Below are 72,089 nucleotides of genomic sequence, written 5' to 3'. Positions count from 1 at the left end.
GGAATCATTTGCACTGAAGTGTTGATTAAAAGCTGCGTCTGGTCTATTGGTGTACGGCTATTGAAAAGACTAGGGAACAGGGCAAGCACATAATTTTCTGTGGGAATTGAACTAGAAACCTTGGTCATGAATTTGCACCAATTTTGCAGGGCTATTTTGTGAATGAAGTGCAAGGTAGAAGGCATCCTCCTTCTTGAGACATTTCAAAGTGCACCTGGTTCTATCTTAAATTTTTACCCCAGCAATCACAGCTTTGCACCAACTTTCTGTAATGCATAGATTACTAGGTGTGATTGTTTCTGTCAAGTGTGTCTGCATTTCCCTGGCTATGTTTAAGGAATTTGTGGACAAGAGCTGTCACTATTGAGCCTCGTCATGCTCCAGCAAACAGTCAAACAAAAGAATAATGCGGACTAAGGATGCTCTGAAGTGGATTTTTGGAGCTGATTGGCCAAGAAGAATCACCAAATTTCTATTGTTTTTGCTTTTTCACCCTATAGTTAATATCAGAAGTCAATCATGCTGAATTAGTAACATGGAAACATTTCATGACTTACTACAAATATCTCAAAATGCTAAAGTTCCATGATTTCATTGGTGTGGCCAATCTCTCGGCTAACAGGTATCATAACCTGTATATAACTTTTAGTTTTATAGAGTAGTCTAACATTCAGAGAGGTTGAGTGACTTTTCCATAGTCACTCAGCAAGTGTTAGGGGCAGGATTTGAACCAAGGTCCCCCTCACCCTAAGATTGACATGTATCTCTTACTCCATGCTACCTCTACAATCTGGAATTACTGAAGGAGTACAAATATAATGGCTCATAGTTTTATATAATATATATGTATACATACATACACATATATATTATACATATACATGCAGGATTCTTCCACATATCTATATGTGTACATATACATACATACTTATATATACACACATACATCTGGAAAGAGAGAACACTATATAAGTACAATATATCAATATATACTTTCAGCTATGTCTCTAACACATTGTAGCATATTCAGCCACACCCTAATAAAACAATCTTTGCAGGCAGACTAAATCTGGTTGAGGATAACTGATAGGTCTCAAACCAGTTGCGAGTTAGAGAGATGTCAAACCCAAGTGAAGTCAACCCAAGTCAAACCCATTCCTCAGCGGAATGGGCAGATAAGAACAATTTGTTCCAACAGCCATGAAAAGAATGAAGTAGGCACTGTGCAAGGCTTAGAGTTTGGTTAGCCAAAGTTAGAAGATAGTTGAAAGATGCCAAGGTCATCCACTGCATCTTAGGCCATAACCAGTCATCTTGACTTTTGGTGGGCCACTAGGCTCTGAAGACTCTGGAAGAGAGAGTGAAGCTGATGATTTTGTGCAAGTCTGCCTCACTTAAATCCAACTCACATGTGGGTCAATACAGGTCCCTATGATGTCACTGGTCCTCTTCAAAAATTAGGGATGAACAAGAACTCTCTGTATCTGTGTAGAGAGATGCATACATAAGTATATTTATGTGTGTATAGCTGTACATATATATCTATATGCACATATATGTATATATGCCTGTATCTGTATACACATAGACATAGACATATATACACATTTAAGTTTAAGCTACTTGGATACTATTGTTAGCACCCACTTATCCCTGAGCCCAAGTCCCCTAGAATAGTACTCCGCCTCCACAACCAGCTTTATTTCTAACCCGTCCATATTCCAAGGGTTCAATCTCTGTGGAAACATGACTGGACACTGGACCCCTTCTTCTCAGTAGCCATAGCTACTTAAAATTCAGGTCAAAGCAAAAACAAAAACAAAACCTGTTGCCAAAGTCTTAGGCCCAGTCAAATGGTTCAACTTCTTAAATGAATATGACTTTCATTAATGGAAATGATTAAAAATTTAGGTGACACAAAGGACAATGTTGGATGTAACTGCACCCCAGTACATTGCTCTCAATGACTTCTACACTATATGGAGGAAACAATCATTTATTCAGGTTCTGTTATTGGTTAGGCACTGTATTAAACACTTTACAAATATCTCATTTGATCTTCATAAGAACCCTGAGGGGAAATGTGTTGTTATCATACACACTTTACAATTGAGGAAGCTGAAGCCAACAGAGGCTACATGGCTTGCTCAGGATCCCGTAGCTAGTAAGTGTCTGAGGATAGATTCAAACTCTTGTGTTCCTGACTCCAAGGCTAGTGCTCCAAGGCTCCCACTGCACCACTTAGCTGCACAAGAAAGAATATAAAAGAAATTCAGTAAATGTATGAATAGAAAAGGAGCTGGGTCAATTATATAGCCAGAGTAAGAGATAACAGATGGAAAGGCTGTGATCTTCAAAGTATATTAAAAACCTGGAAGGAAGCTGTCCATGTATTGGACAGATTCTCTATGATGGAATTATGAAATGCCATGGACAAGAGTCACATAAGGTGAGAGAGAGCTGATGCCTTGCAAAATATATTTGTAGAGGGAATACTCATATTAATAAGGTCAGGGATTGAAGTAATGAAGCTTTTGTGACTCTTAAGTGGCAGCATGGGATTGATGAAGGAAGTGTTCTAGTGAAGTTAAGCAGAGACTAGGGAGAGATGGAAATTTTTGGAAAAGTGCATATCTCCTCAGAAGCCAATAGATATTCGTTCAATTTTCTACTAGATTAATCCAGCCCTCATTCTGTGAATCCACTTCAACACATTCTTACTAGTCTGCATTATTCCTTTTGTTTGATTGTTTGCTGGAGCATGATGGGACTTTATAGCGGCAGTGCAGATAAGGATCCTGTTCACAAATTCCTTCAATGAAATTGGGGAATTTTTATTTTGTTAAACAGAGAGGGTCCTGGTTTTTATCTTTTAATTTAACGTTTCTCTTCATTTTCTCTTTTTCACCTTAGGGATGATATCTATACAGAAAACTGAGCTGTAATATATGCTCATTGATAGCACTGATCCTCACAGCTGGTGAAATTAAAATGAGATGTTTCATTCCGACTCCTGTGATATATCTCTTAGCAGTAGATCTTGTAACTCCTGTTTCCCAAGTACCACTTCTTTTCATCACATTCTCAATATTCCAAATTAAACATTCATTGAGAACAAAATAATGAATTATGCTTGGCTAAGGATAAGAGGTAGAACAGAAATAGTCTAAGGGTATTTGGGAAGAAGCAGAAGAAAAAGAGAATATGGACTCTTAATTGGTTAGAAAATAGTTATACGTGATGTTTTGTTAGTTTCATTTTTCTTAAGAGATAATATGGATGGGTTCTTCCCCTTTACTCCCAATAAAATTACCAGTGCAGAATTCTTTTGTTCTCTAGTAAACATCTTTAGCCAACTGACTGTGTTATTAGGGACAATTACAAAGCTGCTGCATTTTACCTCCCAGTAGGGCTCCCTTTTGGTAGTGAGAGATGTGAGTCATAGATCTTGAGTGCTGAGTTGTATTTTGGGGCCCAGGGGAATAGAAAGCAAGATTGCTGCTGAACATCAGGAGTAGGCACACCCTAGTTTTTGCTGTTTTATGAGGAAACTGAGGTCTTAGAAAGGTAAAGTAGTTTTCCCTCGTTCAGATCAGTAATTAGTGGTAGAACTGGGATTGATACCTGGATCACTTGTATTTCAGTGTCAGGTATTGTCCATTTCACTGTGCTGCTTTGACTAACATGTTCTGCCATTACAGCCCAAACCTACCCTTCACCATGCTTGCCATAGATTCCACACTTCTGCTATTATGGCTGGGTGACTTTGGCGTCTACCTTATGTTTCTATGGTGCACTGATCTGTCAGTAGGAAGATCTGAGTCGCTGTTGGACTTTTTGCTACTGCTTTAGAATAATACCAAAGAAGGTAGTGTGAATAGTTGGTTAGAAGAACAAGCCAAATGAAGACTTCATACTCCATTAAATACTGGATAATCAAGAGAAATAACAACTATTCTAATTACATTTCCCCGGTCTGTCTTCTCCACTAAATGGAATATGACTTGGCTACATTTGCTTCACAAGGTCTTTAACACTTTGGTAGTTGGCATAGTTACAATGCATTGAGTGACATGGCGAGGAATAAAGAAAATCAGAATTTGTTCAGAGCGAATTTTGAATTCAGTTGAACTTTAATAGTCATTGTCCAATCATTACCAATGAAAGACATGTGTTATATATTACTTAGTACTAACATATTTTACTTGCTTTATTGGTTAAGACCTATGAAAAAATTGAATTTTTCTTTCTAATTTTTGAGGAAAATAATTACTTATAGAAAGATCTTGAGTAATATTTCATCTGATGACAAGCTTAGATGAAGTGGAAGAGACTAAAATGGAGAAACAGAAGCAGGATCTAGAAGGGAAAGAAGGTAAAATGGGAGAGATTTTAGAGATTTCCCCTGCTCATCCTTTATTTTACAAGTGAGAAAAGTGAGGTTAAGAAAATTTTGGTGACTAACCCAAAGTCACACTACAAGTGGATGGTCATTAATACTCTATAAACCGATGATTTTATGACTAGAGAATGGGTAATGGAGATCCTGGTTTTCTGAGCTACAACATGCTCCCTGTAACTTATGTGGGAGGCATCCTCAAATGTCAGAGCAGTACTGTGTCACTCATTCACAAGAATGTGCCTTGTCTATGGGAGTGGTGGACATAGAATAAATTTAATACATCTTTTTTTAAAGCAAAAGTTCTTTCTAAAGCTGAAATTAGTTTTGGTACATCCAATCAGAAGAATGTTTTTGAAATACTAACCTGGGGACTAAAAGTAGGAGCTGCCAACACGATTCTAGGTATAGACCACATAATTCTACCAACCATCCATGTTAACTGTCAGATATTGCTCCAACAACCCTTAGAGAAAAGCATGTAATATCTTTAGTAAGGCCTGGATGGTTCTAGATCTATACTTCTCAGAAGAGATGAAGGCTTCTTCATGCCAACCTGTGAGTTATCAAAACAACCCTCATTCATGATTTATATTCCTTATCTAACCATCAGTGACATTGCTTCTTTTGAACCAAATTTGTCAAGACTAATTCAATTGGTGAGGATTAGCTGGATATAGGCAAAGCATTGCTGACACATATTCACAGTTCCTGAAACTCAGTAATACTCATTACATTAAAGACAGTGTGGCATGGAACAGACTGACCTAGCGTCAAGAGACCTGGGTTCACATTCTATTTCTTATACTTAGTGCCTGAACAAGCATCATCAAGTCATCTAAGCTTTTTGAACTTCAGTATCCTTATCTCTAAAATGGGGATAATAATCCTTATAGGATGTACCTCATAGAATTTGTGGGGGAAACACTTTGTAAACCTTAATAGATAATGGACATGTTATACAGGGCATCTTAAAAGTTCCAGTGCAGTTTTAAAAAGCTTAAAACTGCACTGAGATTTACAGGACACATTCTGGTTCAGAAACAAAGTTTGTTTAAATGATTTGTACACAGTATTGAAGCCTTCAAATAAAATCTGTGTGATTGCTTGTTGGTTATTTTCTAGGGGGAATTCTTGGTCAGATTTGGATTCCAGAAGAATTTTTGTAGCTCTTCCAACTCTGAGATTCTGTAAATCTGTGACTCCTGCTTTGGTTATCTCTATAGAGAGATGCACAATTATATGCTATAAAACTAACATTCTTGTAACTTATTACATGTGGCTATTTTCAGATTGAGGTACAAATTGTACTTGTTTTGTTAGTAATGATCATAGTACCCACAAACTCATATTGAACATGATTTTAGAAGTTCTGTATCAAGCCTCTATAGTCTTTATTCCTCCTTGCTCCCAACATTTCTTTTTTAGAAGCTACATATCATTCAACATCCAGCTCAAAGATGGTGCATTTCCTCCATGAGGCCCTTGTTAATTCTTGATCCTCCGCCCTCTCCTCTTTCTGAAACTTATCATTCTTTCATTTGAGTTAATTTTCTTAAGAATTATTAGAGTTAGTTTTATAGTCATTTGGATACACTTACTAGATATTAGCCTTCTTGAGTATAGGTACCTTTCACATAAGAGCTATCTAATAAATGTTTGTTGAATGAATGAATGAATACAATAAGATATAGTACCTTGTCTACTGTGCTCCAAACGTTTATTGCAGTTTCATTTCTGTAGGAAAAAGTGAAGAGGGACAATTAATTATTTTGAATTGTTTCTCAGAATTTTACTGAAAACTCTGATGCCTTATGTCTAATGGGATGCAATTATATTTTTACCCTTGAAATAAGGGTACTTCTGGGCTAATTCATTGTTGACCATTTAATAGTTTGCACCTTTCCAGTAATCTTTTATGTAGACTTATTTTTAAAAGTATTCATTTTTTAACATTTATATGAAAAAAATGGTTATCAAATTCCTTCTCTCTAGCCACTCTTCCATCCATTGTGAAGGAAGCAATAAGATTTCAATTATATATATATGCGAAGTCATGCAAAACATTTGCATATTAACTATGTTGCCAAAAAAGCAAGAAAAATAAAGTGAAAAAATTGTGCTCCAGTTTGCTCTTTGAGTTGTTCTGTTTTCTCTCTGGAGGTGGATAGCACTTTTCATCATGAGTCTTTCATAGTTATTTTGGATCATTTTACCGATCAGAATAACTGAAGTCTTTCACACTTTATCATTGTTAAAATGTTGCTCATTTTACTCTGCATCAGTTAATATAGGTCTTCTTAGGTTTTTCTGAAATCATACTGCTTGTCATTTCTTTTTTTTATTTTTTATGAATAAAATTTTATTTTCTCAAAATACATGTAAAATAATTTTTATCACTTAAAAAAATGTTGAGTTCCAAATTCTCTCCCTCCCTCTCCTACTCCATTATTGAGACATTTGATAAATGAACAAATTGATATAGGTTGTACATGTGTAATTATGCAAAACATTTAAATATTATTCATGTTATGGAAGAAAACACAGATCCACCAAAACAACCTATGAAAAAAAATTAAGTGAGAAACAGTATTTTGCTATGCATACATACTCCATCAGTTCTTTTTCTGGAAGTGGATAGCATTTTTTATGAGTCCTTTGAAATTCTCTAAGAGCATTGTGTTGCTGAGAATAGCTAAGTCCTTCACAGTTCATCATTGTACAATATCGCAATTGCTCTGTACATTGTTCTATTGGCTCTGCTCAGTTCACTTTGCATCAATTCATGTTAGTCTTTCCACATTTTTTTCTGAGAGCATCCTGTTCATAATTTTTTTTATAGCACAATACTATTCTATCACAATTAGATACTGCAACTTGTTCAGTCATTCCACAAATGATGTGCATCACCTCAATTTCCAATTTCTCACCATCACAAAAAGAACTTCTGTAAATGTTTATGTACATGTAGGTGCCTTCGTTTTAAAATCCCTTTGGGATACAAATGTAGTAGCAACATTACTAGGTCAAAAACTATGCACAGTGTTAGAGCACTTTGGGCACAGTTCCAAATTTTTCTCAAGTATGGTCAGATCAGTTCAACTCCACCAATGGGGCATTAGTATAACTGTTTTTCCATATCCCCTTCAAGCATTTATCATTTTCATTTTCTGTCTTATTAGCAATGTGATAGGAGTGAGATGCTACCTCAGTTTTAATTTGTATTTTTCTAATCAGTAGTGATTTAGAGAATTTTTCTTGTGATTATTGATAAATTTGTTTTCTTTTCTGAAAATTGCCTTTTTATCCTTTGACCATTTATCAATTGGGAAATAACTCTTATTTTGTACAGAGTTTGTTTTCTATATATTTGAGAAATAAGGCAGTTATCAGAGTAACTTTCCTTAAAGTATTTCTTTTTTTTAATTTAATATATTTAGTTTTCAGCATTGATTTTCACAAGAGTTTGAATTACAAATTTTCTCCCCATTTCTACCCTCCCCCCACTCCAGATGGCATATATTCTGGTTACTCTGTTCCCCAGTCAGCCCTCCCTTCTGTCACCCCACTCCCCTACCATCCCCTTTTCCCTTCCTTTCTTGTAGGGCAAGACAAATTTCTATGCCCCATTGTCTGTGTATCTTATTTTCTAGCTGCATACAAAAACTTTTTTTTTTGTTTTTGAACATCTGTTTTTAAAACTTTGAGTTCCAAATTCTCTCCCCTCTTCCCTTCCCACCCACCCTCCCTAAGAAGTCAAATGATTCAACATAGGCCACATGAGTATCATTATGTATGACCCTTCCACAATACTCATGTTGTGAAAGACTCACTATATTTTGGTCCTTCCTAACCTATACCCCTTTATTGAATTTTCTCCCTTGATCCTGTCTCCTTTTGAAAGTGTTTGTTTTTGATTAAGTCCACCCCCATCTGCCCTCCCTTCTATCATACCCCCTTTTTATCTTCTTCTTCCTTTTTTTCCTGTGGGGTAAGATACCCAATTGAGTATGTATGGTATTCCCTCCTCAGGTCAAATCTGATGAGAGCAAAATTCACTCATTCCCCCTCACCTGACTTCTCTTCTCTTCCTACAGAACTGCTTTTTCTTGCCACTTTAATGTGAGATAATTTACCCCATTCTATCTCTCCCTATCTCCCTCTCTCAATATATTCCTCTCTCATCCCTTAATTTGATTTTGTTTCTTTTAGGTATCTTCCCTTCATCTTCAACTCACCCTGTGCCCACTCTCTCTCTCTCTCTCTGTGTATGTATATATATATATATATATACATATATATATACATACATATATACACGCATACGCACTCACATATATCTATATATACATAAACATATATATATATATACATACATATATATATATATATATATGCATATTCCCTTCAGCTACCCTAATACTGAGGTCTCATGATTCATACACATCATCTTTCCATGTAGGAATGTGAACAAAACAGTTGAACTTTAGTAAGTCCCTTGCAATTTCTTTTTCTTGTTCTTTTTCTTGATTACCTTTTCATGCTTCTCTCGATTCTTGTGTTTGAAAGTCAAATTTTCTATTCAGCTCTGGTCTTCTTACTGAGAAAGCTTGAAAGTACTCTATTTTATAGAAAATCCATAGTTTGCCTTGGAGCATGATACTCAGTTTTGCTGGGTAGGTGATTCTTGGTTTTAATTCTAGTTCCATTGACCTCCAGAATTTCGTATTCTAAGCCCTTCGATCTCTTAATGTAGAAGCTGCTAGATCTTGCGTTATTCTGATTGCATTTCCACAATACTCAAAATGTTTCTTTCTGGCTGCTTGCAATATTTTCTCCTTGATCTAAGAGCTCTGGAATTTGGTGACAATATTCCTAGGAGATTTCTTTTTGGGATCTATTTGAGGAGGTGATGGAAGGATTCTTTCAATTTCTATTTTGCCCTGTGGCTCTAGAATATCAGGGCAGTTCTCCTTGATAATTTCTTGAAAGATGATATATAAGCTCTTTCATTGATCATGGCTTTCAGGTAGTCCAATAATTTTTAAATGATCTCTCCTGGATCTATTTTCCAGGTCAGTGGTTTTTCCAATGAGATATTTCACATTGTCTTCCATTTTTTCATTCCTTTGGTTCTGTTTTATAATATCTTGATTTCTCATAAAGTCACGTGCTTCCACTTGCTCCAATCTAATTTTTAAGGTAGTATTTTCTTTAGTGGTCTTTTGGATCTCCTTTTCCATTTGGCTAATTCTGCCTTTCAAGGCATTCTTCTCCTCATTGGCTTTTTGGAGCTCTTTTGCCATTTGAGTTAGTCTATTTTTTAAGGTGTTGTTTTCTTCAGTGTATTTTTCAGTATTTTTTGGAGTCTCCTTTAGCAAGTCATTGACTTGTTTTTCATGGTTTTCTCACATCCTTCTCATTTCTTTTCCCAATTTTTCCTCTACTTCTCTAACTTGCTTTTCCAAATCCTTTTGGAGCTCTTCCACGGCCTGAGACCAGTTCATGTTTTTCTTGGAGGCTTTTGTTGTAGGCTCTTTGACTTTGTTGACTTCTTCTGGCTGTACGTTTTGGTCTTCTTTGTCACCAAATAAAGCTTCCAAAGTCTGAGACTGAATCTGGGTGCGTGTTCCCTGCCTGGCCATGTTCCCGGCCAACTAACTTGACCCTTGAGTTTTTCAGCGGGGTATGACTCCTTGTAGAGTTCAGAGAACTATGTTCCAAGTTTGGAGGGATTTGCCAGCTCTGCCACACCAGCACTCCTCCTTCCCCAAGAACCCCCAACCTGGACTGGACTCAGATCTTAAGCAGGCTCTTCACTCCTGCTCTGATCCACCACTTAATTCCTCCCACCAGGTGGGCCTGCAGCCGGAAGTAACTGCTCTGTAGCTGCCCCACCTCTGCTGCCCCCAGTGTGGTAGCCAAACTGCGAACTCCTTCCACTCTCGCAGCTTTTCCCACTAACCTTCTCTGTTGTCTTTGGTGTTTGTGGGTTGAGAAGTCTGGTACCTGCTGCAGCTCACTGATTCAGGGTGCTAGGGCCCCCTCTGCCTGGCTCCTGGTCTGGTTGGTCCACACCACTCACACTGGGCTCTGCTCCAATCTGTTCCCAGCTCCGTGTGGGACAGACCTCACCCAGAGACCATCCAGGCTGTCCTGTGCTGGATCCCTGCTTCCCTCTGCTATTTTGTGGGTTCTGCAGTTCTAGAATTGGTTCAGAGCCATTTTTATAGGTTTTTGGAGGGACTTGGTGGGGAGCTCACGCTAGTCCCTGCTTTACAGCCGCCATCTTGGCTCCCGTCTTTAAAATATTTCACCCAATTTCCTGCTTTCCTTCAAATTTTGGCTACTTTGGTTTTGTTTGTGCCTTTAAGATTTTGGATACACTGCCATTTGGTGCATATATATTTAGTATTGATATCACTTAATTGTCTATGGTGTCCTTTAGCAAAATATAATATTGCTAAACATAATTTATTTCATTTAGGTCTGGTTTTGCTTTTGTTTTATCTTAGAGCACGATTGCTATGCCTAACTTTTTTTTAAAGCACAACAGAAGCATAATAGATTATGTTCCATTATTCTCTCTTAATTTAAATGTGTGTAGATTTCTGTTTCAGCTGTGTTTCTTCTAAATACCATAATATTGGATTCAGGCTTCTAATTCATTCTGCTATCTACTTCCATTTTTTGAGTGAGTGCATCCCATTAACCTTTAATATTATGATTATTATTAACTGCATTTTCCTCCATCTTATTTTCTTATGTTTGTTCTCTCCCTAACTTTTATAATGTCTTTTTTTTCTGACAACCAACTCCCATAATCTGCCCATCAGGAAGGTGATGTCATGACTTGCAAGTGAATTGGATTTAAATGAGGGAGGGCTGTGCAAAGTCACCACGCTTAGTCTCTCCAGAACCATCTGGGTCCAGGGGCAAGATATAGATCAAGAATATTGGAGATGGTCCCAGATGCAGTGGGAGAACTTGGTCTTTTTTAAGCTAAGGTCTTTTTTGAGTACTCACTTTGACTGAGGCAATGCCCATTCAGTGATTAAGGGGAGGTAAGAAATGAGGCAAAGAATGGCCTCTTTTACCTAGTCAAAACCAAATCAGTCTGGGAGGGGAAGTCTCTGAGGATGTCTGGCCAAAACAGAAAAAAATTGCTATTTACATTCATTGTAAGTAAGATAGATTTCTATATACAACTGAGTATATGTTCTTTTCTCTTTGAATCAGTTCCAGTGAGAGTGAGGTTCAAAACATTGCTGCCAATCCCAATCTTCTCATCTACTATTAAAGTTCTTCCTTGTGCATGTCTTTTATGCCAGATAATTTTCCCCATTCTCTCCCTCTCCTCTCCCTTCTTCCAGTGCCTTACTCTTTCTCACCCCTTCATATTTTTTTGAAATCATCCCAACATAATTGACTCATACTCCTAACCATAAAATAAATAAGAAAAAAGTTAAGGAGATGAGTAGAATTTTAGAGAGGTGTATTTTTTTCTCTGTTATACATGGCACCTTCAAAAAAATTGACCACATATTGCAGTATAAAACCATCACAAGCAAATGAACAAAAACCAGAAATACTAAATTCACCCTTTTCACACCGTAATGAAATAAAATATAGATTCAATGAAGGGCCATGGAATTAAAAATTAAGTAGAAACTAAATAAATGTATCCTAAAGAATGAGTGAGTTAATTAAAATACTAAGGTCCTCTTGGTGAAGTTGTATACTTATTCGACCTTTCTGGAGAGCATTTTGGAACTATTCCCAAAGGGTTAGAAAACCACACCTACTCTTTGATCAAGCTACACCACAACTGTGTCTATATCCCAAAGCAATAAAGAAACAGAAAGGAAAAGGACCAATGTGTACAAAAAATATTCATAGCAGCTAATAGTGGTAGCAAATAATTGGAAATTGAGGAGATATTCATTAGTTGAGGAATGCCTAAATAAGTTGTTGTATATGATTGTGATGGAATATTATTTTGCTTTATGACATGATGAGCAGGATGCTCTCAGAAAAATATGGAAAGACTTTTATGAAATGATGCAAAGTGAAACGAGCTCAAACAGAAGAACATCGTATACAGCAATAGCAATTTTGTATAATGATCTATTATGAATGAATTAGCTATTCTCAGCAATACAATGATCTAAGACATTTCTGTAGGACTTATGATGAAAGGTGCTGTCCATCTCCAGAGAAAGAACTGGTAGAACCTGAATGCAGACCTAAGACACTCTTTCTTTACTTTCTTTTTCTTTTTTGTGTGTGTTTTATTTCACAGAATGACATATGGAAATGTGTTTTGCATGGCTACACTTGTATAACTTATGTCAAATTGCTTGCTTTCTCAATTAGGGGGTAAGAAAGGGAGGAGGAGAATTTGTAACTCAAAATTTGAAAGAAAGAATGTTAAAATTGTTTTTACATGAAATTGGGGAAAATAAAATATTAAATAAGAAGAAATAAAGGAATCTTTTTTAAACTTATTTTTTCAAATGCTTTATGTAGTGTTGGAGTTAATTATTCCTAAAACATTTTGTAAAATTCCTTTGTGAATCCATATGGTCCTGGGGAGTTTTTCCTAGGGAACTTATTTATGGCTTACTCAATTTCTTTTTTTCTCAAATAAGGCAATTAAGTTTTATTTCTTCTAATATTCTGGAGTTTATATTTGTATAAACATTTGTCCATTTCACTAAGATTGTCAGTTTTAGCAAAATAATCCCTAATTACTTTAATTTCATTTTAATTGGTGGTGCATTCACCATTTTATTTTTGATAATTGTAATTTGGTTTTCTCTCTTTTTAAATTAAATTAGCTAATGGTTTATTTTATAACTTTTAAAAAATAAAACAGGCTTTCATTTTTATTTACAAGTTTATTTTTTTTATTAATCTCTCCTTTGATTTTCAGGATTTCAATGTTGCTGTTTAATTGAAATTTTTTAATTTTTTTTAGTTGCATGCCCAATTCATTGATCTGCTCTTTTATTAATTAATTAATTTATTTTTAGTTTTCAAAATTCTGGTGTTAATGTGATTAAAGATCTTCCCTGCCCATTTAATAAGCCTCAGGTGGAACAAGTTAAGGGAAGCTTGATTAGGGGATGCTTGTTTGCATGCAGGCCCATACCCTTTTGCTGACTAGGTGTGAAACCTTCAGGTCCTAAACAGGACACATATACCTGAGGGTAGCAGTTAAGCTTAGAAGAGAGAACCTCAAGGAGAAGAGAGAGATGGAGAAATGGAAGAGACAGAGAGATGGAGAGACAGCGAGAGAACTAGAAGGGCTGAGAGAGAGGATTGCTGAGATGAAGAAATGGAGAGACACAGAAATGGAGAGACACAGAGACAGAGAGATAGAGAACTACAAGGGGTCTGAGAACTGCAAAGACTTTCAGAACTCTGGGAAGAGAGGAGACAGGCAAGCAGACTGTTAGCATTCATGAGTGAGTGTTATAGGAAGGCCCTAGCAGAGGAGAAGGTTACAGGATGGCTTGGCTCCTTGCCGTGATACTGCGTTTTAATTTCCTTGCTCTTACATTGAAGTGGACTTACTGGTTTGGAGATAAAATTATTGCTATGTTGAATTGGAATTATTGGTTTTGGGATTTGATCCTCTGATGTCTCAATAAATGTTTTACTTCCTCTGACTTCTACATAGAAAGTCTCTCATATTTTGCGATTCTGAACTATGCAGACAAATTCATGGTTACTATCAATATGGTGAATTCATTTCCACAAGATTTTGAGTTCAAATTTTCTCCCCATCTCTCCCCTCCCCTCATCCCAAGATAGTATGCATTCACCAAATTTTCCCTTTCTTCTATCACCCCCCCTTTCTCTTATTCCCTTCCCTTTCTATTTTCCTATAGGGCAAGGTAGATTTCTATACCCCATTGCCTGTATTTCTTATTTCCCAATTGCATGTAATAGCAATTTTTTAACATTTGTTTTCAAAACTTTGAGTTCCAAAGTCTCTCCCTCCCTCCCTCTCCACCCACCCTCATTAAGAAGGCAAGCAACTTGATATAGGTTATATACATGTAGTCATGCCAAACACTTCCATAATAGTAATGTTGTAAAAAACTAACTATATTTCCTTCCATCCTATCCTGTCCCTTATTTATTTTATTCTCTCCTTTGACCCTGTGTCTCCTCAAAAGTGTTTGCTTTTAATTACACCCTTCCCAACTCTGCCCTCCCTTCTATCATCCCCCCAATCTCATCCTCTTCTCCCGTTTTCCTGTATAGTAAGATAGATTTCTGTACCCAATGGGGTGTGTATGTTATTCCATCCTTAATCCAAATCTGATGAGAGTAAGGTTCAGTCATTCTCTCTCATCTTCTCCCACTTCCCCTCCAATGTGAAAGCTTTGTCTTGCCTCTTTTATGTGAGAAAATTTACTCCATTCTACCTCTCCCTTTCTCCTTGTCCCAGTACATTCCTCTCTCACCCCTTAATTTTATTTTTAGATATCATCCCTTCATATTCAACTCACTATGTGTCATGTGTGTGTATGTATGTTCCCTCTAACTACACTAATACTGAGAAAGGTTTCATGAGTTACAAATATCATTTTTCCATATAGGAATGTAAACAGTTCAACTTTAATAAGTCCCTTAGGATTTCTCTTTGCTGTTTATCTTTTCATGCTTCTTTCAAGTCTTCTATCTGAAAGTCAAATTTTCTATTCAGCTCTGGTCTTTTCATCAAGAATGCTTGAAAGTTCTCAATTTCATTCAACATCCATTTTTCCACTGAAGGATTATACTTAGTTTTGCTGGGTAGGTGATTCTCCTAGCTTTTTTGACTTCAAGAATATCATACTCCAACCCCTCTCATCCTTTAATGTAGTAGCTGCTAAATCTTGTGTTATCTTGATTGTGTTTTCACTATACTTGAATTGTTTCTTTCTGGCTGCTTACAATATTTTCTCCTTGACCTGGGGACTCTGGAATTTGGCTGTAATATTTCTTGGAATTATCCTTTTGGGATTTTTTAATGAGGTTATAGATGGATTCTTTCAATTTCTATTTTACCCTCTGGTTTTAGAATACCAAGGCAGTTATCCTTGATAATTTATTGAAAGACGATGTATATGCTAGAGTGTATTCCTTCCCTAGGCAAGCCTGAGACTAAATCTCAGTTTTTTCTCTTCCATTTTGTGTTTATTTCCTAAGTATACATGGCCTAAAGGGTACTGCAAGCTAATGAGGGACACAACATGCAAACATATACAAAGAAAACTATATACAGGATAAATAGTAAATAATTAGCATAGAGAAGACACTAGAATTAAGAAGAGTTGGAGAAGGCTATCTATAGAAGGTAGTGTTATTGTTGGGATTTAAAGGAAACCATGAAGTTCAATAGTCACAATGGAGAAGAGGGAGCTTTTCCAGCAAGTGGAACAACCAGGAAAATGAATGGAACCAAGAAATAGGGTGTCTTGTTCATGGAACAACCAGGAGGCCAGTGTCACTGGATTGAAGAGTGTGTGTTGGGGAATGAGGTAGTAAAGATTAAAAAGGTAGAAGAGGGCTATGCTTTGAAGGACTTTGCATGCCAAATAGTATTTTGTATTTGTAGAGAACCAGTGGAGTTTATTAAATGGGAGTGAGTGAGTGAGTGTGTGTGTGTGTGTGTGTGTGTGTGTGTGTGTGACATATGATTAGATATGTACTTCAAAAACACTTTAGTGGCTGAATGAAGGGTGGATTAGAATAGGGAGAAACTTGGGGCAGAGAGACTCATCAGCAGGCTATTGTGAAAGTCAATAGTCCAGGTGTGAGCTAATAAAAGCCTACACTGGAGTGGTGCCAGTTTCAGAGAGTGGCCAAATAACCACATCTGGCAGTTCCTTCAGTATTCCATTATGTTATCACATGACTAATGCTCACATGGACCAGGTGACACGAGTTCATCAATCAGTCAACAAGCATTCCTTAGACTCCCATAATTTGCCAGGTACCATGGCATAGAACATATGGCACAGGTGATAGAGATACATCCAGATGTAAAAGTGAGACAATCTTTTATCTGAAGGAGCTTATGTTCTCGTTTGGGGATACGTGTTTGCAAATGCACACACATACATACTTGTATATACGTATATATATATATATATATATATATATATATACATATGTGTGTGTGTGTGTATTATGTAATACTTTGAATGGGACACTAACAACCTGGAGAGTTAAAAAGGCATCTTGAAAGAGGCAGCCCTTGAGCAGGGCCTTAAAGGAAGATAAGGATTGTGAAAAGTGGAAGATAAGAGAGGGTAGAAGTAAGGTTTGGGAAATAGCCTACGTAAACACACAGAGAAAGGAAAGGACTTGTCAAGTTCAAAGCTAGTTATCAAATTTGATTGGGACACATGGTGTGCAAAGGAGAGGTAAGGGATAAAAGTAAAAGGTAACCTTCAAATGTTCCATTACATTTACTATAGTTGATTTGCTAAGGCTGGAAAACAATTTAATACATTGTAAAAATATTTTCAGCAGGTAGAAATGGATATAAAGAGGATTCTGTTTAATCCCTAATTAAAAAAATAAATTAACCATGACACTCCTGAAGCATTTTGGTTAAATAAGGTCATAGAATAAGAAGCAAAATGTATATAATATATTGACTGCCTTTTCCTATAAATAGAAACCATATTATCACATTTTCACCTCCCCCCTTCCACCTTACCTCCTCTCCCCTCTCCTCTCCTCCCTTCCCTTCTCCTTTCCTCCTCTCTCCTTTTTTCTCTTCCCTTCTCCTTCCCTCCCCTTTCTTTTCCTCTCCTCTCCCCGTATCTTCTCTTTTCTTCTTGTCTTTCTATCACTGCCCCTTCCCCAATCAGCTACAGCTTAAGAAAGAGTATCCATGAAGCAAATCTTTCCCTATCTTTTCATAACCAGCAAATGACATTTGGCGAGCAGCCCTTTGTGCTTGATACTCTGCTAGTCTATGCAGGCCTTGCCTTTTTAAATCCCTCTGTGTTAGATTTCTTTTTATCTTATCCCCTGAGTAGAAAACTCAAATAGTTTTTCAAACAGTACCAGAATATGACAACAAACTCATATGGCTATTCCACTCAGATACCCCCATTTAAAATTATGTTTCAGATGAAACCTCTTCTTTTCCTTAACATAAAAAAGAATTACCAAGGAAAGGATTTCAGAGACGAGTTTGAAAGAAAATAAAAGGTCTTAGTTTTTTCAGCTGCAGAAAGAGTGGATTGGACCAGGTGAACCCCAAGGTCCTTTCCAACTCTCAATCTATTCTTTAAAAACCACAGGCTTTGTCCACTTGTTTATTTTATTGATGCCTTTTGTAGAAATATATCACAACCATTTTGCAACATGTTTCCTCCTCCTACACCCCCTCAGCTCCACTTAATGAGCCTTTATCTGGGCAAAAATATCTAAGGAAAAAAACCATCATAGCAACCATGTTTGACTACAATGCTCTATGCCTATGTTGTCTCACCTGTCCAACAAAAGGAAGGAGGCATTTCCTTATCTCTTGTTTGGTGGCCATTTGTTTTTACAGTTTCGTTTTTAACTGAAAAGAAACAGCTTCCTTTCTGTGGTTGCAGGTATTCTTCGTCATTCTGCAGTCTCACACCTGCATGTAGAAACAGATTAATATCATAGCCGTATCCTTCTAATCAAAGCTGCTCTATTAGTGCTGTGTTGAATGAGTTGCTGCTGATTAAGTGAGAATTAGCCAACAGAGTTAATGATTTTCTCTCCAGACCCTGTGGGCTCATAAAATGTTAGTCTGACTTAAAGACAGTTAATTACGGTGTATGATCTGCCAATGGACTAAACTTCCTGAATGTGTACAGCCCAGCCTGGAGATGGTTGATTTGATCAGGCCTGGCAAATCTCCTCAGAAAGCTTTGCTGTTTTCCCTCAGCTCATCCCTCTTCCAGGCGTTTCCAGGAGATGCTGTCTGACAGCCCTTTTGCTTAACTTACAAGAAAAGCTCCCTAGTGTAACAGGCATCCGAGCAAAAACAAGAACCTTGTATGGTTCGTAATGTCTTCTTTGATAAGTGAAAAGAGTTTCAATGGTTTTACAATGATTTTAATTTAAAGGGGTGGGTTTTTTCATGTGGGCCCAACAAACTTGCAATCAATAGGAAGATGACACATAGAAACAGAAAATGTTTAGGCTAAAGAAACAGTGAGTCTACAGAGATATAATGATAATGATAGTAATAAGTATAGTGCTTACTGTGTGCCAGAAACTGTGCTAAGCACTTTACAAATATTATTTCATTTGATTCTCAAAACTGGCAGGTAGGTGCTAACATGATTCCCATTTTACAGTTGGGGAAACTGAGGCAAAGAGGTCAAATCACTTGCCCAATATAGTCAGTGTCTGAGGCTAGATTTGAACTCAAGTCTTAGTGACTCCAGGCCTGATGTTCTATCCACTGTGTCACCTAGTTATTCTCTGTTACTTAGCAGTTAGAAATGAGGTAACAAAATGAGAGAAACAAATATACTCATAATTATGTTCTTCAGTCTCACTATAACACTTCCCTCTGGGCTCCAGGAACAGTTGTAGAACTATTGGTCTAGAGTGGGAATAGACTTGAGGTAACTGAATCCAGCTTCCTCAATTTGTAGATGACAATCCCATGAGACAGTGGTGTAAGTAAGACCACCTTCTATTTCAATTCAAAAATCTTTATCGAAAAATATGTGAGTATTTATACGCAAGGTGTACATAGTGATGTCCTTTTGACCTTGAGTAACAAAATCTCCAAGCTAAGATTTGACGTATATCTAATACTGAGTTTTGCCATATCACAAATGATGTCCTGGTTAAGAACCATTACATTTGTATTTTCTTTTGTAGAAAACAAATGGTTTTGTACATTGGATATATTGTAAACTCAAGACAACTCATAGATAAAAAGGCTAATTCTACATCTATTGCCTTTCTCTGCAGAAAGTTTATGTGGAACACGTATCCAGGCAAAACCAACATACACTCTCTCTTGGAATGTCATTCGGCTCTTTCCAAGATGACCTTTACACTGCATGTTCTTCTTGGAATGTCCTGTGCAAATGATTAGATGATAGAGTAAAACCCTCAGAGTCTGCTCAAATGACAAGGGAGAAGAAAATGGGGAAAAGCTATTCTACCTTCGTCTTCTTTCCTTGTGGCTTGCTGTCTCCTCTTTATCATTGGCCTCCTCCTTGGAAATCACTTCAACCTCTGACACCAAAGCACCTTTGGCCTCTTCTACCACCTCCTTGGTCACTGAAGCCTCCATGGCAACTGCTGCCACAATCTCCCCCTGCCTCCAAAGCCGCTGGTCTTGGCCCAGTCCGCAGCTATCTTGTTTCCATCAATCTCTGTCTTCCATGGCCTCTTTTACAGCTTTATCTTTTTTCCTAGTTGAAGTCCACAAACCTGAACCCTTTAGATGATTCTGTCTCCCTGTCTGTGACTATCCTGGCACCCACAGAGCCCTGAAACAAATCTTTCAATGATTTTTCAGTCACATCTTTGGACAGATCTTTGACAAATTTTGTAGGACTAGTTCCTTCGTGTTGCTTTAGCTTCTTCTGTCCCTTCAGCTCCAGCCAGGTGACTCTGCCTTCAATTTCTGTGGTGCTACAAGAATTCAAAGTTTGTTTTGCATCTTCCACAGAGGGAAAATTCAATAAATGTATACTCTTTAGCTTGGCCTTGGTTGTTCTGGAGCAAGCTGAGAGACATCACCTTTTCAAAGACTTCTATTGATTTTCTTCAGTGGTACAATTTAGCACCAGTGTCTTTGAGTTTGCTGGCTTGCTGTTGTTCCTGCTTCAGGAATTCTTGTTCCCACATCTCAAGTTCTCTGTCCTTGACTTTTCTCACCTGTGTAGGACTGAAGTGCCTGAATGTGGATCTCAGTCCCACATTTCTCTTCCAAGGCCTTTTCCGTGTCTGCTTCTGTCTTCAGTTCAACAGCAGGTGATTCCTTTGGGTGTCCATCCTTGGTGCCAACCAGCCTCCACCAAGACACTTCCTTGAAGTCCTCCTTAGTTACTTTACATGGCAGATTCTTGGTGAAGAACATCTTTGCATTTTGATCTTTCTTGCTATGTTTTGTTTTCCAGCTTCGTTTCAGAGCTGAACACTTTGGAGCTACTGAGTTCCAGAGCCTTTTCTGTGCCTTCGGCAGATTCAGATTCCACACAGCCAAACTTCCTGGTGGTGCCAATACAGACATCCACAATGATAAGGTACGTTTTTTGCAAAGAAGTTCGTGATGCCAGTTTTTAGCTCAGAAGCAGTTTTATTGAAGTTTAAGTGACCAGAAAAGAGGTTTAAATTTCTGGATGCTTCAGCTTCCAATTACTGTTTCTTGGCTTTGGGGTCTTTCTGTTTGCTCATTTCCTTTTTCGTCTTTCCTGGTGCTTCTTTGGTAGGCATCTCCTCCTTCTCGTCATCTTCCTCATCCTCCTTGGATTCCTTTCCTTTCCCTGGTTTCCTAGAGGGAGCTTTCACAGAAACAGCCTTTCATTTGACAGGTGTGATATCTGTAGCTTCTTCTTCAGAGTCATCTTCATCTCCTTCACCTTCATCACTATCATCTTCCTCCTCATCCTCAGAAACTTGGTGAGCTTGAGCTGCTCCCATTTTTGTGGCTTTGAATGGCTCAAATTTTTCATCCTCCTCACCTTCATTGTCCTCTTCTTCAGATTCGCTGTCCTCGTTTTCGGCATTCTTCCCATTTTATGCCCCCTTGGTGGGTGGTGTGTGCTGCTGCTGCTTTAGCTGGAGTGCCTCCCTTCTTTCCTGATGAGATCATAACTTTGGCTGAGGTAGTCACTTTCTTGACCAACGCTATTACAGCCTTCTTATTAAAAGTCCTGACTGCATTTTTGGCACCTGTAGTGGCGACAATGACTTTTTTGGGCTGGTGGTACCTTCTTTGCCGGGATAATCACAGCCTTCTTATCCTTCTTTTGAAGAACCACAGTCTCTTCTCCACTGCTTTCTTCTTCATTTTCTGACATGTCCTCGTCCTCACTTTCTTCTATCTGCTTTGCAGAAGGAGCCATTTTATTTGGTTCGTCTTGATTTTTAGCAATCCTCTGGAGCTTTACCACGATGTCTGCATACAACTAAGGGGTGGAGGGTGCAGGTCCATTGGCAGAGGCCCAGCATCGTTGGTGATAGAGGAGAGGATTCCATGGGCAAGCAGTCTTTTGCTGGCAGAGACTGAAACTCCATTACCCTTATATTGATAAATTTATCAGTTAGGTATAAAATGAATGTAGGAAAACTGACCTTGTCAATAAACAAAAAATGCGTGAGTCTATTCCTGTGATTTCACTTTTGGTGTGGACAACCTCTTTATCCATTGACAACTACAAGAATGTTTGTTGTATTGACAGAAATGGAAATCAAGTTTTCTTGGGGGGAAATTATAAGGTAGGTTCAGGTGTGTTCAATTTGAGGTCATTACAGGGTATTTGATATGTAGTAAACCTGAGTTCCTTTTTCTTTTTTTTTTTTGGTAAGTGTAGTATGTTGATGATCTGGACCTGTGATTTCATCAATATAGGGAACTTTGTGTAAAAGTGCTCTCCTATAGACAATCAACTTATAGCCTTAAAGGCATGTATAGACACTTCAAAGTTATCACCATTTTATGATTGGGGAAACTGAGGCAAATGGAGGTTTTTTTTTTTAATATATAACAACAACCCGGTATATATGTATATGTATGTGTGTGTATTCACTCTCTCTGTATATATATATATGGAAATTTGTCACCATATCTGTGCATGTGTGCATTTATGTTTATATGTGAACTGGAAGTATCACTTCATTGGCATAATGAACTTCCAGTGAAGAAATGTATACAGACAATTAAAGTCTTCCAGAGTGGCCTGGGGACATTGCAAGGTTAAGTAACTCACCCAGGATTATCTGTCTACTATATGTCAGAAGCAGGACTTCAACCCATGTCTTTCTTGCTCAATTCCAGAAGAGATTTCAGGACCCAGGTGCCCCTGTAAAGTAGGGGCTACGGGAAGGAAGTCTACACTTTGCTTATTCTTTTAGAGGTGATTAATAGCTATTCAACTAACTGGATGGAAGCTGCGTGGTAAACTTCATGAAGTGAGCAATGAAGAGATGGAATGGGGGCATTTTAGAAAAATGTTCCAGAGGAAAAACTCTTATGTAAGTATAAGTCTGGTCATGGCATCTCCACAAAGGTATAATAATGTTTGGGAAGTTTCCCCAATGGGCAAATAAAATAATCAGAGGCACTGGAGATGTAGTGGTGAGACTAGGGATTTCTAGAACTGTTTGCTAAAAATATAGAACAAACTTAATGAGGCCAATAATGAAATCCATCTTAACTTGCTAATGCAAATCCAAATTGAACTGACTTCAGCTTTATCATAGCCCAGCACTGTCCCCCTCCCAGTCCTGCAGGGGAGTGGGTTTCTTAATTACATGAGTGAATTCTGAGCCCTGTGCCATGTATTCACTGAGAGTGACAATCACATTTATGGAAGTGTTTGCATAAATTGTGTTGTGCCAATTATAATAATAATAAACATTTTTTATATCCTGTATTTTTGGATTTATGAAAGTGATTTGACTTTTGCTTTTTTGTTGAAATTATGAATGCATGCAGATTGACTCTCCTGATTAATTATGGATGGCTCCCTGCATGACACATGGAAATGATGACGGCCATTTAAATCTAAAGGCAACCCCAGGCTGCTGTTGACAAGTTCTGTGCTTATTCATGGACCTTCCTGAAAGTGCATATCACCAGAATTTCATTCCATAAAGTCACAAAAGGTAGCCACAAAAATATAGAAGGAAGTAGATCACACAAGTTACTCTTTTCTTCTTCCACCAATAAAATATATTTTTTTCTTTTTTAGAATTAGGCTCAAGAACCTGTGGGGTACAAACTTCACAAGAATTACCAATACCCTTCCTGAGCCTCAGTTTTCACAGAAAACTCTCTCAATACTGAAAATGGGCTCACACACCACCTGCTATTACTTGACCTGAACATGAAGGCTGTCTATGAATCCACACTTCACAGAACAAATCCCCTTAATAATAGGATTTCTTCTATAAAACTTGGTCTCAGTCAAAAGGCCACAACCAAGGACCTAGAAGGTCACATATCTCCTCAAAGCCACATGCTCCCCACCCCAGATATCATTCCAGACCCCTTGGTCTTCCAGGTTGAAAACTAACAGTAATAGAAGACTGAATATCTCCTAAGGAAGCCCTTCCCACATTTGAAAACTTACAATTGTTAATGTTTTCTCTCCAATTGAGTCTCAATCTGTCTCTCTCTAGTTCTAGCTTTTAATCCTGGCCTCTGAAGTCAAGCAAAACAATGCAATATGGAATATTGTAAAGGTAATGAAATTGACAGAAAATTTTAATTTAATTCTCAGCTCTTCTGATTTGGGCCTGCAAGAGTCAGTACAGTATAATTCCAAGTTAGCTAGTCAGTCAATAAACATTGGTCAAGTTCCCCACCATGTTTCAGGCACTGTGATAACTACTGGTATACAAAGAAAGGCAAAAGATAGCCCTTGATCTCAAGGAGCTCACAGTCCAGTGGAGGGGTGGGGGATAAAATGCCAACAACTCCATACGAACAAAATATTTACAAGGCAAATTTGAAATTATTGAAAGAGAGAATAATAATTAAGAGGGATCAGGAAAGACTTCTTAGAAACAGGCTTTGAAGGGAGGCAGGGAAGCCAGGAGATGGAGCTGAGGAGGGAGAGCATTCCAGATATAGGGCAATTACAGTTAAATTCCCAATTAGGAGATGGAGTGTCTTGTTTGAGGAATAGCTGGGAAACTAGTATCTGGGTGTCAGCATATGTAAGGAGGCATATTTACTTAGCAAAGCCACAAATTAACATTATCTTTATCATAGTGTGTTTTTGTTTTTTCACTAAATATTTCCCAATTATATTTTAATTGTTTATGCCCCATTTGGGAGGTTTATGGGCCACCAAGTTTCGTACCTCGGATCTACTCTACTCCTCCCACCCAACCCACACAGTGGTGTGAAGGATGATTCTGAGGTTTGTGTATACTACATTACAAAATCACAAAACTAGCAACTAGAAGAGCAGATGAAGAATTGGAAAGGAATTTGTGGATAACGTATCCCAATCCTCTCATGGTAAAAACGAAGGAACCGAGGAGAGAGGTTAAGGGACTTGCCCAAGACCACGTAGCTAGGTGATGGAACTAGGATTTGAACCTAGGTCCTCTGGTTCCAAATCCACCTAAACCCATTCTTCATTAACTTAATTAACATAAACTCATTCTGATTAACAGAATACATCCCCTGGTAATTACCTCCCCACTCAAGTGATTCTGCACCCTTGGCATTCATCATTCAAACCCCATTCCCCATTCCCAAACACCTGATTCCTTAACCCCATGCCCCTAAACCCAACTCCTGTACAATGTACCACTCTGAGGCTACCCAGAGAGCTTTGCTCTCTAGAGTGCCAGCTCTATAGGTAAAAAAATTGTTTTCATCTATAATTTTTTCCTTTAGGAAGACTAAATTGATTCACTATCATTTTTATTGATCCTATTTATAGTTAATTGACTTTGTCCTGTAATGGCCTAAATCATGGTTCTTTGTCTCTGAACTTAGTTCAGAAATTCATCTGGTCTATAATAAGTTAAATTTAGAAATCCAGTTATCCTGCTAATCACTGTTCTATTCTTGCCTCAAGGAAATCTGCTATTCTTTAGGGTTGAATGTAGACACCAAGGAGTCTGGTCTAGTATCTTTACATGACCAACATATCTTAGACAGGGACCACAACACCTGTGTGAGCTACCTTCATGTTCACTGGAACCAATTGTTCTCATCTGCCCATTCCACTGGGGGAAATCTTGGGAGTAGCCATCTCCCTGTTGGTGACCCTCAACTTTGTTTAGCCTGTTTGCCAAAATGGTTTTGCCAGGGTGTGGCCACTGAATGTGCTGGAGCTTCTTGGAGCCACAGGTGAGAGTTGGGTGATAAGTGGGTGCAAAGGTAGATAAGAAGCCCTGCAAAAAGCTCAACAAGCCATCATTCCAGAGGTGCTAGTCCTCCCTGAACGCTCCATATATCCCCCCAAACTCAATGAAATAAAACAATAATTGTGAAAGAGGCAGATGGCTTGATGCTTTGCCATGGGATATACCTTGGCTATGATCTCAGAGAGTAATTAAATGTAAGATTATAAGATTTGAATCTGTAAGGGATCCTAGTAATATCCATTTTGGCTTCTCTCCTTCCTTAGTTGCCATGACACTGATATCTGCAATATATTTCTCTACATACCTGTCAGTCTCCTGTTCTGAATCATTATCCATGTCCCATATTTTAAATAGGATACCTGCTGGTATCTGGTATCTGGTAGCCCAGAAGTTTCTGTCCTAGGTTTATTCCTTGTGGTGTACTCATTATACCTTATGGAGTCATCTCTATGTAAATGACTACCATATTTATATTACTAGCCCAAGTCTTCCTCCTGGACTTCAAGACTGTACCACAAGCTGCTACTTGCATGTCCCATAGTTATCTCAAGACTCAATGTGTACTAAACAGATCTCTTTATATTTCTCCCTAAACTCATCCTTCCTCTAAACTTTCCTATTTTTTGTTATATGCATAGTCATCTTTCTATTCATCCAAGTTGGAGTCATACTTGATAAGCCATGTTATCTACAATCCATACTTGATAATCACCTTCATATGCAAACGTTACAAAATCTTGTAGATTTCATATCTTCAATACCTCTCTCATTTTTTTTCTGTGCAATGCTTACACAGCCTCTACACTCATTCACTCATTATCTCTTACTTGCACTTGTGCAAATGGTTCCCAATTGCATTTGCAACTTCTAGTGTCTTTCCTCTCTGATTCATCCTCCATAAGATCTCAAAATAATCCTCCTAAAGCATTGGCCCAACCATGTTAAAAATCTCCCTTAAAATTTTTTCTAAGACAAAATACAAACTCCTCAGCTTGGAATTTATATACCTTCACAAACTAGTTTTCATACTACTCTCCTCATGCAATCTATGTTGGATCAAAATGACTTACTTGCTATTTGACACACTTGACAATCTATCTCCTGAATGCAGGCCTTTGCATATGTGTTCCTCTGTGACTAGATTGCACTGTTTCTTGACCTGCACCTCGTAGAGTGCTAAAATGCCTTCAAGTCTTAGCTCACACAGCAACTTTTATAGGATACCTTTTCCCTTAATTACTAGTAATCTCACATTATCTTGTTTCTATCACCTAGTGGAATGAGGTCAGGAGCTCGTTTTTCCAATTCAGTCTCTGTACCCCCACCACCTCACACGGTATTTTACATACAATAAATACTTCATAATGTGCACTTCAAGAATTTTGAAAATGCCACAAAATCACCCCTTTAGGAGAATAAAATGAAGATTAGTTCAAATTCCTCCAAGCAGGCAGCTTCATACTTTGCTTAAGAGATCACAGAAGTGGGAAAGGGACCCGTATGGACAAAAATATTTATAGCAGCAGCTCTATTTGTGGGGGCAAAGAATTGGAAATCAAGGGGATGCCCATCAATTGGGGAACGGCTGAACAAGTTGTGGTTTATGAATGCAATGGAATACTATTGTGCTATAGAAATTAGGAGGAGACAGACTTTGTAATAATCTGGAAAGACTTACATGATCTGATGCTGGGAGCAAAGCCAGGAGGACATTATCCATGATTACAGACACCGGGTATCTCTCATGACTACCTTTGATAGACTTGACTCTTCTCAGCAATACAAGGTTCAAAGACAGCTCCAAAAGACTCATGATGCAAAAAGCTATCCACATCCAGAGAAATAATTATGGAGTCTGAATGCAGATTGAGGCAAACTATTTGCTTCCCCCCCCCCTTTTTTGGTTTTGTTTCTTCTTTCTCATGATTCATTCCATTGTTTATAATTTTTCTTTACAATTACACCACTGTGTAAATAAGTATAATGTGAAGGTATATGTAGAATCTATATCAGATTACATGCCATCTTGAGGGGGAGGGGGAAGGAAACAGGGGGAGAAAATTTGGAAGTCAAAAACTTGTGGAACTAAGTGTTGTAAACTAAAAATAAAAAAAAAATTTAAAAAGGAATAAACCACAGACTAATAGACCTTTTATGGTATGTGCATTTCTTTGTAGTGCAAGAAATGAAGATTATTACAAAAGATTGAGCACATGCTGCCTCAGGAAAAAGTAAAAGCAGAAGAAAATATTAACTAACTAAAAAATTCCATCTTGTGAAATTAATTTTGTTGGGTTTAATAACTTGCAGATAAAATAGGTCATCATGTTTTCAAAAAAGAGACATGATTTATTTTCATCCCTGAAGGTAAATTATCAGATAAGAAATATTTGAATAGAAAAAGAAATTGAATGAATCATAAAGGAATTCAGGACTAGATGGGCTTACAAATTAATACCATTAAATGTTGGGGAAAACATTGACTCCAGTTTTATTCAGATTATAAAATTATGAAAAGATAGTCTCCTACCAAATTTCTTCTCTCAGAAGGTCTTAGTATCTAAGTCAGTAAGGGAGAAGTCAGAGAAAGAAAACTATAAGCCATTATCTCCAATGGATTTAAATGCAAATATGTATTGAATACAATGTTAGCAAAAATGTTACAGCTACACATTAAAAAGATTTCACACTTTGACAAAGTTGGATTTATATCAGGAATGTAGGATTGATTCACGATTAGAAAACTATAGACCATTTTCATTAAAAAACTACAAAATCACATGACTATATTAACAGAGAATTTTTTTTGACAAAATACAAGACCCCTTTATGTTCAGAGCATTGGAAAACAAAAATGAAAGGACTTTTCCTTAATATGGTAAACAGTATCTAAAACCAATAGCAAACATCATTTTTAATAGGACTAAAGGCCTTTTTAGTAAGTTCAGAGATAAAGAAAAGTCATCCATTGTCACTTATTATTTCATACAGTTCTATAGATACTAGCCCTAAGACAAGCAAAAGAAATTGAGCATAGACAAAGGAATAAAAAATCTGCTTTTGCAGAGCATATAGTGGTTTACTTATAGAGTCCTAGAGATAAAAACAATGCTACTTAAGTCAAGTAGCAAAATTTAAAATAAACCTACAAAAATCATTAGCTATCCCCAAAAGAAAATCCAACAGAGAGAAAAATAAATTTCATTCAAAATTACTTGGGAATATATAAAACTTGTAGAATATATAAAACTACTTTAGAATATATGAAATATACAACAAGCTCACTTACCAAGACACATAGAATTATATGAATTAAATTAAAAATGCTAGAGAAGTAAAGGAAGTCTTAAACATTTTTAAAAAGTCATAATTTGGGAATTATTGGACTAATTGAAAATCATGATCAAAGACAGGGCCTAGATATCATATTTTGAGAAATTACCAAATAAAACTGCACTGATATCTTAGAACCAGAGGGTAAAATATAAATTGAAAGAATCCAATGATTACCACTTAAAAGAGACTTCAAAATGAAAAATCCCAGGAATATTATAGTCAAATTCCAGAGCTCCCAAGTCTAAGAGAAAATGCTTCAGGGAACCAGAAAGAAACAATTCAAATACTGTGAAGCCACTGTCAAAATTACACACAATTTAACAGCTTCGGTGTTAAAGGAGTAGAGGACTTGGAAAATCATATTTTGGAAGGCAAAGGAGTTAGGATTACAATCAGGAATAACCTACCCAGCAAAACTGAATACAATCCTTCTGGGGGAAAAATGGATATTTACTGAAATAGAGGACTTTCAATCATTCCTGAAGAAAAAAAAACATAGCTGAGAAAATTTGACTTTCAAGCACAAGAGTAAATAGAAGCATAAAAAGGTAAATAGGAAATAGTAATCATAAAAGTATCACTAAAGCTATTTACATTCTTATGTGGGAAGAAGATACTTGGAACTCCTAAGAACTTTATCATTATTAGGGCAGTTAAGAGGAGTTAACAAAGGCAGAAGGAATGGCTGTGAGCTGACTATGTTGGAATGATCTTTAAAAGAAAATGAAGGCATGCATTGGGAAAAGGGGGAAGAAAGAGATGGAAGGAGAAAACTTTCTCATATACACAAGGAAGAGCTTTTACTGTAGAGCAGAAATGGGGGGGTAACACTTGACTCTCACTCTCATCAGAATTGATTCAAAGAGGGAAGAATACATTACACACATACACAGTACATACATACACACATATATGCATACATATGTATGTATGTACATATATATATTCACATATATATATATTCACATATATATATATATATTCACATATATATATATACATATATATATATATATATATATATATATAGAGAGAGAGAGAGAGAGAGAGAGAGAGAGAGAGAGAGAGAGAGAGAGAAAGAGAGAGAGTCTACTGACAACGGCAAAACTCACTGGTGATGTTAGACAAATTGATTTATGATGTAAAAGATAAAAACTAAGTAATTCAGCTTATAGTTACATGAGCACAACATCTTGCAACTATGATTAATCAATCAATGGGAATTTATTAACTCAACTGTTAAAAGTATAGTGCCTGGCACAAGTTGGGTATACAAAGAGAAAAATAAAATAGTCATTGACCTCAAGGAGATTGAATTCTATTAGGGATGACAATGTAAACCTACACCAGTGTATACAAAGTATGAGGTAATTTTGAGTAAGGAGGAGGTACTAATAACTTGGGATCTACTAGATAACATGGACCAATCAAATCCTCTTTCTATAATAATAATGTATGGCCACACATGCTACTTAGCATTATTAATTTAGTGAAAAAATGTTCAATTTATGAGTAATAAAAATAAAATAGGCATGATTTTCTTATAAAAAGGAAAATTGCTGATTTCAGTGGATGTCAGCATTTCTTTGTTCATTTATTTAAGTTGAAACCAGTTCTCTATAGATCAAATATAGATAAACAAAAGAATTGAGCACAAATCCTGGCTTGATAATAAATTTGTGATCTCTGAGGTTAATAAAAGAAAATTAATGATGACATAATCTCTTGATTGTGTCCTGGAGCACCAGAAATACACACCAGACACTCCCAGTGGCAGGTCCAATTAAATCAAGTGACTTGGGAGAAAGAACATATCCCACATTCTGCTGCTTTGTTTTTTTTTATTTCTCAAAACTATGCCAACCAGTAATTTCCCCCTCTAGTTGTCATTTAATAAATACTGTGTTGAATCAGATAATCATTTTGCTGTATGAAATGCTGGGATAGGTTACACACCAGTTCTTGAACCTTTGGTCCTGTGGAATTAGATGTCATTAAATTGGCAGAAAAGTCAAAATTGGAGCAAAATGAGCATGAAAAAATAATAAAAGAAAGAATCACATGAATGCCTGAGAAAGAAGAAATATAAACACACATTACTATACTCAACTCTTGGTCATGTGGGAGTAGAGGTGGAGAAATAAAGACTATCAAGTTTATGAGTTCTCCATTCCCTTTATTCTCCCATTTCCTATCAAAGTATCAAAGGGCATAGGTACTTAAATGTGTTCATGTGTGAAAATATGCAGTGTTAGCTCCAACAAATTTGTCCTATGTTCATTCATAGTCCATGGCTGCCATCCATGTCCAAGGAGTTTGAAATATTTCAGTAGATTTTAATGTTTTTGAAAATAACTGCTTCATTTTTGTCTTTGTCTTTCTGAAAAGAGCTATTTGTATACATAATAGGGTATATGCTTAATGGATACCTCTTGGAATGTGTTGAGTAGAGAATCTGAGACAGTAGATGGTGTCTTTCTTGTAATGCTCTCTGGCTATTCTTTACTTCCTTACATTTTCTGGATCCTGTAACTGGACATGCTTTAAAAATGAATTACTGCTTCTGCTCACTCCTCTAACTGCTCCTTTGTGGTGGGGAATGTGCTCATGGTAGGGTAAATCTCCAGTACCATTCTCTCAGCCTTCCACCATGATAAGGGTACAAAGTAGCTAGCAGCTGGACACAGAGGCAGAAATCAAAGTGGCCACTTGCATTCAAATTTGCATTAGTTGGGGTTATAATTATGTGAAATATGACAATTGGTTCCAGTACAGTGGAAATATGCAGTGAGAATTCAAATTCACAGCATTCATTGCTTGTGCTAATTAGAACCTAGTTGTGTTTCTAACATTTTGAATCTGATCATAAGCATGAGATCAGTATTGGCTGGTGATTAATATTATTACTTTTAAAAGTATTTGTCATTCAAGGTCCACCATAGTGTGGCACCAAACTAGCTTCTGTTTTTCTGCTTCTAGGCCATTCCTGCTATAATTCTCTCCATCTAGAATTGTGCCATCATAGACTGTTAAAGATTATGATCTAGGGACCTTAGACCATCTAGTCCACTCCTCCCATCTCTGCTATTGTACAGATGGAAAACAAAACAAAACAAAACAAAACTGAGGCCCAGAGAAGTGAGATAATGTTCCTCAACTTCAAATCTCCAGTAAGTGGCAATCATGAAGCAAACTCAAATTTTCTATAAAGTTTAGTGTTTTCCCCCTCTATGCTATTGTAAACCCCCCTCTGGGACCACTTCTCCAGTAGCACATGCAAGTTGGGTCCTCAGAAAGTGGCTGACTTCTCCCTTCGTAGTCTATAAACAATGGGAGGGGTTGTGGTTTCCAGTTCTGTCTCTCACAAACTCTTGCAGGTATGCTTGCCATCATGAGCCCAACTTAATTAGGTTTTTATAAAGTAAACAAAAATTTACTTGGTAGGACTAATAAAGAGAGTTGTTATAGAAATGTCTCCTCACACCAAGGGATTGTTCCTGGGGGGAGAGGGCTCAGACATAACAAATGTAACCAATGGCTAAACTCATTGCTTCTTGTTACTACAAGTCCCTTTTCTCCCTTTTTGGCCTCTTCATGAAGTAACTATTATCTGTAGCTTTCTGCTTATCTCCAAGAGTCAATGCTTTCATTTAGTCCTGAAGTTGCTTTTCCTAGATGGTATTTATTTTGTCTTCGATGTTTCTCTTAGCTTCCAGTACAGATAATGTCATGAACTGAAATTCCACTGTGGTTCTAGTGAAACTCATTGTCTTTGATGGGAATGCTAAATCTTCCAGTCTTTTAAAGTTCACAGGGATGTTACCAAATCAGTGTTAGGGCATGACAAGAAAGAAACTCTATCCTTCCTTCCAACTACCATTAGAGTGGGCTGCTGCTAAAATGCTGCAATTCTTGGGTGGGCTTACTATTTATTCCACAGCCCAATAGGGTGCTCCTGATTCTCTTAAAGCATTCACAAAATATTTTCTGTGAAGGATCATATGCTCTCATCCAATTCTCAAATTGCTTCACTACTTCCAAATTGACAATGAACCTGTTTGTAACTAGTTTGCTCCTTTGATTTCTTCAGTTGTGGAGTCTAGACCATCTGTGTTTACATTAATTGGGATTAGAGGGAGCATCCCCATTTTTATAAGATGCTGTCTGGATTCAATCCAGCAATAAACATTTATAAAGAACTGACTCTGTTTCAGGCATTATGCTAAGTCCCAAGTACATAGAAACAAAAGTTTTTGCTTTCAAGGAGCATATATTCCATCCAAATTCCACTTATTCTTTGAATCAGCTCAAATCCCACCTTTTCAGTGAAGCCTTTTCTGATCACCACAATTAAAAGTGATCTCTTCCTCTTCTAAAAGCTTGATGATAGCACTTCATTTTCCACACCATTTGTCTGGCACTTATAAACTTCTGGACGAGATCAGTTTGTTTTTTTTTTTTTTTTTGGTGTACATATCTTATCTATAGACAATAGGTTTTGATAGGAGAGGGACCATTTCTTTACTTTTTCGTACCTGCCTTCACCACCTAGCACAATGTGATTTCCACTAAGTAGTTAATAAAGTAGTAATTATGGCAGTTTTAATGTTTCTATTAGTACTTTATACACAGTGTTTTCTTTATACCACTCCCATGAAGTCATGCAAATTTCCCATTTTACAGATGAGGATACTGAAGCTCAAAGATTAAGTTGTGGTTGCTTATGGTCATAGTGGTAGAAAGTGACTTAAACAGAATTCAAGCTTGGGCTTCCTTACTCTAAATCCAGTCATCTCTCAACTATGCTGCATTGGCTCTCTAGGTCACACAGTTGTTGTTTATTAATTGACAATTTTTTAATTACACAGACTATCACTGTAATTATTTGCATCTTGAGTAAGGTTACCAAGCATGAAAAAGGAGAAACTATGAATGCAGTTGAGGACTTTTGATCCTCTTATCCTTTAGAGTTATCCTCATCCTTCTCTCCCCAAGCTTTCCGCATGTCCTTTACTTTATATGAGCTTAGAGAGGAGTATTGAAAAAAGATTGTGCTTACTGTTGCTTTGACAACTGATTGTGTGTCGTGACTACTCTTGTGCCTTGATTCTTTGGGTAATGATATCTGACCTCTTCCAACCAGAATAGATTATCCATACTTGCTCATCTGTAAGGAATAGAATGTACTTTCTTTGAATAAATCTTAACAAAGGTCAAAAAGCAGACAAGGTATTAAAGCTTAGTAATCTATGAATAATAAAATTAGACTGGCTTGCTGCTTTATAGCTCCAGTGTGCTTGTTACAGAATGAAAGCCTGAAAATAATTTTAGTGGAATGCTTATTCAAATGAAGGAAATGTTAGTTCCTCAACAAATCTCTTTCTTAAGACAAAGATTTAACTACAGATAGAAAAGTTGCCAGAAGAAAGATTTTAGGAATGGAAACCTTGTATGAAGTCATTGCACGCATAAAACTGTAGAGATTAGGAAGAAGACAGAACTTCAGTAAATAAAGTGAGACATGAAGAAAACACATTTGGACACATACACTGGGTGTATGTTTTAGAGTAACATTGCCACATCCAAGCTCATTTGGAGCAGGCCAATCAATTTATGGCAAGAACTTGAAGTAATTTCTTTTGAGTATAAGTTGAAAGAAGTCATGGTCGTCAACTAACAAAGAGAAGACAGCAGTTATTATGGACTATCTAGGATGGCAGTGGTGAAGACAGTAGTCTTCAAATAATTCAAAGGCTATCATAAGCAAGTAAAAATAGCCTTAGGCTGTTTGACCCTGGAGGAAAGAACCAGAATCAGTGCTTAGCATAATATCTGGCACAGAGAAGGCACTTAATCAATGGTGATTGACTTGACTTGGCTTGATCAATGAATATACATTACAGATTTAAATTAAATAAAAAGTTGAATTTCCTAAAATATAAATATCTTAAAATTGATTTCTCTGCCTCATTATTCAGTGAATTTCCTATCACTGGAAATAGTAAAATTACCTTAAAAACCTTTGCCGAGGGGTTGTCCCCTTCTTCCAAAGGGGCTGTTAAGAGCACCCCCTTACCTTAAAGCAAGGGCTCAAGATTGGCATTCAAATTTGCCAATTACTTCCAGGTACATACACTATCGCCTTAATACTGGAGAGATAATTTCGTCTGCCAGTATCATTAGAAAGCTTGATACTCATAGTGCCAATCTCCATCTATACTGCTGTAGCTCATATTTGTAGAAGTCTATTAAAATCATGGTAACAGTGAACATTCTTCCTTTGTGCCTCATTGTATTGGAAAGGCATCCTAATTCAGATGCTCTAAATTCTTGGTTATAGCAAAATAATATTTACAATGTTAAAGAAAGGTCTATTTGTTCCTATACTTTTCAGTAAAAAAAAACAGTCTAGACACAATGCTTCTTTTGATGTGGCCTTTGATAGATTTAGCTTTCTGGCTGCCATGACACAGTACTGACTTACATTGACCTTACAGCCTAGTAAAGAAAGCTCTGAGGTCTCTTGCTGTAGGAAGTATGTGTTCCATTGACTTTTTCACTCCATGTGTAGAACTTAATATTTATCCATATTAATTTTAACTAATTTAATTTGTCCTATGTCTCTAGTATGCTAAGATGCTTTTGAAGCCTGACTCTGTCACAATCATCCCTCTCAGCTTTGTGCCATTTGCAAATTTGATAACCATACTCTGTATGTTTTCATCTAAGTAAATGATAAAAAAATTATTAAACAGAGAGGGACAAGAAGAGGTCCTTAGAACATACTACTAGAAATCTTCCTCCAAATTGATGACTAATGACTGTTTTGGTGTCCAGTCCTTTGTTTGGTTGGTGTGCCTTCATGTAGCCCACGATTCCATCTTGTTCAAAAGGCTATCATGGACTACATTGTGAAAGACTTTGGTGAGCTATTACATCTACACTGTTCTCCTGACCTAATACTCTATTTACCCTATAAAAAAAGTAAATTATGTTTGACATAACCTCTTTTTGATGAAATAAAGATCTTAGTGCTTGTTACTTACTTTTTCAAGGCTCTGGAATATTCATTGTAGAATTCTACCAGAAATAGAAACCAAACTCACTCATACATAGTTTGCAGGTCTTCTAATTTTTTTCATTGGGAAATCATTTCGTCTTCTTCTACCCTGAGATATCTCTTCCTTTGTCCAATATCTTTCAAAAATGAAGATGGTATCTCAGCATTCACATGTTCCAATTCATTCAGTTCTTTATGATGAAGTTTATGCCAGCTTGCTGAAATGAACTGGCTGGCCTAGGGAAATATTCTCTCATCATGACCTTTTTGTATTTCAACTCATTTTCAAATGATTTTACTTCTGTCTTTTCCATTGGGAAGATCTGTTTCCTTTGACAGATAAAACAAAAACAGCATCAAGTATTGAAGAGTCCTGCCTTGTGCCCACTATCTGTTACTATCATCCCATCCATCCCAAGTGCCAGTCATCACTTTTTGTGGCTCTCTTGCCCCTAGTCTAGCTGAAAAAATGCCCTTTTTTGTCCTTAGAATGCACTGCCAGCCACAGCCTTTTCTGAGCTTTTCAACATTCAGCACAGTATTTTTTAATGTCAATTTTAAGCACATTTTTAATCTTCAGAAAAATAATTACATTTCCAGTTGTCATCAAAATCCTCTGATGTTCAGAAACCTTTATAACTTGGATTCCTCCTGCCTTTCCAATCTAATTACACCTTACTCTCCCCTACATTTTCTGTGATCCAATGATATTGCCTTCCTTGCTCTTCCTTGAACAAGACACTCCATCTCCTGAATCCATGCATTTCCACAACTGCTCCCTATGCTTGGAATTTCCTTCTTCCAAATCTCTACCTTCTGACTTCCTTGGATTCCTTCATGTCCCAGATAAAGTCTCACCTTCTGCAATAAGTCGTTCTTAATCCCCTTCCATTCTAGTGCTTTGCCTCTGTTGATTATTCCAGTTTGTCCTGTATATATCTTGCTTATACATATTTGTTTGCATATTGTCTCTCATGTTAGACTGTGAGCTCACTGAGAACAGGTATTATCTTTTGTCTTTCTTTGTATCCCCAGCTATTAGCCCTGTGCCTAGCACATAAGAGCTGTTTAAGAAGTACTTGTTGATTTCATTTGATAAAGTGCCATGTTATATACTCCTCTCCCTGTATATACATTCAAGACTGCCAAAATTCACATTACATATAATATAATTAATAAGCAAAGTTAAAACTGTCATTGTGCCTAGCCTTTCTACACATCGTCATTCTTCCATTTTATGCAAAGAAAGGTGGAATGCTTTTTCTTCTGGTTTATTTAATTAATTCCTCAAAAGTAAATCCAGAAGAGACAGTTCTAAATGGTTGGGAAGCTACCAGACATGCATTCTGACATGTCTCCTATATTCTGATTTATTTCTGCCAAAGTTCAGATCCTGTATTTCTTTCTGCTGAAGTTCGGGTTCTCTCTTCTTGCCAATATGGTTCTTGTTTAGCCAGTTGTGAACTTGAAAGCATTTGTCAAGCACCTTATATTTGTCCTCATTACTGACTTGGCCTTGAGTTTTCCATTCTATTCTGTGTCCTTTGTTGGACCAGTGTTCTTAGTCTATCTTTTTTGGTTGTGCTGACATTACTATTAAGGTATATGGGTGGTCCAGACATTGCTACCTTGAAAGATTATTAGGACAAATTTTCTTTCCCATGGGAAAGTATGCTGTATCTAGACAGAAGAGTGGAACACACATACTCACCTTACAATGCACATTCTACAAATGTTCTGATCAGAACGCGGTCACTGTACCTCACTGATTAGATCTTCACCAATATCATAACTTTATACCTCTCTTCTAAAATTGGACTTACCCCTCCCCCAATTTGTCTTTCAATTCTACACTTTCCTTTCTTTGACACCTTAATGTTTAAATCATAAGTGCCAAGTAAATTCTTGGAAACACCTTGTATTTCTGTTTCTCATATTCAGTCTTTGACTCTTGTAACATTTCTCAAACCTCGCCTCTGATAACTTCTTTGTTCAGGTGACCTTGTCTTGAGGATAGTGATCTTGCTGTCTCTATACTCTTATTCATAGTAGGTACATAAGAAGGCCATTTCTGTTGATTAAAAAGATCACTTCCAATTTGAGGGACACCCCAGGGAGTGAGGGAACAGGGATACCTGTGAATTCAAGCTTGTCAAGCAGATGGTTGTTCTTGGTCACTGCTGTCTTCCTTTCATAAATTTAGATGAGCATACTTGACTGGTTGTCTTAGGAAGTGATGAAGGTCTGAGGCTGCTTGTTGGGGATACTGGTACTACCTTTGATTAGAATTATCAGAACTAAACCTATAATTTCAATTCCAAGTAAGGAAACAATAGCAGCAAACCCCAACTGTTTTCAAATTTGCCTCTAACAAGATGGCAATCTAAGTAACCACACCAAAAGTAACAACCTCATCTTAGCTAACGCACTTATTCAACTCATTGCCATTGGAAAAATCTTGCAAGACTTCTGGATCACACTCATGGAGCCAGTCACCATTTTGTTTTTCCTTAAATCATGTCTTCCAGTCTTTTAAGATATAGTTCTCCATTTGAAGTCCCACCAAAAGTTCTTTAAGCAGAGCAAGGGAAAATAGGTATGGCTATATGTAGGCAGAGAGTGCTTTCATGGGCCCTTTGAGCAGAGTGTCCTTAGACAAGGACTGAAATCTCAGTGGATAAGGCAAACTTAACTCTTCCTGATATCCCAAAATATAGACATGGGGTGCTTCACTTTGTTAATGCAAAGCTATTACATGAGGGTTATATCAAACAGAAATATTATACTTTGCTTCTCAAAGTCATTGCATAATATTCCTTTCCCTGTATACTTGCTAGAGGCAAGATCCTCAGCCTTTTCTTTTTGTTGGTACCCTTTATGACTAATGTTCTGTGTGAACAGCTGTAGCAAACTGACTTGCTGGCATCCCTATTCACTAAGTTATGAGCTCAGGCACTGGGGGCTACTGACTGAGGCTTCATATATTTATCCTGGACCTCTTACCTTTTTTTGAGCTGTCAAAGGTCTGCTTATCTGCTGGTGATTGATAGTTGACAGATTCCTGAAAATCCCTAAAGGCAACAGAAGCTATCCTCATCTACTTTTCCACCATCTCAAAAGTAGTGCCATACCAACAAAGATTCTCTAATGAAATCTAATTATCTGCAATATTTCTCCTCTTCTTTCTGCTACTCTGAGGTTCATCGGTAATGATTCTTTAGCCATTCTGCCGCTGAAGAAATTGCATTGCTTCCCTTTAGCTTATCTTATCAAATTTATACTGTTCCACATAATCTTCAAAGTTTCTTTTGATTCACACCCCTACTTTTCAATCAATTTCTTCTTTTCCACTAATGTCAGCTTCCTGGTTCATTCAAGAAAATCCTATTTTGCCCTTTCTTTGTGATGTAGTTAGTTCTATCTTTTTGCTGTCTGATATAATTGTACTCCTTTAACATTTTCAAATCTAGCTTAAGAGTTACCTCTTCCAGGAAACATTCCATGATCAACCCACATTTCATTATGATCAGTCCTTTATTTCACACCACATGGTGAAATTTTAAGAAATTATAATACAATCTTCAGTTTACAAAATAGCTGTATTCCAAAGTTTTTGTGTGTCAGAATGGTAAAATTTAAGAGTTTTTAACATTTCTTATGACATGGATCATGTTGACATTCTTGCAAAGGATAAAAAAAACCTTTTTCAGAATATTTTTAAGTTTGTAAAATACACAATATGACAAAGGAAATCAGTCATTGCAATTCAGTTGTGTATATATATACATATATGTACATATATGTATATATATACATTACAAGTTCATGGACCCCAGGTTAAAAACGCATGTTTAGAGCTATCTTAAAATACAGTGGGATGTCTCAGGAGAGAGCAATGTCCTCTTCATTGGAGGTCTTCAATCAAAGGCAGAATGGCTATTTGTCTGTTACATTGTTGGGATTTCAGCCCAGGTTTAGTTTTATATAGATGGCCTTTGAAATCTGCTAAGTGCTGGGGATACAAATACAAAAGCCAGATCATCTCTGCCCTCAAGAAGCTTACATTCCAATGGAGGAGAAACACATATGCATGGGAATTGAAACCAAGAAATGGAATTATTGGGTGTGGGAAGTCACAAAGATGGTGAGTAGAACAATGGGTCAGTCAATTGACATCCTTTTTTTTTCAAAGGCAATGATAATGATGATAATTTCATTAGTTTTTAGAGCAAGAGATGGAAAGGGAGATGAACACGGGGAAAGGATGTGCATAATTTTAGGGTAGAAAATGGTCAGGTCCAGATGAAACAGCACAGTCCCAGGAAGTGCTGAGGTAAGTGGCCCAGCTCCTCTCAGGCACGATCTTCAAAGGTTTGGCTTGAAGGGTAGAGCAGCGGCAGGCATCAGGGAAGAAAATAACTGCACACAAAAAGGTTTCATTATTCTAGGCAGTCAGAGGACTTGGGTTCAAATTTTTACTCTTCCACTTCCTACCTCTATAGCTTCAGACAGTTCACAGCTTCTCTGAGGCCTCAGTTTCTTCATCTGTAGAATGAGGAGATTAGACTAGATCATATTTGACATGCTTTGCTATTTTAAGCCTTTGGTTTGGGTGGTATTTTCAGAGAATCACTGCAAAATGGATCACTTCAGATCACTGTTCAGTGGTGGCTGCCATCAAGGTACACGACCTAGAGATAAGACATTGAGGCAAGTCCCAGAAGGACGAGCATTTTCTTTTAACCCTTTGGTTGATCCATACTCTTTCTTTTGTGATTAGGAAATATTTGTCTTTGGTATTCTGTCTTTTTGCAATTAACTTTTTCATGAAACTTGAGGCATCTAGTATCCTTAAGCAATCTGAGGATCTTCATTGTGGCACCTCTTCCCAGGTCTGTCCTAGTACCCACAGTGTTCCAAGTTTCAAACTTTTTTTCCTTCCAGCTTCTCCCTACCCCTAGTTTTTCAGTGCAGGTATTAAGATCATAGGATTATAGATTTAGAGCCAGAAGACACCTTGGAGGCTAACAAATACAGTCCCCTTACTTTAAAGATTAGGAAACTGAGGCTACTGAGGGAGCACACATCTAGTAAGTGTCTGAAGTATGATATGAGCTCAAATCTTGTTCACTTCAATTACATTACTTTCCCCAGTGTGATACCAAGCTGAGAAAGCTTGCTCATCTGTCATTCCCAAAGAAGACCAAGGGCATCACAAAGTAATGTCTTGACTTGTACACAAGTTGGATTCAAGGGAAGCAGAGCCGTATAAAGTCATCAGCCTCACTTTCTCCTCCACAGTCGTTGAAATCCAGTGGCAAGACAAAAGTCAACACAACTGGCCACATAATTCACAATAATATGTTGAATGACTGATATACTTTAATTCTCCCAGAGAGATCTATAGTTGTAAAAGAAGATGTTTATTAACTCAGATGAATTTCTTGTCAGTAGAGGTTTGGAGAGCATAACAACCTAAAAGTAAATGTGTATATGTCTACACATAAAGTCATATGGGAAAATATTTTTGGGCAGATGTCCACCACAGGGGTCAGATACCCTAAGCTGTTCTTGATTTTCACAGCTCCTCTGTTTCTTCTATTTTGAGGCCATAGATTCTTTATATGTACCAAGTTATTCCTTAGAGTTAGAGCCTATATTTTTGTTGTTTTGGTATCCTTAGTACCTAGCACAGTTCATTGCACATAGTGGGGCCCTAATGAATGCTTGTGGAATTCAATTTACTATAAATATTTTCATATTTGCTCCTGGACTAGTGGGGAGATATTGCACTAGAGCGGCAGAGGTTGCACAGTGATGGCATGCACAGGTCATTGGTAAATGATAGTTTGATTGGTAATACAATAAATAAGTAAATTAATTTAGGTAGATATGCCATTTCTATTATATTGGCTTGGCCTACCCATGAGCAATTAATATTTTTCCAGTTGGTTAGATCTGACTTCATTTGTGAGAAAAGTGTTTTGTAATTGTGTTCATATAGTTCCTGGGTTTGTCTTGGCATGTAGACTCCCAAATATTTCATAGTGTCTACAGTAACTTTAAATGGAATTTCTCCCTATCTCTTGCTGTTGGGCTTTGTTAGTAATATATAGGAATGCCGAGGATTTATGTGGGTTTATTTTATATACTGCAACTTTGCTAAAGTTAATGATGTCAAATAGTTTTTTTAGTTGATTCTATAGGGTTCTCTATATCATCATATTATCTGCAAAGAATGATAGTTTTGTTTCCTCATTGCCTATTCTAATCCCTCCAGTTCCTTTTTCTTCTCTTATTGGTCATTGGTAAATGCTCTGATTCAATTCGATGTAACAAGCATTTACTAAGAACCTATGAATCCATTTTCTCTTAGTGAGGGAAGGCGACATGTTCATATAAGTGAATAACACACGTGCTGTGGTGACAATGTGACTGAAGATCTTTCCCACCTATTCAGTAGGCCTCAGGCGGGGCCAGTTAAGAGAGGCAGGCCCATACCTTTGTGATGCCCATCAGTTTTAATGTTAATCTCCTTGTTACTGTATTGAGGTGGGCTTACTGATTCTGGAATACAATTACTGTGCTATCAGATTGGAATTACTGGTCCTGGGATTTGATTCTTTGGTGCCTAAATAAATGTTATACTTCCTCTGCCTAGAGAGTTTTTCATACTTTGCGATTCTGAACCATACAGGCATGTTCATGGTCATCCTCAATGTTATAAATCTTGTCTTACTGATACACACACACATACATGTGTATTTATACATATATGTATATATCATATATGTATACACATTTAATGTAAGATAGGAATAGAGATTCTATGATTTCATCATTATAGAGAGCTCCCAGATGAGGGAATTCCCTCAACCAATGCAGACTGGTCCATTCTCTGCAACCTATGGGCTTAGAAAGTTCAGTAGGAAACTGAGAGGCTAAAGGCCTTGCCTTGGGGTCACACGGAGAGTATGTTACAGAAGCAGCTTTTGTAAAGAGATCTGCCCCAAAGTTGGCTTTCTATCTGTTCTAACCTAAACAGCTTCTTGGGAAGAATAAATACAATATAATTTGTTTGACAGAAAGGGAAAAACATTAATAACTGGGGTGTGTGTCTGTCAGGGAAGACATCTGTAAATTGGCAGTGCATGTAGAAAATTACCTGAATTTACAGAGTAAATAAATTACAGGCTGATAAATTGTTTCACAAAAGGCTAAACTCTGTGTTCCTTTAATGAGATCTCCTTGAGTATTCAATTTACGAAAGTGTGATTTATGCACAACCTATGGAGAACACATCTATTGTATAAAGTGAGACTCCATATATCTGCAGCTTATATTCTGGAAAGGACAAAACCTTCCTATAGCAGCATGTGGCAAATGAACTCCATAGAAGATTTTGAGGTGAAAGACACATTCACAGAAGATAACCTATAAAGTCAAAGCTATCAAATGGGTTGTGTCACAAAGGTGACAGGAAAACAATGAATGGCTTAACTTACCTATGGCATGCCATGGGACCACAAATGGTCAACTGGAAGGCCAAAAATTGGCATGCTGAGCTAATAGCTTGACTAATTAGATAGAGATGGAAACCAGAAACACAGAATCATTGGTTCTGTGATTTAGTAAATCTGTATTCTCATCGTGATGAGTAATGAAAGAATGCATGAGAATTCTGGAAAGGTGAAGGCTGAGAAGAGATATTATTAATCATATATAGGTTAAATATAAATTTGCTCTCCAATTCTTGAACATCCAAATTATGGGACACCATATGGAATTCAAAATTATTTTCAAGTTTAGAAACAGTTACAGGAAAAATAAAAGGAAGTGGTATTGTATGTTTTTCAGTTGTTTCAATCATGTCTGACTCTTCATGACCCTATTTTGGGTGTTCTTGGCACAGATAGTGGAGTGCTTAGCCAATTCTTTCTCTAGCTCATTTTATAGATAAACTGACGCAAACAGAATTAAGTGGCTTGCCCAGGGTCCCTCAAGTAGAAAGTGTCTGAGGCTAGATTTGAATTCAGGAAGATGGGCCTTACTGATTCCAGACACAGCACTGTGCCACCTAGCTGCCCATGACAGTGTTTTACACATATAATAACATCAGCGAACATTTATATAGTGTTTTCAAGATTGCAAAGTACTTTACAGAGATTGTTTCATTTGATTTTCAAAGCAACCTTGTGAGGTGGTGTAATGGCAAGCAAAGTGGGACTTTTTGTGGTCTTTTGTTATGGAGTGCTTCTCAGCACTAAGGCAATCACCTACCTTTGACTGAGTCTTGCCTTTGTTTGTGGGAAGGCCCACGCCCTTTTGCTAGTTAGGTCATAGAGAGGTGTGGAACCCTTGAGAGGCATGAAGCACTCTGACCCTGAAAAAGAATATGCTGATGTTAGCATTTTGCTTGGGGCTCACACATTGGAAGAGTGTTGGTGTGGAGACTCCGGGTAGCTGTTAAGGAGCTTCCCAGGATTTGAAAACCCAGATGTTGGTGCTTCTCACTCTGGTAACTATGTATGTATAGTTTTGGCCAGATAGCTAGAAGCCTGTCTGTTGATGTGTTATTTGCTCTGTTTGTATTTTTTCTGAAGTTCAGGGTGCTGGCTTTTCTTCCTGAACTAAGTGAATGATATATGTATGTTTGATTAAAGTGAGATTGTAAACCCCTTAAAGTTGCTTTCCTTAGAAAAGCAGATCAAAGAATCTGTGCTAGCAGCCCCACTGTGTGCTGGTGTTGGTCTTACATAGCCACAGCAGCTGCTAGCTTCATTGTTGCTACAGGTGGTTCCTAGCTGTTATTTCCACTTTATAGGTGAGGAAACAAACTGAAAAGTAAAGTAACTTGGCCAGAACTACACAGGTAGCAAACATCTGAAGAGGTCTTTTTGACTCAAGTCATGTAATCAACTGATTTTAATATCTAAGTATAATAGATGCATCTTATATTGCTGGGTCTTTCCAGCATGATTTCAAGTACCCTAATGACAGAACAAGAAACTTACTATTGTCTGGAAGAAGATGAAGAATGGAATCCATTGCGATCCTTGTTATTGGATTTAGGGATTATATCAGGAGACATGAATTCAGAAAAAGGAAGAAAAGAGAGTCATTTGGAGAAGAGATTAAAGAAAAGGTGACATAACTCATAGAAAGGGGCATACCAAGGTATTCCTGAGCAGCTGTGAGCCAGAGTTAATGAAATATCATGGGCCATGGTCTACTGAAGCAGAGATGCTGGTGCTACAACCACACTTGGAGAACTGGACCCCAGAATATTTACTTCCTTGAGAAAGAGACGGCAGCATGTAGTAGCTACTCCATTCAAGCCACTAAGAACAAACTCAAAGGATTTTCAAATGATTGGCAATTTCCTTACCACCTACACTTTGAAGAAGTTTCTCAAACATCTCAGGAAGATTTGCCTGATTGCCTCGTTACTTACCTGTTAATATGTAAGGTTCTTTTCCTTTCACCTGGGAATAGTTTAGTTGCTAAAAGGAGAGAAAAAAGGACATTTTGGAAAGAAAAAAATTATTAAAAACAACTTGTAAAGAAGCAACTTCTTGGGAAAAATGTTGAGTAGAGACATACGGACTGTTCTGAAGACCAGATAGAGAACTTCTCCTTAAATAAATGTATTTAGAGGATGTGTTTAAAGGAATAAAAATTATTCAGGTAATGAAGCCTGCAAGAAATTGTGGTCCCTTTACACTTAACTGTTTTTAGAATGTTAAAGTATATAACTGACAAAATCATAAATCAAACAACTATTTGGAGACCACATGAACATTATATAAGGATTGTTGGGTTCATACCTACCACAAACATTCATTACCTGATCACTTGTCATTTTACCTTTCCCTCAGCCTGATGATTCCAAATCCTCTTCTTCATACTCCAAAACCAATAATTCTCCTGATTCCTTAGCTCTTGATTTTGCCATTACCCACAAGTACTCCACTTCAATGTTCACAGACTTTAAAATTCATCTGATCATAAGCTGTTGGTGTTTCACCTTTCTCCTTGCCTTTTAAGTCCAAACTCTATTCTTTGCACTCATAAAATCTCTGGTCCCTCAACCTCTCAGTTCTTTCCAAGCCTGTCACCCCTATATGGTTATGCCCTCTTCCTTATCTCTCTTCACGAATCAATTGAACTCTGTACTGTCCTCCTCTTTTGAGTCCCTTGCTGCTTTATCCTTCCCTGAAAAACCTAAGCCTTAGGTTAGTCATACCTTCCATTGACTTTAGTCCTACACATGTGCTCCTGAATAAAGCTGTTAAAAATTACAAAAGTAAGAAGCTGCTTGGAAAGAAGTTAGTGCCACTGGAGTTCCAAATGTTTAAAAGAAAAGATCAGGGAACATGAAATGAAACCTCTGCTTCATCAAAGAAAAATATCTAAACACTGAAAAACTTAAATATTGTGAAAAAACATTGCAAAATATAAAATAAATAAAAAAGAAAGGAAACTTTGAACCTGATGTACCAAGCAAATGCCAGGTCTAGCAAACTTAATGCTAGGCCTAGATTACTTATTGATTTAAAAACAAAAAAAAAACAAGAAAAAACATAAAAACCCTCAAAATAATAAAATACATAAAACAAATTAATGTTTTATAGGCCCAGGGGGAAAGAATTTTCTGCATAGTACAAAAATTTAAAGCATTCTTTTCTTTAATTTTGCTGTGGAAGAGGTCAGAATATCACCACTGTTTTAGATAACAGAATTGATAGCTGAGCAGGGAAATGTAATTTGAATTATAAGATTCTTGCTTTAATAAAAGTTCCTTAAACAGTGAGAGAAAATTACAAAGCTATTTGTCTCTATTTTATATAATGTTATGTCACATGATCTCAATGGAGCAAGGCAATCCTTTTACACCTCCTTAATCAATCCACTATTCCATTCACCTGAGGCTTTTCAAACCTTTTTATCATTTTTCAAGATCATCTTCTTCCACCCTCTGAGGTGAGAACTTTGCCTTGTGTCATTGAAAAAGATTGAGGCCATTTTCCTAGACTTCTCTCTTTTCTATTTCTCCTTATCTCACATCACTCAGATAGCTTTCACTAGTAGCTCGTCCTTCTTCAGCAGAGGATATCTTCCCTACACCATGGTTATTTACAGAGCCCTGAGAGTCTGAGAGGTTGAGTTGCACCAGTATGGCATAATACCATTTGCTAGTATAAGGGAAGGTTGGAAGTAATTGAGCTAGTTCACAGATTGTGAGTGGGGGAAGGGTCCATGACACATCCAGGCTATACACACTTTAATGAAATATTTTTGTCATTATATTGAATGCTCTTGTTTCTTGTATGGTCCATAGAGAAAGGGGCATTGGACATTTATTTGCCAAACTGACTACCCGAACAACTCACTCTGTACCTCAGAAAAGTAGAAAAGGGCTTTGAAAGACTAAGTTCTGTGTTTTCTGGGGCTCAGTGTTCCACACAGAGGGTAGTAAACTTAAGATCTTTATTGTCTTGAGAGAGATAGTCGCTGAAAAGAGAGAGTGAGTTGAATAGGAAGCTTGGAAAAATTCTTTCTTGATAGCCTAATAATAAATTAAGGAAAATTAGGTAATTTTTGTTCATTCACTTATTTGTTAATTCATTATATTTTTGAGTGTTGACTATGGGAAAAGTGCTATATTTAAGGTAAAAAATATATATATACATATATGTGTATATATATACACACACATATATATACATATGTGTGTGTGTGTGTGTGTGTGTGACAGGAGCTCTGCTTTTGTGGTGCTTCTCCTCCCACAAAACGTGCACAGATAGAAAAAGAGTTTTGGAGTGCACCAATATTACCTAGCCTAAATATAACATTTCTTAAGTTTCATGTTTTTTGTTTTCCAATTCCTTGGTGTTGTGGACACATCAGTTCATTATGCTTCATTTGCCACGGTGTGGTGGAAAGTGTGCCAGATTTGAAATAAGACAACCTTGGTTTAAATATATATTTGCCACTTAGCATCATTTTTACTTTGGACAAATTATGTTCCCTATCTGGGGCTCAGGACCTTCATCTATAAAATGAGGTCGAGATAGAGGTCATTCAGGATTCCTTCTACCACTAAATCTATGAACATATAGTCCAAATTACACAGCTTCACCTTGTAATTTTACAAAATAATTAATCCATTCCTCTCTTAATATTCTATTCTTTATATTTTTAAGAAGTTCAAAAGCATAGTGGTGGGAAAGAAATGTAATTGATTCAAATAAGGAAATGAGAATTATAGTGATCTCTAGTTTTACCCTCAAATTTCCTGACCTCCAACAAAAGTTTTGTTTATGGATGAGATTCGCCTCATCAATCAATTACATTACTTTATCTTTTTGACAGAACTATCCATTATATTCTTTCTTTCCAAGGATTAGAAAGCCACCTTATTACACTAAGCACTGAAAAGATTTTCACTGAGCATATTACCATAATATCACTAGAATTGCATGTATCAGAGTAAAATAATTTATATTCTTTTATTTTTTTTCAATCTGTGGTCATATGAAGCTTTACCTATTCTTCACCAAAAAAAAATGCTTCCTTTCAAAGTATATAAATTTTTCTGTCACAAGTAATTTAGTGGGCCACCTATCTTACATGTGTGTGTGTGTGTGTGTGTGTGTGTGTGCACGTGTCTATGAGTGTGTACATTATAAAATTCCAATGAGAAAATACTCCAATGGATCTGTCATTTCATTGTTGTGGACGGTCCCTGCAATGATGCAGATTAAAATCAATACTTATCTATCCATTCTTGGTTGCTCTTGTTTATGTCAACTCATACTTCCATCACTCAACATACTGGAGGCCATCTCTATTTTCTCCTAAGGATGCCAGTGGAGCACCAGCTATCCCTTGTTTTTACTACATGATCAGTCCTCTGCCTTTGAAAAATCATGTGTTTTATATATACACATGTATGTAATATGCAAATTTATCACACGTACATAGAAAGATTTGACAAAAATGATGAAGAGAGAAGTGAGCAGAACCAGAACGCTGTGTGCAGCAGCAGCGATATTGTTTTAATCACAACTATGAGTAACTAAGTCATTTTGACTATTATAAATACACAAATTAAAAATAAAGGACATATAAAGAATGTTATCTGCATCCAGAGAAAGAACTGATAAATTGAAGTATGTATAGAATAATTTTACATATATATGCATGTATATACATATGTGTTTGTACCTATTTGTGTCTAATGGTAGCCATCTCCAGGGTAGGGGTGGGAGGGAAGAAAAAAAGAAAATTGTATGATAACTTTGTTGTATCTTTGGAGGGAACAGCAAATTGTAGAAGGTGGATTTGCAGTTTCATGTGCAATCATCTCATTTATTTTACTGTGTTAAAATGCTTGTTTTATTCCGTGAACTGAAAATAAAATAAATTTAAAAAATAAAAGAAGAAACACATCTTTTCCCTAATATCATGCTTTATGCTGGTTCTTCTTCAAATTTCCTTGTTACATGGCACAGGGTGGGCGTCATGACCATTGTAGTTTCATGTGCGATCATGACCATATGTAACCAGAATTGTCTTTGTTTTCTTTGAGTGACTCAATTTATCTCAGTGAGCTTTACTAGGTGCTAAGCCCCAGGCCCAAACCCCATTAGGTGTTAATGTAATCCATGTGGATGTGAACATCCCAGGGTCCTAAGGGGAGGGGCCAACTCAAGAACCAATCACCAGAGCCTGAGCTCTGGTGATTGAGATGATGTCTGATGATGTCTAAAGCCCTATAAGAAGAGAGGACAGAGCTATTGGTGCGGGGCTCTGGAGATGGTGTTGATGAGGAGACTGCGGGCAGCTGTAGCTAAGGAGCCCTCCAGCTTGTAAACCCGGATGTTGAAACTTTGTTGAACTGTGGTAACTATCTGTTGGGACTTGAATCAGACAAAGTCTATTGATGTCTGTAATTTGCATTTTGTTTTGAAGTTCAGGGTGCTGGTTTTTTTCCCCTGAACTAACTGAATGATATTTGAATTAAAAGTAAGCTTGTCAACCCCTTCACCTTGCTTTCCTTAATTAAGCAGATCGAAAGAACCTGTGCTGTTGGCAGCTTTCTGGGTGTTGGCTGTGGGTGAATCTTATACCCCCACAGAAGCTGCCAGCCAGGTTGTTGACACACCATACAACTATACACATAGTTTTAGGATCTTTAGTACCCTATTGTTGTACTTCTAGAACTTAGTAATATTGCAAAATTCTACCCATCATATGTGCAGAGTAGTGGTTCTTTTTAAATCTGAAGAAATTATTGGTGGTTCTTGCCCATTGGGGAGTATGCTTTCTTCAGAATAATGGAAGTACTTGCACTATTAGCTACCATCAATGCTCCATTAACATTTTACCTTTTTCTCGTAATATTCTAATAATCTGCCTCCCACAGCTACTGAGGCTCAATGACTTCAACTTGTATACCTCTATTATCTTTTCTAATTTGTGTGCCTTCATTAATTTTCCAACTCTGTATACCTACATTAATCTTGTCTAATAACTTTATTTGATTTTTTTCTTTGACAGCTTAGCTTTGAGAGAAACTTCCCATAGTATTCTTCTTTGTGCTGAAAAGTTTGTCACTCTTGTGACCACAAGTAATATAAATAAAGCAATATTCTGATTTAGTTGGAATTATTGAACTTTGGAATTACTCTTCCCTAGATCACAGATTTGGAGTTAGAAGAGACCTTAGGGATCATTTCTTTAGCTCAGGCCTCCCATTTTACAGATAGGAAAACTGAGGTTGATGGAAGTTGTGATTTCATGTAGTAACTGGCAGAGCTGGTATTTAAAGCCAGGACTTTTGACATCAAATTCAGCACAGGATCATCTAGATTTCTTGAAAATATTCCATGTAGCTCTGAAAATAAAACTCACAATCTTGATAATGAGTTATGATTTGTGTTGCTCTTAGATTATATCTTGTGATTAAAATAAAAATCAAATTCTCCTCTCGTAACCATATTCTGCATATTTGAGATAAGGACACACTATCATGTTAAAGAAAAATTGGAAACCTGTGTAAGAATTACATAGTAGCATCATGTACTTCTTTATAAGGAGCCTGCTGATAGTTACGTTATTAAACACATTAAAGGATCAGCCTTAATATACAGTGCATTAAAAAGACGAGTCTTTGATTCTAGTCAGAGTTGGGGGCCTTTAAAAGAGCTTTGCAATTTCTGAACAGCAATCCAACTTTTTCACCCTCCACTTGTTTTATTATGGGTCCAACTCATTGTCCATTTATACTATCCCATGGAGATATAAATAGCACTGGATAGATGCTCTAGGTTTTCCATCTAAATGAATGACACTGAGTGGATGCAATGGATAAAGGCAGTGCATGTGTATGGTCAGGGCCAACTCTTTTAAGTGGTTGTAGTTGTCTTCCACCAAATTTTGCATGTTCTAGGACTTGATGCCATAAGTACAATTACACCTACAAATAAAAGTGTCTGGAGGATCTCACCACTCATAGGGAATCATTTTTCAACTTAGACTTTGCATTGGAATTCCTATATGACAGTAGACAATACCTTTTGTGAACATATGTTTCCCTGTATCGTGCTTTATCTAACATCTATTATCAGAGAGTAATTAATCATGGCTATCTCTATGGTTTAATATTAAAGGAATTTTAAATAGTTTTGATGTATGAGTGGTAGGCACAGGTATAGAAGAGAAGCTTTAAGGTGGTTCTTTGCTTTATCCAATGAATTTTTAAAAATCAGCAAACAATAAGCATGGTGATATTCCCTATACTGTTGAGTCAGTTGTGTAATGGTAAAGATAAAGATTAGCCTGTTCCCTGATAATTTCCTGATTTGAGTATATCCTCAGTGTTTGTATACATTGTTTTCATTAAAAATTTAAGAAGTATGGGAAAGTAGGCATATAAGTTAATAATAGTTGATTCTCTTTCACATGTTTTTTGATGTATTAGCACAGTTTAAGAATTTTTCCAAACTTTTGACATCTTGTCCTCCTTTGGATAACTTTTGAAATGATTCTTCAACATTCTGATAATAGTCTCAACTACAGAACTAATGTCCTCAATATGCCTGTTTTCCAGCTGATTTACCGACATGTTTTCTCTTGATTGCAGTCCTCACTTCTTCTGTAAGAAGACCTAGTACTGTGCTTTTAGGGTCCAAGTGTAGCGGCTGTATTGTCATTGATGGGGGTAAAAGTTTGTTGTGAAAAAAAGAGTCATTGCAAATCTTTTCTGTTTTATCATCCCTCTATTTTTATTTTTTAGTGCCTTTGGGAGGATTTTGTTTATTTGGCTCTCTTGTTAAGCTTTCCTTAATCTGGTTTTACCTGACACTACTTCCTTCTGCTTTATTAGCCAATATTGTTTATAATAACCTTCTTTCTCTGAGATTTTTTAAATAAGATTACATTCTCTTTCTATATTGCCCTTAGCCGCCATATTTCTCTGACTTGTGAGTAAGATGGACGTTCACTGACTAAGGCAGTTTTAGATTCTTTTGCCTCCTTTTTATGGCAATTAATTTATGCTGAGAAGACTTTGTGTATGAAATGATTATAGACAATGTGTATGTCATTTCTTCTGGGAGGTAGTGGATAGATTTTGGACTTGGAGTCAGAAAGACTGGTGTTTGAATCTTGTCTGAGATACCAAATGTTTACTGTGTGACCTTGAGCAAACTACTTAACTGCTTTTAGCCTCAGTTTCCTCATCTGTAAAAAGGGAATAACAACACCTAGTTCACAGAGTTGTTATAAGAATCAAAATATAAAGTACTCTGCAAACTTTTAAGTATAATATAAATGTTAGCCATCATCATTATCTCCTTTTTCTTCTAAAACATGTCCGAATAAGTTAGGATTGAGTGGTTTGAAGGTGAACAGTACATATTTTTCACATTTTTATTCTTTCTTCCAGCTTTGTACTAATTTTTATCTTTGTTCTAGCACAGCTTTGATATGACTATATGGAGACAACTGATTTGGAAAAGATGCACAAGTCAGTAATAAGTCATTTCTTATCAGCTATTACATAATCTATTTCATTTTTATATTGCTATTCTGTGTTTTCTGTGTTTAGTGCCTTTTGGTTATTTTTCAAAATATTCATTCCGTATCCATTTTATTTCCATCTCTATCTTGCTATCACCATTACTACTTCCATATCACCTACCAATATCTTCTACAAACCTTCGGTCACTCTCATTCCTTATCCCTCATTTGGATTTTCACGTGCTATATATTATATGTATATAACTTACTTATACACACATATATTTACTGAAATTGTCATTTATTCCAACCTATTTATTAAAGTCACTGAATATCAAATAATATGCTTATTTAATTTGGACTCTTACTAGTTTTTATTAGAATTTCTCTAAATAATGGTTTTGAGGTGTTTTTTCTGCACAGCCTGCAACTTTTTATGGGGGCCGTTTATAAATACTTACTGCAAACACTGCAGTATAATATGACTAAATGTCTCAGAGTCTTTTATTGTTGTTACCTTTAGATGTTCAATAAAACTAATTCTAGCAATTCCTTTATTTTTTCTATTGAAGGAGAACCTTTGAATTATTCTTCCATTTAATGACAACCTCCTTCTTTCTTCTAGTTTAATTTAACCAAGAAGGTTAAGATTGATACAATTCAGTTTCTCTAGTAGCATGTCCACTTGTTAGTCACTGGAAAAAGATGTCATCTTAAAAGCACCCAAAAGCAAAGTTAAAGTTTATAGATAATCTGAATCTGATGATTTTAGGACCCCTGTCCCCTTTTTCTGCTGGTCTGTCACCATCATTGCAGAGATAGAAGGGCACTGAACAGGACCAAGGGACATTTTTCTCATTTCTTCTGATGTTAGGACAATAAGAAAATATTTTCATTCACTTTACATAATAATAAAAATAAATATAGCTAGCATTTATATAGTGTTCTAAGTTTCACAAAGCATTTTACAAATATTATTCCATTTTATCCTCACAGCCCTGGGAGATGGCAACTATTATTATCCTCATTTTCAAGGTGAGGAAACTGAGGCAGACAGAGGTTAAGTATTTTGCCCAGTACCACAACTAGTAAGTTCCTCTTCTTCCTTGCTGCCATGTAACTATCCACTCATATTGGAAATCTGCATACTTAACTAGGGTGGTCTTGGAAAGAAGACTTCAGTCTGTTTGGGTGAATGTTGCTGAAACCATTTAAGCATGGCAAGACCTCCAAAAGCTCTTAAAATTCTTGTGGTTCACTGGCATAGCCATTAAGAAACCAAAGTTACTTCTAAGGCATTAAGATGAATCAGGGTAAGACCTTGGGGAGTTTCAATGAAAAAGCATTTGGAAATATATAATGTAGCAATCAATGCTTATGAACTATTAGATGCATTCCTTTCGAACCCTTTCTTAAAAATTAAATATCACTTTTACAGAAATCCTCTATAACCTTGGGAAAGCCACATAAAACCACAATGTTTTCTCTTATTGTGATGGAGAAATTGGGCAAGTTTTGCTGTTATGACATTCTGGTGTCCAATGAAAAAAAGCACTATTTAGTTTTTCCTTGTTCTCGATTAGACATAAAATACCATAGTCACTCTACCACAGTTGTAGTTTTTATGAACTCAGATTTCTATAACCAGACTTATAAAGATATTTTTAACCATATACAAATCTTGTAGAAACATTAAAGTTGTATCTATAATATTGTGTTTTAAATTCAAGATACCATTGGACCCAACTCCTCAGCTCCTCTCTTGTTGTTGATGTTATTCTTTAATGATATTAATCAATCAACAAGCATTAATCAATTATTGTAGTCTAGGCATTGTACTAATAAAATGAATGAAACAATCCCTACCCTCAAGAAGCTTACACATTAATGAGGTATGCAGCAAAGATAAACATATACCCACATGTATATATTAAGTATGTTTATTCACACATATATGCATATGTTTTTACATATTCGTGCATATAATAACACTACACATATGGACATGTATAAATATATACACATATAGATACAATGATTTTAAAAGAATAACTTCAGATCAATACAAAGTTATATGTAAAGTAATTTGAGGAAAAGAACACCAGGAGTTAAGGGTACCAGGAAAAGCATCATGCAAATGATGATACTGAAGGTAAAAGACAGAGGGGAGGAGGCATTACAGTTTAAGAATGGGGGAGAGCTGGCACAAAGGCTTGGAAACAGGAGATGGAGACAGATTGCAGAATGTGAGAAGGAATAAGAGTATTCATAATGAGAGTAATGCCCAGTGATGATGACAATACAAGTCAAAGCAAAGTTGTGAGGGACTTCAGAAACTAAACAAAGGAGTTTATATTTTATTCTTGATTTAATAGGAAGTTACTGGAATTTATTGAGTAGGAGAGTGAAATAGATTTTGTTTGAGGAAAATTGCTTTGGCAACAGTGTGTAGGATAGATGAAAATGAGGAGAGGATTGTGGCACTTTGGAAGTTATAATAATCTAGACCAGAATGGATTGAGGCTTTATCCAAGGTGGTAGTTGTGTGAGTAGAGGTCTTAGGTGAAGGATATTCTTGGTAAAAACAAAACAAAACAAACCAGAAAAAAATGGGCACAATTGGTTATGAGATGTGAGGAAGAATGAGGAAGAAATGATAATATCAAGAATTTGAATATGGGAGCCTGGAAGAATGGTGGTTCCTGCAACAGAAATAGGAAGTTTTAAAATAATTATATTTTTAAAAGGAACTTGCTCACACCAGGAATTCATTGTCTCCCCAAATAGGTTCTTTTTCTGTTAACTCAATATAGGTTAAGAGCTCTTCTAGTTTGGCCTGGAGACAATGGCCTACTGTGACTTATCATCTGAGATAATTTAAAATTTTTACTAATGGAAATCGGAGCTATTTACTTTATTTGTTGTTGCTAGCTTCAATTGGATTTCTTTCCTTTTTAAAATTTCTTTCTGTATTCTTCTCTCTCTCCCTCTCTTCCTTCCCTGTTCTCCTCCTCCTCCTCCTCTTCCTTCTGTCACTATGTCCTTATACATTCACACACTGGTGTAGCTTTTAGCCTGCTAATTAGATAGGAAGAGCTAAATGTCGAAAACACTGACTTTTAAAATTGAACCTTCATTTGACATCCATATTTTCTAAATTGATTGCTACAGAACTTAACACCCAGGATGATTCATAATCATTTACATCTAGGTGGTATAGTGGATAGAATACTAGGAAGAGTCACCTCCCTGAGCTCAAATCTGGCCTCTGACACTTACTAGCTGTGTGGTCCTGGGGAAATCATTTAACCTGTTCGCCTTAGTTTTGTCATCTGTAAAATACACTGGAGAAGAAAATGGCAAACCACTCTAGTATCTTTGCAAAGAAAACTCCAAAATGAGGTCAGGAAGAGTTGCATATGAATGAAAAGGACCAAACCACAACAACAAACAAGGAAGTGGCAAATTGTGTTCCATACGTGAATCTTCAGAGACACATTTACTTTTGTCTTTCTGAGTTATATTTGGATATATGATCATTAATTGCTAAAAATTTAAATATCTCTCTCATTTTTTGTTTTTATTAATTAATTGATTTTTAATTTTCAATATTAACTTCCACAAGACTTTTAGTTCCAAATTTTTTCCCTATCTCTTCCCTTCCCCCACCCCAAAATGGTGTGGATTCTCATTACCCCATCCCCCAAACTGCCCTTTCTTCTATCACAACCCCCCCTTATCCCCTTCCCATCTATTTTCCTTTAGGGCAAGATAGATTTCTATACCCCATTGCCTATATATCTTATTTCCCAGTTGCATGTAAAAACAACTTTTAGCATTTATTTTTAAAACTTTGAGCAATTAATAGTCATATATACAGACCCCCTATAACCTCTTAGATGATAAGTCAAAGGAGACAGGAGATTTTTTTCCTTCTTTTGGTTTTGTTTTATAATTTCTTGATTTCTCATAAAGCCATTAGCTTCCTTTCCCTCCATTCTAATTTTTAAGGAATTATTTTCTTCAGTGGTCTTTTGGACCTCCTTTTCTGTTTGGCCAATTCTGCTTTTTAGGGCATTCTTCTCCTCATTGGCTTTTTGGATCTCTTTTGCCATTTGGGCTAGTCTATTTTTTAAGGTGTTGTTTTCTTCAGTATTTTTGGGTCCCCTTTAGCAAGCTATTGACTCATTTTTCAGGATTTTCTTGCACCACTCATTTCTCTTCCCAATTTTTCCTCTACTTCTCTTACTTGCTTTTCCAAATCCTTCTTGAGCTCTTCCATAGCCTGTAACCAATTCATATTTTTCTTGGAGTCTTTTGATGTGGGTGCTTTGACTTTGTTGTCTTCTTCTGGTTGTATGTTTTGATCTTCTATGTCACCAAAATAAGATTCTATAGTCTGATATTTTCCCCACTGTTTGCTCATTTTCCCAGCCAATTACTTGACTTTTTAGCTCTTTGTTAAGGTAGGACTCTGCTTCCAGTGTAGAGGTTGTACTCTCCCAAGCTCAGGACTGCAATCCCCTTCTGATCATCCACTTGATCCCCACCCCCTACTGTCTGTGAGCAGAGAGCTCCAGAAGCAGCCACTTTTACTACCCCACCCCAGGGCTGGGATCTGACCATGATCCTCTCTCACCCAGGTCTGACAGACCTTTCCTACTGACTTTCTGAGTTGTCTTTGGCATTAGTGGGTTAAGAAGTCCAGTAACCACCACAGCTGCCAGTGATTCAGTGACCTGAATCCTGCTCCAAGTTTGCCAGGGCTTCACCTGTGCCAGCACAGCCAATGCTGGACTGTGTTCTTTTCTCAGACTGGTGCAATAGACCTTTCCTGTTAACCTTCTGGGTTGTCTTGGGGTGGAAATCTGTTTTGTTCTGTTATTTTGTAGGTTCTGCTGCTCTAGAATTTATTTAGAGTCATTTTTTACAGGTATTTGGAGGGGTTTGGGGAAGAGTGCAAGCAAGTCCCTACTTTTACTCTGCCATCTTGGCTCCAGCCCCAACGTATCTTTTAATAAGCTAAGCTAAGCAAAGAACTCCAACCAGTTTGTCAAATATTTATTAAGATTGAGAAATTGCCTTTCCCAATAATAGCTACTCATTTTTCTGTATGTTAAATCCTTTGATCTATTTATATTAAATAAATATAAAAATACTACATGCAGATTTATTAGCATTTAAATCAATAATAACAAGGAACTCACCTCCATTTACAGTTACATCCATTACCACAAACTTGAAATCTCTCTGATTCTGAGATAGTTTTTAGTTTTATATAAATTATTCAGGATCAAGTTCTTTGCCCAATCAGAAGAGATTTCCTTATACAACCTAATTGAAATATTTTTGATTGATTCATGGAAGAGTAAGGCCTTGTTGACACCTATTTTTGACTGATTGATTCAATTAAGAAATGTCTTCACCTAACAAAGGTAATTTCTTTTAAGTGGGATAGGGTAATCAATAGATTCCCACCCTTTTAATTTGTATATCCAGCTCCTAATTTGGTGCCTCACACAGAATAGGAAATTAATGGAGTTTATTGAATTGAATAGAGAGGAAACCAGGAACTTGAGATTACTCTCAAATCTATATTTCAAGCCATTCCTTCTCTCAGGAAATGTAGACCTGAATTTCCAATATATGTACATTTCTACCAAGTTGTCTCACTGGCGCATCAAAGTCATTTTTTAACATTGTATATTATGCCACTTTTTCTAAAATTGCTTCTTCTACAGATTTTATTTTTTATCAAAGAATCAATACTCTTCTTCTCTACCTGTCCCCTGAATCTTGAATTGATTTTTGATCTCTCTCTTTGCCTCTTTTCTTACCTCCAATTGAGCAACCAATTTCTTTTGATTTTATCCCTGAAATGAATCTTTTATCTACCCCTTTCTTTCCTTTCCCCTATGTCCACCCAAGTTCCAGACCTCATTTATCTGTCCCCTGGACTTGTCAAATAGCTTTCTAAGTGTTCTCTTTCCCTCCAAGATCCCTCCATTTCAGTGTATTTTACAAACTGCTAGGCTCATTTCATTACTCAGAAACTTGCATTGGCTCTCCATTATCTATTGATGAAGTTTAAGCTCCTTAGGCTGCCAGTCAGGGTGATCCACATTCTGTGTTGAATCTATCTGTCCAGCTCAGATTTATAATAATATGATGAATGCTGCAATTAAGCCAACTGAGTTAGTCATAACTTCTGGAATAACTTCCATGCCATTTTGCTTTTGTGTCTTTATTCACCTAAAATTTTTTATCTCTTCATCCTTGTTTGCTGAAATACACAACCAAGACACACATCCTTTAAGACAAGTATCAAATATTAGTTCTTCCATAATGTCTTTCCTAACTCACCATGACTGATGGAATCTCTCCCTTAGACTTTTCATGGAACTTTCCTTTTACCTCTCTTACTCATATCCTATTTTGTGTGTATCTTCCCTGTTAAATTGATTATGAGTATCTTATTTATTTTGGTTCCCTCTCAAGTTTCTTGTATTGCAACATGAAAGTAATAGTTTCTTTAAAATATTTGCTGAGTGAAAACTCTTTGATGATGGAAAGTATGTCTTCCTTTGCACACTGAGGTGCATAGGCTAGTGGATGAGTGATGAGAAAGAGGAATGTATTTGGAGAAGGTGGAAAGGAGAGATAGAATGGGGTAAATTATCTCACACAAAAGAGTTTTACAATGGAGGGGAAAGTAAAGGAGGTAGGTGGGAGCACTTGAACTTTATTTTCTTTTTAATTGGCTCAAAGAGGGAATAATATGCTGAATAAAATAAATGCTCAATTAATACTTCTCAAAGTAATCAACTTGTTACACAGGATATAGGTGAATGAGGCTTTAGGTATATGATTGGGAGATCTTAGGGATTCTATTTTAAGGTAATTTAATATATGCTGTAAAAGTACTCACGGTGGGGGGGGGGGCACAGTAAGAGAGAGCCAAGTTAGTCCAGAAACAGCAGGGACTTGCCTGAGCTCTCCCAATTTTCCTTCCAAACAGCTTTAAATAATGCCTCAAAATAAATTCTGGAGCTTCAGAACTCACAAAAGGACAGAATGAAACAATTTTCCATTCTAAGACAACTTAGAAGGTTATCAGGAAAGATCTGTCACACTAAAGTAAAAATGGAACACAGCCCAGTGCTTGCTGTGTCAGTACTGACAATGCTACAGGAAACTAATCAACAGACCTTGGGGGTGACTGAATCAGCAGCTGTAGTGACTATTTCCAGAACTCTCAGCCTACATATGGCAAGGTGGTCAGAAAACTGGTCAGAAGTAGATTCCTTGTGTCCCTTTGCTGGCACTGGATTTGGATTCTTTTGTACTATCCATATTCATATCTGGGTTACAGTCCTAGGTCACAGTCCCAGGGTAAAGATGAGTGCTGGTACATCAGAACTTGTGGCCACAGGACAATATGGACCCTGGTCACAGATCAAGGGCAGAAAAGAGTGCTTGGGATTACTCATGAACTGGAGCATATGCCAGGAAAATAGTAAACACGTCTCTCCTTAGATCATATTATCCTACAAGAACTGAAAGCTTACAGACCCCCAAAACTAGCTAAAAAACCAGCTTTCCAAAAAAGCATAATGGTCAGGACAGTGTCCCCTCCAACCTGGGAGCAGAACTGAATTTTAATATGAAGCTAAAAGTCAAGAAATAGGCTCGAAAAAATGGCAAAGAACAAAAAAAAAGATTTTTGACAATAGAAAATTGCTATGGTGACAGAGAAGATCAAATAACAAACTCAGAAGGAGACAACAGTCAGAGGTACTATATACAAAGGCTCAAAGAGAAATGTGAATTGGTCTTAGGTCCAAAAAGAATTCCTGGAAGAGGCAGGTGAAAACTGGAAAAAGAAATGACAGTGATGCAAGAAAATTTTGAAAAAACAGTTAAAAGCTTAGTAAAGGAGGTGCAAAAAATACTAAAAAAAAATTAAAAAAAAAACAAACAAAATAGGCCAAATGGTAAAGGAAGCACAAAAATACAATAAAAAAGAACACCTTAGACTTCCGGGGGTGGAGCCAAGATGGTGGCTGGAAAGCAGGGACTTGCATGAGCTCCCCACCACATCCCTCCAAAAACCTATAAAAATGGCTCTGAACAAATTCTAGAACTGCAGAACCCACAAAATAGCAGAGGGAAGCAGGGATCCAGCCCAGGACAGCCTGGATGGTCGCTGGATGAGGTCTATCATGCACGGAGTGGAGGGGAGCAGAGCTCAGCATGGGAGGCAGCAGGACCAACCAGACCAGGAGCCGGGCAGGACAGGCCCTAGCACCCTGAATCAGTGAGCTGCAGCAATTACCAGACTTCTCAACCCACAAACACCAAAGACAACAGAGAAGGCTAGTGGGAAAAGCTGTGGGGGACAGAGTGAAAAGAGTTAGTGGTTCAGCCACCACCCCAGGGGCAGCGGGGGTGGTGCAGCTACAGAACTACAGCTGCAGTTACTTCCGGCCCCAGGCCCAAGTAGTGGGAGGAATTAAGTTGTGGATCAGAGCAGGAGTGCAGAACCTGCTGAAGATTTGTGTCAGGTCCAGGTTGGTGGTTCTTGAGGAAGGAGGAGTGCTGGGGTGGCAGAGCTGGCTGTATAGAAATAGCTCTGCAATCAATGGCACATCCCCTCAAGCTTGGAACAAAGTACTCTTTGCTCTACAAGCAGTCATACCCCGACGAAAAACTCAAGGGTCAAGTAAGTTGGCTGGGAACATGGCCAGGCAGCAAAAACACACCCAGATTCAGTCTCAGACTTTGGAATCCTTCTTTGGTGACAAAGAAGACCAAAACATATGGCCTGAAGAAGTCAACAAAGTCCAAGAGCCTACACCAAAAGCCTCCAAGAAAAACATGAACTGGTCTCAGGCCATGGAAGACCTCAAAAAGGAGTCGGAAAAGCAAGTTAGAGAAGTAGAGGAAAAATGGGAAGAGAAATGAGAATGATGCAAGAAAACCATGAAAACCAAGTCAATGACTTGCTAAAGGAGACCCAAAAAATACTGAAAAAAATATTGAAGAAAACAACACTTTAAAAAATAGACTAACTCAAGTGGGAAAAGAGCTCCAAAAAGCCAATGAGGAGAAGAATGCCTTGAAAGGCAGAATTAGCCAAATGGAAAAGGAAGTCCAAAAGACCACTGAAGAAAATACTACCTTAAAAATGAGACTGGAGCAAGTGGAAGCTAGTGACTTTATAAGAAATCAAGATATTATAAAACAGAACCAAAGGAATGAAAAAATGGAAGACAATGTGAAATATCTCATTGGAAAAACCACTGACCTAGAAAATAGATCCAGGGGAGGGAATTTAAAAATTATTGGATTACCTGAAAGCAATGATCAAAAAAAGAGCCAGGTATCATCTTTCAAGAAATTATCAAGGAGAATTGCCCTGATATTCTAGAGCCAGAGGGTAAAATAGAAATTGAAAGAATCCACAAATCGCCTCCACAAATAGATTCCAAAAAGAAATCTCCTAGGAACATTGTCACCAAATTCCAGAGCTCCCAGGTCAAGGAGAAAATACTGCAAACAGCCAGAAAGAAACAATTTGAGTATTGTGGAAACACAATCAGAATAACCGAAGATCTGGCAGCTTCTACATTAAGAGATCAAAGGGCTTGGAATACGATGTTCCAGAGGTCAATGGAGCTAAGATTAAAACCAAGAACCTACCCAGCAAAACTGAGTATCATGCTCCAAGGTAAAATATGGATTTTCAATAAAATAGAGGGCTTTCTTTCTCAGTGAAAAGACCAGAGCTGAATAGAAAATCTGACTTTCAAACACAAGAATCAAGAGAAGCATGAAAAGGTAACCAAGAAAGAGAAATAATAAGGGACTTACTAAAGTTGAACTGTTTTGTTTACATTCCTACATAGAAAGATGATGTGTATGATTCATGAGACCTCAATATCATAGTAGCTGAAAGGAATATGCAAATATATATGTGTACACATATATATACATATGTGTGTGTTTATGTATGTATATATGTAGGTGTATATATATACATATATATGTATATATATGTATATATATACACAAAGGGCACAGGGTGAGTTGAATATGAAGGGATGATATCTAAAAAAATAAAATCAATTTAAGGGATAAGAGGAATATATTGAGAGAGGGAGAAAGGGAGAGATAGAATGGGGTAAATTATCTCACATAAAAGTGGCAAGAAAAAGTGGTTCTGTAGGAAGGGAAGAGGGGGCAGGTGAGGAGGAATGAGTGAATCTTGCTCTCATCAGATTTGACCTGAGGAGAGAATACTATACACACTCAATTGGGTATCCTACCCCACAGGAAAGAAGGTGGAAGAAGATAAAAAAGGGGGGATGATAAAAGAGAGGGCAGACAGGGGGGAGGAGGTAATAAAAACAAACATTTTTGAAAAGGGACAGGGTCAAGGGAGAAAATTCAATAAAGAGGGATAAGTTAGGAAGGAGCAAAACATAGTTAATCTTTCACAACATGAGTATTGTGGAAGGGTTTTACATAATGATACGCATGTGGCCTATGTTGAATTGCTTGCCTTCTTAGGGAGGGTGGGTGGGGAGGGAAGAGGGGAGAGAATTTGAAATTCAAAGATTTAAAAACAGATGTTCAAAAACAACAACACCCAAAAAAAGCTTTTTCATGCAACTAGGAAATAAGATACACAGACAATGGGGCAAAGAAATTTATCTTGCCCTACAAGAGAAGAAGGGAAAGGGGGATAGAAGGGGAGTGAGGTGACAGATGGTAGGGCTGACTGGGGAATGGGGCAACCAGAATATACGCCATCTTGGAGTGGGGGGAGGGCAGAAATGGGAAAATAATTTGTAATTCAAACTTTTGTGAAAATCAATGCTGAAAACTAAATACATTAAATAAATTTTTAAAAAAACAAAAAACAAAAAAAGAAACAAACAAAAAGAACACCTTAAAAAGCAGAATTGGTAAAATGGGAAAAGATACACAAAAATACAATAAAGACAATAGCTCCTTTAAAAGTAGAATTGGCCAAATGGAAAAAAAGAGGTATAAAAGCTCAATGAAGAAAATAATTCTTTAAAAATTAGAATTGGTTTTGTGAAAGCTAATGACTCCATGAGACATCAAGAAGCAAAAAAAAAAAAAATCAAATTAAAAGTAAGAAAAATAGAAGAAAATGTGAAATAGCTTCTTGGAAAAACAAGTGACTTGGAAAATAGATTGAGTAGAAATAATTTAAGAATTATTAGACCACCTGACAGCCATGATCAAAAACAGAGGCTGTGCATCATCTTGAAAGAAATGATTGAATAAAATTGCCCTGATATTACAGAAAAAGAGGGTACAATGGAAATTGAAAGAATTCACAGAACCTCTTGAAAGAGATTCCAAAACGAAAACTCCCAGGAATACTATAGCTAAATTCCAGAGCTCCCAAGTCAAGGAGAAAATATGGCAAGTGTCCAGAAAGAAACAATTCCAACATTGTGGAGGTACAGTTAGGATAACACAAGATTTAGCGGTTCCTACGAATATGATATTCGAGAGGGCAAAGGCATTAGAATCACAACCAAGAGTCACCTACCTGGCAAAACAGAGTATAATATTTCAGAGAAAAAGACAGATATTCAATGAAAGAGAGGACTTCCAAGCACTTATGATTAAAAAACCCTAAAGCTAAATAGAAACTTTGACTTTCAAATGCCAGACTCAAGAGAAGGATGAAAAGGTAACAGAAAAGGGAGATCTTAAGGAATTCAATGAGGTTAAACTGTTTACATTGCTACATGGAAAGACTCTTAAGAATTTTCTCATTAAGACAGAAGGAGTATACATAGACAGAGTGCACGGGTGTTAGTTGAATACGATGAGACGATATCTGAAGAAAAGGATGAGCAAGAAGAATACATTAAGTGGAAGGAAGAGATAGAATGTGTTAAATTATCTCACATAAAAGAGGCATAAAAGAGTTTTTACAATGGAGGGGAAGGTAAAGGAAGTAAGTGTGAGCACTTGAACCACACTTTCATTGGAATGGGCTCAAAGAGGGAATAATATACAGTCACTTGGGTATAGAAATATATCTCATCCTACAGGAAAGTAGGAAAGGAATAAAAAGAAAAGGGGGTGATGGAAAGGAGGGCAGAGGTGGTAGTCAAAAGTAAAATATTTTGGAAGATGGGTCATATGAAAGAAGAGAAAGAGTAGGATAAATGGGGGGAATAGGATGGAAGGAAATACACAGATAGTAATCATAACTGTGAAAAAATTATAGCAAGTAACTCTGATAAAGTCCTCATTTCTCAAATATATAGGGAATGGCATCAAATTTAGAAAAATAACCATTGCTCAGTTGATAAATGGTCAAAGGATGTGAAGATCTTTTCTTTTTTTTAATTAAGACTTTTTTTAGTTTACAACACTCAGTTCTGCATGATTTTGAGTTCCAGATTTTCTTCTTCCCTCTCCCCACTCCTCCACCAGACAGCATGGAATCCAATATATCTTCTACATATAACTTTGCATTAAACTTATTTACACACTAGTCAAGTTGTAAAGAAGAATTATGACCAGTGGAATGAATCATGAGAAAGAAGAAACAAAAACAAAAACAAAAAAACAAACAAAAGAGAAAAAAAAGAAAAAAGGAGAGCAAACAGTTTGCCTCAATCTGCACTCAGACTCCATAGTTCTTTCTCTGGATGTAGAAGGCTGTCTCCATCATGAGTCCTTTGGAGTTGTCTTTGAATCTTGTATTGCCAAGAAGATACTTTTCTGACAAAGTAATCAAACCTATCTATAGTCACAGGAAAAAAAAATATCTAAATAGCTGTTGACTAGAGAAATGCAAATTAAAACAAACTTGAAGTACCACCCTGCACTTATTAGATTGGCTAATATGACAGGAAACGAAAATGAGAAATGTTAGAGGGGATGTAGGGAAATGGAACCTTATTGGGCAAGTTGTGAATTGATTCAAGCTTTCCGCAGAGCAATTTCAAACAATGCCCAAAGGGTTATTAAACCATACATACCCTTTAACCCAGCAATATCACTACTAGGTCTGTATCCAAAAGAGATTAAAAAAGGAAAAAGATCTATACGTACAAAAATATTTATAGCAGTTCCTTTATTGGTGGCAAAGAATTGGAAAATCATAGGATGCCCATCAAGTGGGCAATGGCTGACCAATTTGTGGTATGTGATGTTATGGAATACTTTGTCCTATAAGAAATGATTAGCAGGATGCTCTCAGAAAAAAACAAAACCATGGAAAGACTTATGTGAACTGATGCAAAGTAAAGTGTGTAAAACTAGAACAGTGAACACAGTAATAGCAGCAATATTGAATGATTATCAGCTGTAAATGACTTAGCTGTTCTCCCCAATACAATGACCCAAGATAACTCCTAAGCACTTATGATGAAAAATGTTATCCAGATCCAAAGAAGGAATGGAGTCAATGCAGATCAAAGCATGCTTTTTTAAATGTTCTTTTTCTTTTGTCATTGTCTTCTTTCACAACATGGCTAACATGGAGATACATTTTGCATGACTGAACACGCAAACCTGACAACCTACGTCAGGTTGCTTGCTTTCTCAGTGGTGGATTGAGTGGGAGGAGGAGGGGAGAGAGCATGGAAGAGAATTTGGAATTAAATTTTAAGAAATATGCTAAAATTATTTTTATGTGTAATTTGGGAAAATAAAACATTAATTTTAAAAAGTGTCAATTTTGTTAAAGTTATAAATAGAAAAGTTATTAGAATCAAGCAAGGAATTCCGCATTTCAAGTGTCAGTGACATTTTCAAGATGTTTTTCATTCACAGTCAAAAATGAAAACAATACACATAGTCTGTGTTGAGTATGTGATCTGAGGAACCCTTTAAATTTTACTCAAATGGTTTAATCTTTAAAGCTATGTCATGACTGAGGAGTGATATTTGTACTATACCATTGCAGAGGAGAGTGAGTAAGGTGAAAGAGAATGAGGCAATTGATTGGATAGTGTTGAGCTTGGAGTCTGCCCAGCTTTGATCTCTCTGTGTTTTGATCTCTTTGCCTCATCTTTCGTCTCCAACCAAGGAATAAATTCCTTTTGATTTTATCTCTGAAATTTATCTCGTATCTGACCTCTTCTTTCTATTCACACTACAACCACCCAAACTTACCTGTCCCTTGAGTCAAATAGCTTGCTAAATGTTCTCTTTTCCTCCAAGATCCCTCTACCTCAGTGTATTTTAGAAATTATTATGTTCATTCCATTATTAAAAAACCTGTAGTGGCTCTCCATTGTCTATTAAAAAAGTTTAGACTCCTAATGGCTGGTAGATAGTGTTATCCATATTCTGAGTTGAATCTATCTGAGGAACATAGTGCCACAAACACTTATTTTTATATAACCCCAAACAAATTTTTTAACCTTTCTCAGCCTCAATTTCTTCATCTGTAATTACGAGGGGATTAGATTTCATGATGGCTAAGGTCCAATCCAGCTCTAAATCTATGATCCTGTGAACATAGGAAGGAGTTAAGTTATCTTTCCTGAAATGAACCCTATCTTTCCTTTACAGGCACATTTACTAGATGAGCCACCTCTGGATATTATCTTCTGCTCCTTATTGGGTGACAGCTGGTATACTACTAGATGGACTGTGGGGAATTAAGGGTATCTAATAGCAGAAGAGGAAAAAGGAGCTGGTAACTGCTAGTTCTTCCCTATACACAACAAGCACCTTTTTCCTCTGTTCCTTTTTTTTTTGCAGGTGCTTTCCCATGTCTTGAATCTACTTCCTCCTTAATTCTACCCCTTGGAATAACTCCCTAGCTTCTTCCTTCAAGGCTAAGAGCAGGTACCACCTCCTAAAGTAAGTCTTTTCTGCTGCTTCCAATTTTTAAAGATCACCCCATCTTGAAATACACTGTATTGTTTTGAATTTTGTACACCATATATAATATAGTGTGTACATACATAGTTACATGTATGTGTATGTACATGTATATGTATCAATAAACATTTAGTAAGCACCTATTATATGCCAGGCTCTATGCTAAGTGATTTTATACACATGCATACACACACACACACACACATACATACATATGTAAAAATAAAAGTCTTTGTCATCAAGAAGTATAAATTATATGCATATGTAATTTATATTTATAGACATAATTATATAAATTAATAGATATTTTTATAATCATATTATATATAATTTATATTTGTAGATATATTTTAAATCATATATATTTTATATGTGTATATGTGTATACATATATACACACCTACATATTTATCTATATTATATATATGCATACACATACACATGATATATGTATACATATATATACATACATATACATATGCATGTATGTATACACACATATACATATGCGTGTGTGTGTGTATACACATACATATATATTTGTTGAATTAAATTGAATTGAATTAAGCAGGTCTCTGGGAGAGGTCATAGAGGAGAAAAGCAGAGTCAAACGTAGAATGGGGGAGGAGTCTGGGCACCCATAATTTTGGTGTGATGGGAGCATGAAAGTAGGGTGGGGGTTATCTAGCACAATTTACTCATTTTATAGCTTAGGAAGCTGGGGTCCTGAAACAACAATGCTACCTGCTGCTACTGTGAAGGTGTAAGGCCAATTATCCCAGCACACAGGAGGGCCACTAGCACAGGTTCTTTGATCTGTTTTTGAAGGAAAGCAACTTTAAGGGGTTTACAATCTCACTTTAATTAAACGTACAAATATCATTCGTTTAGTTCAGGGGAAAAAGTCAGCACCTTGAATTTCAGGGAAAACACAAAGAGAAATTATAAGCAGAAACTATATAAACAGGGAAAATAACACACAGAAATCAACAGACAGGCCTCTACCTGTCTGACCAGGACATTACATACATAGTTACCAGAGAGAGGTACCAACATATGGGTTTTCAAGGCAAGTGGTGTGCTCTCTGATGGCTACCCAGAGTCTTGTCTGGTCAAATCATATGACACAGGGGCAGAGCCAAGATGGCAGCTGGAAAGCAGGGACTTGCCTAGGGCTCTCCCCCGGGACCCTCCGAACACTGATAAAAATGTTTCTGAACAAATTCTAGAACTGCAGAACCCATGAAATAGCAGAAGGAAGCGGGGCTCCAGGCCAGGACAGCTTGGATGTTCACTGGATAAGGTCTATTGCACATGGAGCTGGGAGCAGAGCTGAGCAGAGCCCAGTGTGTGCTGCACCCAGACCAACGAGACCAGGAGCCAGGCAGAACAGGCCATAGCACCCTGAATCAGTGAGCTGTGCCAGTTACCAGACTTCTCAACCCACAAACAACAAAGAGAGAAGGTTAGTGGGAAAAGCTGTGGGGACAGTGTGAGAGGAGTCCCTGGTTCGGCCACCACCCCAGGGGCGGTGGAGGTAGTGCAGCTATAGAACTACAGCTGCAGTTGCTTTGGGCTCAAGGCCCACCTAGTGGGAGGAATTAAGTGGCAGATCAGAGTGGGAGTGCAGAGCCTGCTTAAGATCTCAGTCACGGTCCAGGCTGGCAGTTCTTGGCGTAGGAGGAGCGCTGCTGTGGCAGAGCTTGCTGTGAGAAATAGTTCTGAAAACAACAGCTCATCGCTTCAAACTTAGAACAAAGTACTCTCTACTCTGCAAGCAGCCATACCCTGAATAAAACCTCAAGAGTCAAGTAGTTGGCTGGGAACATGGCCAGGCAGTGAAAACGCACCCAGATTCAGACTCGGACTTTGGAATCTTTCTTTGGTGACAAAGAAGACCAAAACATACAGCCAGAAGAAGTTAACAAAGTCAAAGAACCTACATCAAAAGCCTCCAAGAAAAATATGAATTAGTCTCAGGCCATGGAAGAGCTCAAAAAGGATTTGGAAAACCAACTTAGAGAAGTAGAGGAAAAATTGGGAAGAGAAATGAGAAGGATGTGAGAAAACCATGAAAAAAAAGTCAATGACTAGCTAAAGGACACCCCAAAATCCTGAAGAAAACAACACCCTGAAAAATAGACTAACTCAAATGGGAAAAGAGCTCCAAAAAGCCAATGAGGAGAAGAATGCCTTGAAAGGCAGAATTAGCCAAAGAGAAAAGGAGGTCCAAAAGACCACTGAAGAAAATACAACCTTAAAAATTAGATTGGAGCAAGTGGAAGCTAGTGACTTGATGAGAAATCAAGATATGATAAAACAGAACCAAAGGAATGAAAAAATGGAAGACAATGTGAAATATCTCATTGGAAAAACCACTGACCTGGAAAATAGATCCAGGAGAGATCATTTAAAAATTATTGGACTACCTGAAAGCCATGATCAAAAAAGAGCCTAGATATCATCTTTCAAGAAATCATCAAGGAGAACTGCCCTGATATTCTAGAGCTAGAGGGTAAAATAGAAATTGAAAGAATCCACTGATTAACTCCTGAAAAAGATCCCAAAAAGAAAACTCCTAGGAATATTGTTGCCAAATTCCAGAGCTCCCAGATCAAGGAGAAAATACTGCAAGCAGCCAGAAAGAAACTTGAGTATTGTGGAAACACAATCAGAATAATACAAGATCTAGCAGCTTCTAGATTATGGGATCGAGGGCTTGGAATATGATACTGCGTAGGTCAGGGGAGCTAGGATTAAAACCAAGAATCACCTACCCAGCAAAACTGAGTATCACACTCCAAGGCAAAACATGCATTTTCAATAAAATAGAGGGCTTTCAAGCTTTCTCAGTGAAAAGACCAGAGCTGAATACAAAATTTGACTTTCAAACACAAGAATCAAGAGAAGCATGAAAAGGTAACAAAGAAAGAGAAATCGTAAGGGACTTACTAAAGTTGAACTGTTTTGTTTACATTCCTACATGGAAAGATGATGTTTATAATTCATGAGACCTCAGTATTAGGGTAGCTGAAGGGAATATATGTGTGTGTATACACACACACACACACACACACACACACACACATATATATATATACACACATATATATGTATGTATGTATATATATACACATATACATGTATGTATGTATATATATATGTATGTATTAATACACACACATATATACATATATGTATATATATGCATATACATGTATAGACAGAGGGCACAGGGTGAGTTGAATATGAAGGCATGATATCTAAAAAAATAAAACCAAATTAAGGGATGAGAGAGGAATATATTGAGAGAGGGTGTAAGGGAGAGATAGAATGGGATAAATTATCTTGCATAAAAGTGGCAAGACATAGGTGAGGGGGAACGAGTGAATCTTGCTGTCTTTGGATTTGACCTGAGGAGGGAATAACATACACTCAACTGGGTATCTTACCCCACAGAAAAGAAAGAGGAAGGAGATAAAAAAGGGGGGATGATAGAAGGGAAGGCAGATAGGGGGAGGAGGTAATCAAAAACAAACACTTTTGAAAAAGGACAGGGTCAAGGAAGAAAACTGGATAAAGGGGAATAGGATAGGAAGCAGCAAAATATAGTTAGTCTTTCACAACCTGTGTACTGTGGAAGGGTTTTGCATAATGATACACATGTGGCCTATGTTTAATTGCTTGCTTTCTTAGGGAGGGTGGGTGGGGAGGGAAAAGGGAAGAGATTTTGGAACTCAAAGTTTTAAATGAAGATGTTAAAAAAAAGTTTTTGCATGCAGCTAGGAAATAAGTTATACAGGCAATGTTGCATAAACATCTATCTTGCCCTACAAGAAAGTAAGGGAAAAGGGGATGGGGGGGAACTGGGTGACAGAAGGGAGGGCTGACTGGGGAATGGGGCAATCAGAATATTTGCCATCTTGGAGTGGGGGGGGAGGGTAGAACTGGGGAGAAAATTTGTAATTCAAACTCATGTGAAAATTAATGCTGTGAACTAAAAATATTAAATAATAAATAATGATTTAAACTAAAACACAATCACATGACACTCTTCCAGTGAGTGAGCCCCAAGCAAAATGCTCACCTCAGAGTATATATATATATACTTCTTCAGGGTCAGAGGACATCACTACTATGTGACTCAAACTCATGGGCCTTAGACTTTCTCAGGACTTAAGCAGGTCATCAAAGACTCCAGATTGAATCAAAGACCCTTGAATGAAACAAAGGCAAGAATCTGTCAAAGGCCCTCCATCCCTTAGTGCTGAGAAACACTCAAACAAAAGCAGCAAA

At 37.0% G+C, this 72,089-nt stretch overlaps 1 long non-coding RNA gene and 1 pseudogene across 1 annotated transcript; both read right to left on the bottom strand.

Moving 5' to 3' along the window:
• Positions 1 to 19,644: 19,644 nt before the first annotated feature.
• Positions 19,645 to 27,194, bottom strand: LOC118837354 (annotated as a pseudogene).
• Positions 27,195 to 39,408: 12,214 nt separating this feature from the next.
• Positions 39,409 to 45,892, bottom strand: LOC118838738. Its single transcript, XR_005009599.1, has 4 exons — positions 45,738 to 45,892; positions 44,885 to 45,373; positions 44,151 to 44,253; positions 39,409 to 40,289 (listed from the first exon to the last, which is right to left on the bottom strand). It is a non-coding gene; the product is annotated as an uncharacterized LOC118838738 (long non-coding RNA).
• Positions 45,893 to 72,089: the final 26,197 nt, after the last annotated feature.

Source organism: Trichosurus vulpecula, chromosome 2, assembly GCF_011100635.1.
Source record: "Trichosurus vulpecula isolate mTriVul1 chromosome 2, mTriVul1.pri, whole genome shotgun sequence".
In the NCBI taxonomy this organism is placed as follows: Eukaryota; Metazoa; Chordata; class Mammalia; order Diprotodontia; family Phalangeridae; genus Trichosurus; species Trichosurus vulpecula.
The sequence above is the reverse complement of the archived record's forward strand: the minus strand, read 5'-3'. Positions and strand labels throughout refer to the sequence as shown.